This window comes from Coturnix japonica, chromosome 1 (genome assembly GCF_001577835.2).
Source record: "Coturnix japonica isolate 7356 chromosome 1, Coturnix japonica 2.1, whole genome shotgun sequence".
NCBI classification, from domain to species: Eukaryota; Metazoa; Chordata; class Aves; order Galliformes; family Phasianidae; genus Coturnix; species Coturnix japonica.
In genome coordinates, this window is record NC_029516.1 from 2,722,147 (window position 1) to 2,783,094 (window position 60,948).

The 60,948-nt window shown below is 46.1% G+C and overlaps 1 protein-coding gene and 2 long non-coding RNA genes across 6 annotated transcripts; 1 reads left to right on the forward strand and 2 right to left on the reverse strand.

Moving 5' to 3' along the window:
- Positions 1-9,185: 9,185 nt before the first annotated feature.
- Positions 9,186-14,572, reverse strand: LOC107313672. The gene is made up of 3 exons (XR_001555137.2): positions 13,905-14,572; positions 11,580-11,625; positions 9,186-11,312 (listed from the first exon to the last, which is right to left on the reverse strand). It is a non-coding gene; the product is annotated as an uncharacterized LOC107313672 (long non-coding RNA).
- A 4,722-nt stretch (positions 14,573-19,294) lies between these two features.
- LOC107314215 lies at positions 19,295-22,744 on the reverse strand. The gene is made up of 2 exons (XR_001555314.1): positions 22,633-22,744; positions 19,295-21,148 (listed from the first exon to the last, which is right to left on the reverse strand). It is a non-coding gene; the product is annotated as an uncharacterized LOC107314215 (long non-coding RNA).
- Positions 22,745-22,754: 10 nt separating this feature from the next.
- Positions 22,755-59,140, forward strand: PODXL (podocalyxin like). Of its 4 annotated transcripts, none has more exons than XM_015862684.2 (9): positions 22,755-22,894; positions 45,954-46,823; positions 47,885-48,045; positions 48,648-48,713; positions 52,258-52,408; positions 52,773-52,834; positions 52,953-53,120; positions 54,195-54,251; positions 55,524-59,140. In XM_015862684.2, exons 1-9 carry the CDS (start codon positions 22,849-22,851, stop codon positions 55,716-55,718), a joined length of 1,776 nt encoding a protein of 591 aa, XP_015718170.1. In that variant the 5' UTR covers positions 22,755-22,848; the 3' UTR covers positions 55,719-59,140. The 4 variants fall into 4 exon arrangements, with proteins under 4 accessions (XP_015718170.1, XP_015718263.1, XP_015718354.1 ...); XM_015862777.2 differs by having other exon boundaries at positions 55,527-59,140; XM_015862868.2 differs by lacking the exon at positions 54,195-54,251.
- Positions 59,141-60,948: the final 1,808 nt, after the last annotated feature.

The following is a 60,948-nucleotide window of genomic DNA, read 5'->3' on the forward strand; positions in this document are numbered from 1 at the left end:
TTTCTTTCTCTTTATCCTTTGTCGAAAGAGTTTACCAAGATCTCTCCCATTTCCCCTACATCAACTGGATTATTCTAAACCACATCTTCACAAAGTTCCCTGGACCGTTTTATTTCTATAATAAAATATATGGAGATTTATTTAGAAACCAAGTACAAGGGATAGACTGGATGATCCTTACTGTCCCCTTCCAATTTGGGACATTCTATGATTCCATGAGGTGCCTTTTTCTATCATGAAACTTCCAGCATTGCCAGGGTTATTCATAAACTTCACAATGACATTGGCCATCTCTCATTCCCGTGGATGTGTTCTCTCTGGTCTCAAGGACTTTCGCATTAGCTTACCTTCACGCTCCCTGACTTGATTCTCTTCTGCTCTTGGTAGCAACTCTTTATCCTTGTTATAAGGCAGGTAGCTCCAGGAGGTTTAAGAAAAGAACTTAGAAGTAAATACTGAGGCAAAGAAAGCACAGGGTACTGATTTCCATATAAATGGAACTACACAGTTTTGTGGCAGTGTAAAAAGAGGCTGCATCTATAACCTTTTATTGCAGTGCTTTCAATCAGGCACACTCACTTTTAAGGGTAGCTTTTCTACAGTACTACAGACACGGTTAAGGAATACCTAATGATAATATCAGCCACTTGCTTTGGAGCTAATGCTGCTTTTCTCAACATGTTTTGCAGGGCTCTGTGCTTGGTTAATATTAACTTTTTCCCCAGACATCAGGTTATTAGCTGAGCTGCCTTTATAGACAGCTTTACCACCCATCCAGCACTGATTTGCTGAGTGGTGGCCAGCAATCTCTTCCTCACTATGGCAGGCAAGAGTTCTCATAGAATCATGGAATCATTAAGGTTGGAAAAGACCTGTAAGATCTTCTAGTCCAATCTTCTCATACACAAGTTGCCATCTAGCCCATGATTCGGGCCCAAAACATAACACATAACAAACATGCACTGGTTGGAAAGCTGAGCTGAAAGAATGGAGGAAGGAATGTTGCTGCTATCCATGCTGCTCCTCATTTGTGTAGGACCAGAGTCTGACTTTGGTGTAACTCAGCCTTTGCTTCTGGTTTGTCATGTAGCCAAATGCAGAATCTGACTCTGCATCTGCACAGGGTTGGGGTGAAAAGAAGGGTAGGTCTAACTCATGCTCTCTTGGAGAACCATGTCTGGAGCTCCTGTGTACTGTTACTAATATGGGTCAGTTTAAACAAGAATGAAGATTCATGTTTTATCTCTTCAGTGCGGAGCCCTGATCCCCTCGCCCTGATGCTGCTGCCTATCACAGCACCTGAAAACTCAGCCCCTGTGGAGGCTCTGGTCAGCATTCAGAGTGGAATTTGCCTTTCAGTGCTCTGCCATGCCACATGCCAGTTTCCCTCCCCTCCTTTCACTCCCCATGATTTATGTTCTCCTGTTTCATTGACACAGATGGTATTTTACATTTAAACAGTTCCACTGTGTACCAGTTCCCCCTGTAAGCGAATCTCAGCCCCACACTGACTCAGCTCCTTGGCATGAAGGTAATTTCTCCAGCTCCCTCCCATGGCATTCCTCTGCAGTGCCTGCATCTGAAGGATTCCCACTGGAGCAATTAGATGTCCACGTGTGCCCTAGATAGCTGGTTAGCTTTTCTTTGCATTGCACTTCACCTACAAAGGCATAATGTGTAGGATTAATAAAAGTCTCATGGCAGGTTTGTCTTGAAAATCTTGGGTTGCCTTCTTTAAATGTTACAGGCCAAACACCTAATTTCTTTTTCAGTTATATTCAAGGGAGGTGGGGACAATCCAGAATTAAACCCATTTAGTGGTGACAATTGTGTTTTGTATTTGAATCCAGACGGTGTCATGGAAATGGGAGAGTTCTTAGTAGTCTTTCAGAAAAGATTTGGAGAATGAAATTGTTGTGGATTATTAATTAATTAAAAGGTAAGAATTAACAAATTGTTCTGTTTTAATAATGGAAAGCATTGACAGGAGCTCTATCAACCCCATGTACAGATGTCCTAAGTCCAATAGTCGAAGACAGTTATAGACAAAAACTAGAGAACACAAAGAAACCAGGAAGTTTCCACTGAAACTCAGCAACTGGAAGGAGAATTCAAGAACCTCAGGGACTCGGTAGAGGTTGACTGGGACAAGTGACGTACACATGTACCAAAGCCACATCTGTGTTGATGCTATTTAAAATGAGCGCTCTTCTCTCTGCTGATGTCTGCTTAGTGTCCCATGCAACCCCAAGAAAGACAGAAGTTGAAGCAGGCCTCTCATCTCTGAAAGAAAGAGGCTCAATGCTCTGATGATGGATTACAAAATTCTCTCTGTGACTGTTTTTTGAGCTGTTTCAGCCTTCAAACAGAGAGTTGAAGTAGATTGGAAAAACACCACAGAGGACAGTGCCAAAAGGAGATTGGCATCCCTATAGAGAGAACCAGCCTGGCTTTCAAACCCATTTGTTCCAGCTTTTATTTTTTAACCCAAACATGTGCTCCTCTTATTGCTATAGCTGGAATCAGCTCGTTGGAAGCAGAGCCAAGCAGGGTGTCCCAATTAAGGTAATAATTCACTCCACAGGTCTGATGGCTTTGCGTCAGGATTACGAAGGCAAATCCAAGACAGTTATAAATCTGTGAAGAAACAACATGCTGATAAAAAAAAAATAAGAAAGGAGGAGGATTGCATTCCTCACAGCTAGGTAGGCTGGTAGTATGGAAGGAAATAAGTACAGTTAGTCCTCTGCTCAGGTATGTATATTGAGTTATCTGCTTTTCTGAGCCTTATCAACTGAACAGGGCCTTCATACCTCCTTGAGAACTTCTCTGAGCCAGATCACACCTCTGAGGCATGATCTCCATCACAGATACCCTGCTCCTCCAGATCCAATGTCAAGTCTTCTTCAGTGTCTTTTGAAGGCAGAACAGTCTGAATTCATACATGGTATACCTGAGTAATTTCAAAATATGAATCCTCTGTGAAGGAAAAACTGAGTCTGCAGCACTACAGGAGAAGATATGATCAACCATTTAGGAAAAATAGAAGTCTATGAGCACTTTCCCCCACTAGAGTGATGCAGGGCTCTGAGGGAAAGACACAGAGGCAGCCTGCTATTTGCCAGAAGAAGCATAACACCGGTGGCTATTTACTTTACCTTTGTACAAACAAAGTGAAGATGCTTGCTCTGAGCCTGACTTTTGGTCACTTTTAGCATCCACCTTGCACTCACTGTTGATCCAATCTCTGCCGCATGCATTAGTAAGGAGATAATGAGTAACGATCTGCCTTATGAGTAGTCACAAAGAAATACCAAGACCCTTGGGCTCAGCTTTCCCCATCTGGTAGCTCACAGCCTGTTCCAGCAAAGGGGGCAGGTCACTGCAGCACTTGGTGACAATGCTTGGCAGAACAACACGGTGCCGAATTACACCCTCTTAGTTTCCTGCATCCATTGGCACAAAGCTAGCTCTCTTGTATCAGAGCAGCACAGCAGCTCCTGGAGCCAGGCTTAAATATTTCTTCCCAAATCTGTTTCACCCGCTCCTGCAAAGGACCTTTGTTGTGAAGCAGCAGCAGGGTTTACTTCTTGCCCCTAGTATGGATGTGTTGTACTTCCATCCTTATGAGAGGAGGTAAGAGAGATGGTTGAGTTTGGTGACCAGTGTCCACTCCATTGGCTACTGCATCGCTCTTTCTTTTAACCAGGTTTTGTCCCCTTCTTCATAAGTTCTCCATTCCATGGAACCCAGGTTTTATCCCTTTCCCCAGAATCTCTCTATCTGGCAGATCTCATGGCATCTATCAGTTCCTATGTCTCTTAGGAGGACAGTTTCGAAGACGTGCTCACTTTATGCATCTGGAACTCTAAGGCAGCAGCTGGGATAGCAAACTATTTACCACAAACCATCAGTTTACATGCCTTGTCCCAGAGAACCATATCAGCCTACCTCCACTCATCCCCTTTTTGTGGCCCTCCTTCTTTATGTGGCCAAAAGAAGAAAAAAGAACCCATGCAGGAAGACCTCACCTCACTCACCTTTTTGGCAGCAGGAAAATGTCTTCGTGTTTCCCTCTTAACGTTTTCCTCCAGGCAGGGTGTCAAATCATGAGGATATTAGGGGAGTGTGGAAAGGGTTATGTCTTAATTCCTCTGAACTATGAACTTACTTGCCGCCATTTGCCACGCTGTTGTAGTTATTTCAGCACCATTCCCCAAACCTCTCCCCTCAATTCACTTTTCAGCCATACTGGCTATCTAAGATTCATTCTTTGTGACTCTGCCTGAGTTACTTGAGAGATTCTCCTTTCAAACATGGGATGTATAAATGAATATAAATTATTTTTCTCCTCACATATTTTTATTTGAATTCGTTAATAAAAATCTGTAAAAGTGTGGATACTTCAGTTTTCTTCATGTATTCATATATTAGAAAAAGCATCTTTTCCATTTATCCAAGAAGAAAACTCCAGTGATTACATTTCAGTTTGAAGTTTCTTTCAAGCAGCTTGTATCCACTAATATCCACTAAAACAAAGGCCCCGTTTAACAAAGCATTTCATTATGTTTTCCATCTCTCGAGAGGATGTGAGAGTATAGTGAATGCCTTGGTTAAACAAAAGTTTATTTTTAATGGAAGTATAGAAATCATAAAGAACGATGGTCCTTTAAACGTCACTGCTCTTGCCAAAAATATATCTCAGCTAGCATTATACAATGCCCTCAAGCCCACAGGCAAACAATGCAGCCCTTGGGCTGCGGGACAGATGGTAACACAGGAGCTGTTAGCTGTGAATAAAGGGGAAAATCAAAGGCCCTGAGAACTCACAACAATAAAGGATATGTTGAGGCTTACTGTAAAATTAAATATCTCAGTTCCAATCGAATATCTCAGTTCCATAACTGCAGTTATGTGTGAACATACAATTTTAAGCTCACTAGGTTGCCTGCTGTAGTATACTGTCAATGGATTTCCATGCACACAGTAAGTTTTTTGGAGGAGAAACCATCTGTAAGGTATCTCCAGAGGGTCAGATGATGTCAGTAGCTCCACTGTGCAACTAGTGAAGCATCAACTCGAATCTGGGCAACTACTACCAGGCAGATCAAACTCCTCAGCTGATTACACCCCCAGTGCTGTTGGATGAGCCTTTTGGAGTTTATAGAGTAGTTGTTTTGCTGGAAAACACATCAGTATTCAAAATTTGATCTTAGAAAGGTTTTGTTTGGTCATAAAAACCAACATGGTGTCATTTAATTATTCAAGTGGATCACCATAACCTTTAAAGAGGAGCTTATTGCAGGTATGCAGGTACACAGATAAACATGGCAACATATAGTACTTCTTTTGGCAAATGAAGAGGCACACAGGCATCATGTCACCACTGCACCAAACATATGCTGAATAAGTTTTGAAGTACATTCCATTCTGACCTAGAAGTAGTGTCAAACTTCCTGAGCCATCAGTCTTTTATTTTAAGATCCACTATGACAGAAGTCACTGTAACTGTGAGGAATTAGCTTGCCTCTAGAAGGGTTTGAAACATAACCTTATTTCCAGTAAATTCATCTTTGTCACTCAAGATGACTTTCAGTGTCACAACTATTCTAGAAATACCAAAGGCTTCTTGCCTGATGTCCATTAATTTCAATGATGTTTCTAATTAAACCTATAGGGAGAGTCCTAAAAGATAGAGAATTATCTAAGAGCAAGAAGCTAACTGAAGAGAAAAAGCAAGGATCCACTTCTTAGAAGTTGCTTTCACTCTCTGTCCTGCTTGGCTTTTGGGCTCAAAATATCCTGCAAGATGCTGGTAGGTTGAAGTTGAAAACACAGCATGTTCTACAAACAGCTTTCCAAAAGCAATTCAGTGCCACTGGGCCTAAGTCTTGGGAAAATAGTAGGTTCTGAGTTTTTACATTGTTGGGAATTCAGTTTCTCACACTTGCCCATGGAGCAGGCAAGAACTTTGTAAGGTTTTATTTCAAATGGTGCTCAGTGCAGATTCGTGCTACCCAGTGATGCAGAAGAAAAATTTCTTGCTATATATTCTCAAGCAAATGCAATGGTTTTCAACCAGAATAAGCAGACTGTAAGTGAGAATAAATTACCAGAATATAAAGGGTGTGCATCATCCTCTTCCCACATTACCTCTGGGAATGTGCAGACAGTACCACCGGGAACAAGGCCATCATCTTCAGTGGGTGGTATAGAGTATGCTACCTGCCTGCCTACGTTATATTCTGACCTCATCCAAAACAGGTTATTGCAGTGTAAAAGCATTGTCTTTTGTGAAGTAGCAAAAAAAAATGAGCAGAATTATGCACTGGAGTAGAATTTGGGGGAGAATTCCAGGTGTCACAAAGGAAACAGTGTCATTTTTAGTATTGCAGTTGATCTTTCCTACCCTGTCCAAAACAGGGCATGGTTCTTCTCTGAGCCCTGTCATATGTGAACACCCTGTGTAAGTCATGAACATCACAGGGTGGATCTCTTGGCCATGGGCACCATTCATAACAAAATGAAGACACCTGAATTTGCATGTTTTGGGTTTTTTTTTTGTGGGCTTCCTGGATAGTTAACAGAGACAGTGGGCCCAATTCAATTGCCCAAACATGGAGCTGTATTACCAACTGAGATGTTCTAAGATATTTGGAATACAGATAGCTTACAAACATATCAGATACCTCACTGAGTCAACCCAGATGGCCCAGCAAATATATGATTAGGTAGCTGAGTCGCACCTACTATGGGTGGCTGGAGATACAGTCCAAAACAGAGAAAGGAGTGGAAAGTGGAGGATTGCCTGCACCAGGTAAGAACTTCTTCACAAAGGGAGCAGAGGCAGGTCACAAATACCAGACATTATATGGGATTAGGCTGCATAGCAAGAGACAAGTCCCAAAAAATGAGTCTGGATCTCATGGCTTAACAGAGGGTTGATTCAAAGGAGAGGTTAATGGCATGATGAGATGTTTGTCTTTGTCCTTCCTTGTCCCATTCTGCACACTCCACCTCTTCCCATCTCATAGGCATCAGCACCTAAACCTTAGGATGTGAACACTCACTAGTAGTGTTTTGCTGCTGTCTGTTAGGCACCAGCAGACCCCTGCCAGCAGCAATGGAAACTAAATATAAACTGACTCATGCTCACAGATTTCATTATCGAGCTCAGAAAAGGAAACACCTGGAGCGAGGGGAGGAGGGGCTGAGCTGTGGTGCTTGCAGGGAATACCCACCCCAGAGGCACTGGCGTTCCCATCACAGCCTCATAACAAATAACAAATAGATTCTGTTTTCCATTCCAGTGGCACGTCCCTTTGGAGTCACTGTCCAGCCTCAGGCTGTATTTTCTGCAGTGAGAGTCTGCATGTCCACCAGCACCAGGCATCCCTCTGTTGCTCATCACACTGGGCTGTGCAGAAGCCTTTTCTTACAAAGGGACTTGGAAAGGCTGAGCACAAAAGACACAGCCCACCTTCCAGTCTGGCATCTTCCACTAGATTTCTCTCCCAGGGAACAAAGATGGTGTGAGTGTAAAGGATGTCCCTGTAGTCCCTCTACTTTGGGGCACAAAGTTTGGCCATAACCCATCCCATGGCTGCTGCATCTCCTGATGGTTGGACTAGATGATTCTAGTCACCTTTTCCAACCTAAATGATACTACGATTCTCCCCTCTCAACTCAAACCAACTCCTTCACCCCCAGCCTCATTGCATCAAAGGGCTCTGTGTTGTGCCTCTCGCTCCCACTAAGGTCAGCTTTACAAATTACCCTTTTATTCCTGCTGTCTGCCCTCAACACAGCACAGAAGTCCCTGTCCACCCCTCCACCCACTCCAAGCTCCATGCCAAGATAAATAAATAAACACAGAAATAAAATTAACAGGATCTATTTTTTATTCCCCCGTGAAGAACAGCCCACCTGCTCCGACTTTCATCCCCACTTTGCTTTCTGACTTTCCTCTGTGTCTGGCCTATTCTCAGAGGAAAACGTTCACAATGGGAGAGATCAACGGCGTAGAGGATAACACACAAGCCAGTATCCATCCAGACAGCTGCTCCTGCTCCACCAGTAACCAATAAAGATTTTGTTTTCCCCTCTCCCTTCACATGCTAATGACCCAGCAGCGGTTATAGCTACAGCCTGACACTAAGGAAAAGAAACAGAGCAAGGGGCTGAGAGGAATTTTTCAGTGCTAAGCAGCACGGGGGAGAAACCGGGGGAGGAAAAAACACAACAAAGCAGCAACAAGAAGACATGCAAGGATGTGAAGAAGCCTCATTCCTTATGGTTAGTCACGTTCAGCCCTTTCAGCTTTCACCCTCCAAGTGACCAGGCAAGGGGCCTATTGAAGATCCCAGCTTTCTTATTAGTATTCCTCTTTCCCAGCCGGAGGAGGTGGTGAAGGGAAGAAAGTGAGATGGAAGTGGCTTTGGGGAGGGAGCTGGGAAATTCCTGGCATTTTTCTGCCTTTGTGTCTGGGGGCTGAGCTGAAAGGGAACGATGCAGAGCTGCCAGGGAGGGCAAGGGCAGAAAGACTCCTGCACCCCCCAGCAGAGAAGGGATCGCGCTAGGAGAACTGAAAGCCTATTTACTCCCTTTGCTAATCGCTTTCCAAACGAAACCCCAAAGCTCTACACTTCATTGTGTGGTTGTTTTTCTGTTGTTTGTTTGTTTTCTTTCCGGACTCTGAGGTCTGCCTACTATCTTCCTTGATAACACCAATTTCTTTTGATCCCCATGGGAAAAGCCTGTCCAGATCTTCTCCCTATAGCCCTGGGGACAGAATCTCTTCAGGTTTTTGTCTGGCTTCACTTTAAAACAACTGTCTGTCTGGGCTCCCCTGGCTCCTTTTCTTGACACGATGCTACACTGCTTCATTTCAATGTCAGATCCCAGCTACTGTCACATTCCCCAAGGCACAGCAGCTTTCAGTATCTAAAGGAGGGCTATAAGAAAGAAGGGGACAGATCCTTTAGCAGGATCTGTTGTGATAGCACAAGGGGCAATTGATTCAAACTGAACGAGGGGAGGTTTAGAATGGATATGAGGAAGATGTTTTTTATATTAAAGGTTGTGAGGTACTGGAACAGGTTGCCCAGAGAGGTGGTGAATGTACTGTCGGTGGAGACATCCAAGGTCAGGCTGGATTGGACTCTGAGCATCCTGTTCTTGCTGTAGGTGCCCCTGTTCATTGCAGGGGAGTTGGACTAGATGACATTTAAGGGACCCTTCCAACTCAAATGATTCTATGATGACAACCTCAGTGGGTAGGAGCAAAGCTTGATCCAAGTCAGTGTTGTGCCCTATGACTAACTAGAGATGGGTAAAAAGGGAGAGTGGGCAGACAGGTATATTCCTAGAGAAGACCCACGAGAACTGCAGTGATAAACAAACACCCCACAACCTCCAGCACAGGGGTGCTATCCAGAGCACCATATTTTTCTAATTTTTCTAATCCTTTATAGAATTATTATTCCCTATTCACTCTTTTGGCTTCCAAAGCATCTTGAGGCAGAGAGAGCCACACCTGCAGTCTGCCTGGCTTTTGTTCAGTAAAAGATGCCTCCCAGCTCCTGAATTACTGGAAGGAATGAATTCTCCTGCCTCCTCCCACCCCTGTCACTCCAGATGTTCTGGCCCAATAGCTGTTCTCCTGCTCTGCTTTCTCTTTTGCAGACAATGGAGTCCCAGTCTATTCCCTAGGCAGTGCTTACACAAGAGGTTGTTTGGGGCCTATGATTGTTCCTGGTGCTTTTACCTTTTCCAGTCCCATTGTATCCAGTCGAGGTGAGGGGATTAGCATTGTGTACATCATGCAAGAGGTCAGCTCCCAAGAGATTTACTCAGTGCCATGGTTGTTAGGCTTTTTAAAAAGCATATAACAAAAAAAAAAAAAACAAAAACCCAAACCTCCAAACTTCTATTTGTTTTCTTTGACTTTGGTTGAGTTCAATGATGACATTTCATTCTGCTTTTTCCACTGATATAAAGATGTCACCCCAGGAATGGATAACTGGGGACCCACGTATAGCTAAGCTGCTTTTTGCCATGTGCAGTTACTTATCAATATCAAATGTGAACTGTCCAATTTACCACTTACTTTCTCCAAACTAGAACATCCTCCTGCAGTTCTTCATGCTAAGCTGCATAAATTTCTTCTAGCTTCATTATTTATCATTGTTGCTAAAAAAGGTTGAACTGAACAAACCCAGAAGAGGCTGGAACCTAAAACATCACATCCCTACTGGGAAAATCAGCCATCCACTCCTGCTCTTTGGTCCCTAGCCTTGAACTTCTGATTAATCCATGGCAGTTAATAAATAATAATGGTGGGATAATCTTCTCTGGAGTTGGGTCAGTCTAATCAGATTGGATCTGACCCACTTGCCATCTCTTTTTTATTTTTATTTTTTAATAGATGCCAGTAAAAGAGACCAGAAAGACCATAGTGACAAGATGGCTTCACTCTTGATGAACAACTTATTACTGGCCATGAAACAACCATCCCATAAGATATGTCCTAGTAATACAAATGATCCCATAAGAAGACAAATGCTCTAGCAGCACAAGACTCAAGCATTGAGATATTCCCTTAGACTCTCTCCAAAACAACACTTCCTGGGGGGATTCATCTTGTCCCTTCCTTACCCAGCTTTCACACAGAGCACAGCTCTCAGCCCTTCTCCCCTCCTCCATCCACCTGCCGCATGGGGGGGAAATGCATGGGTTTTTGCATCATGGAGAGCTATAAACTACATCCAGATCTGTCACATGGAAAGAATTACGATGAACCAACACATCCACACGCCATCTGATAGCTAAAAATAGGGAATGTCCACCTAAAATCATCAAGCCCCGCCTTGGAGCACCCGCAGAGTGCCTGGCAGGGCGTGTGTTTGTTGCAGCACAATGCAAAATGGTGAGTGCTAAATATAGGGGTGGTTGCTCTTAAGCACGGGAGGATGGAACGAACAATGTGTTGTGTCAGTAGCACAGCTTTTGGCTAGTGCAAGAAGGTCAACGACAGACAAGAAACTGAAGCAGGAAGAAGTTCGTTTATCCACAAATACATGCTGGCTTGTACTGTTTCCTCCTGTCAAGAGCATCTCGAGGAGCAAGAGAGCTCCTTACTGCCTCCTGCTCCTCTTCCTCACCACTTCTCTCATTCTTTTTGACTGGGTTGGAAGGATTAGCTGGCCCCTCTGTTGTCTGTGCCTTGAAGATGCACAAGAACTGTGAATTGAGGTCCATCTCTTGTTGACAAAGTCTCTTGCCAAAAACAGTGCTCTTGAAGAGTGAGAAATCTGTGGAAACAAATGGGAGCTTCAGGCTTCCATTTTCATTGTCATTATTTCCAGTTATTACTCACCATCTCATCCAAGCAGGAATGGTTGGTTTTACCTTACCTGGTACCACAGGGAAGCAAATGACTCAGATTCTGACACATTCCATCAGAAAAATATGAGAGAGAGATAAGCCTGTGCTAATCATCACTGAAAATTGGTTCTCTGGTTCTGATTTATTCAAGGTTAAGCACTCAACAGTGGCAATTAATTTGGGAACACGCTCACCTGAGTTTGAAGGTGAGTCCAGGCCTCCCATGTTTTGTTTTGCTATCTGGAGGAACAGGTATTAACAGGTATTAATTAAATGCTTTTTAGAGTGTCTTTCATCCTAGCCTTTCAGCACAACATGTAGGCTGTCACCTTGAAGGACTAAATGTTGTTCTCTTAAGCCATCACATTTAGATACATCAGAGAAACAAAGAAAGCAGAGTTGGAAGAGGGCAAATGGTTTTCCACTATAAAGGGGAGTTCTCTTTTTTTTCATTATTTGGACCGCAGTGTTATAACATCAAGCTCTCCTTCTTGTCACCTTAAAAAGCATCATTAAAGATGTTTTATCAAGTACGCCATACACCTTGTGACTTCATTTATTTTGAATGAGGTAAGGCTTATCTTGTATGGAAGACTCTGAACAGCAGTCTTTTTTACATTTCTTGTTTCACAGTTTTTTTGCCCCATTATGTAATAGGCAGTTTGCACTGGTCCTTATGGAGCCCTGTGTATTAATTAAAGGGCTTCCTGGAGTCCAGGGAAGAATTCAGTTCATTATCAACATCTTTGAACCCAAAGGGTTGGAAACTTTTGAAACATTATCTGATTCTTCCCAGAGCTGGAGTGCCCTTCTTGCCTTTGTGAACCAAAATACCAGTATGGCTGCTACACATGGATGGGTAGCCCTGCCTTCACAAAAGCTATTCACTGGTCTTCTCAATGCTCAAGCCTCTTGTTCCTTAGAAATATAGGGACAGAGCAAACTTAGAATTTCTTTGTTGACTCAGGATCCTAAATATCTCCAAATAGGTTTATCAGTCAAGGCATAGCCAGCATCCCCTTCTTCCCAGATGCCAAATCCATGAGCCAAATCAACCATCAGAGCCATGGGATCTCTCCAGCATGGTCACTGATGATGGTGAGTTTAGTCTTAGCTGCTTGTTGGGAAGCAGTTGCAATCCAATCTCTGAGTGGATTTGTCATTTGCCAGCAGGTGAATAGATCACCCTCAACCTGCTGCAGAGTGGCCAATTTTTTGCGTGTCCTTATGCATCTTTCGCAGATGTTCTTTAAGTGGATCACAGCTCACTCACATACAGGATGCCACAACATTACATGAACTTCCTCTGCTCCCAGAAATTTCAGCAAAGTGCTCCCCATAAAGTGGGTATTCCCACCATGTTTATTATAGAGCTAGCAAGGTTGCTGGACCAAGTCCAGTCCAGCCCCCTGCTCTTCATGGAATTTCCTTTTATTGTTAATATCAACAGCATAAAACATAGACCTCAGCTGAGCTTTGCCCTTGACTTTCGGTTTTCACTCCAGCAACACTTTTATCCTGGTCTATTCCCTTCAGTGCAAGGAGAGAATGAAGCTGCCTCTTTGGTAAACTTCTATTTTAATCAAGGTAGGAGAAGAAGCACTGCTTTGCTGTACCCTACCTTGTGCTTGGCACAGATCTGAATCCTGAAAAGCCCTCTGCAGCGCCTTCAGATCTGCAGATCTGTTGTATATGTGCAGGACTGCATGGTTTGCTTCATAAAAATAACTCACTGGTGTAAAGATGTGCATAAAGCAGCAACGTTATTAACCTTCAGGAATAGGGAATGCCTCTCTGGTCCTTCCAAGGAATATAGCACCTGCTTGAGAAGATACCCCAGAGAATCCCCCATGGATTCCCCCAATTGCTCTAAAAGGGCACGTGAATCCCCTGGGTGCAGGTGGATGGTACATATACTACCCAGGAGAAGCTAAATCACAGATTATTGGGAATTTGTAACCTTATTTGTTTTTTTCTTCTTTTTCTCTCCATCCTGACCACTGACTCTCCCCCCTTTACTGTCTTAGTGGACCTGCAGTATCTTACTCTGCATAGTTGGCCAGGTACACACATGGTGGGTGTAAAGAACGGGGTTGCAGAATGCCCACCTTCAGGCTTCTCAACCATAGATGCAAAACTGACATTTTTAGGATGAAGCAACTCCCCTAAAAGCACAGCCTGGATCTGCAAACTGAGTTCTTCCTCTTACAGCAGCAGAGAGCTTAGAGGTGTATGCTGTTAAAGGCAGGGTAGCATCTGATGCAAAAATAACAAGGTGAGGTGTTATGAATGCTGCTAATTCTCCCTTTCAGAGCCTGAGAACAGACACAAAATGCCAGCTCCCCAGGTACCTAATTAGCATCCTTAGCTCAGCCAAGTGGACTTGCCTTTATCCTGTGCTGGGACAGAGGTGAGCTGCAATGCTTGTTTGCATGGCATTTAGCAAAAGACAGCTTTGAATCCATTCAAGCTTTCCAAGAGCAAAGCAAAACACAAGAACAAATAATAATGCTTCTTACCTCTAGTATGCCTCATTTCATTGCCAATATCTGGCTAAAAGAAGACCTTTCTTTTTTGACCCTTTCTTTTTGCTTCTATGAGGAGGTAGGCAGACTCACTCCATGCTGGCTTGGTCTCAAATGGGTGAAGTTTTCACACAAGGTGGTCTCCTGGCAACAATTTCCCAGCTAGATTTGGAAGTAGTTCAAGATGAATCAACACTGACTCCACCACAGTGAGGTTAAGTCACTGGAAGGCTTTGAAGAACCCTTTGAATGTATCATAAATCTCATGGAAACAGGTATTTCTGGTGCCAGTGAGCTGGAATCCCAGAGGGGGTGGCCAGTGTTGGTGGGACTGAGCAGGCCCAGCCTTACAATAACCTAAAAATCAAGAAGTTTGTTTTTTCTTTCACCTCTTCCACCCTATTGTAAGCGTAAGATACACTGGATTTGGGACTCTACTGAAGGCAAAGATAGGTGTGAGTTTTGGGGTCCTGCCCTGATCTTCTCTTCCTCTTTCAGTACAAGCTCGGTGCAATTGCAGTTAAAACCTCTTGTCTGACTTGTCCTGGTGCTAAACACCAGGAGGATCCAGAGGTAAAGTTAAACCCCATGCAGACCATCAAACACCCATCTGCAGCTGAGAAACACATCACAAACCTTTCCTATAGTAAACATTTGATGGTTATCAGTCCAGGCACCATGTAGAGAGATGATGACAGGGCCTCACCCCTTCAAGACTTCTCCCTTCTCATCTCCCAGATGGCTCTGAGATACATTCTGTTTTGTCTAAGTGTCAGTTTGGGATTGTACTAATGTTCCTAGTGCATTCTGCCCTGGAGAAGAGCATGAAGAATGGTGATGGACAGAATGGACTCAGAACATCCCTGTTATTCTCATCTCATTTCCATTTTTCCCTACCACACACTTCACAAATGCCCTTGGCAAAATACCTAGATGCTCAGTTCTGTGCATTTCACAGGGACTCTGGTCTCAGCAGAAGGACTCCTGCCTACACTAAAATCAAAGTACAGACAGTCCCTATTTTCTGTTTGCATAAGCAGTCTAAACATAGAGAACTCCCAGCTTCTTATTGTGGTGGATTCTGTTGCAAGTGATGCCCATGATACAAAGCTTCATCCCTTCTAGCTTAAAGTATTTTGGACACAGGTTGTGATGCAAAGATGAATTTTCCTGTGTCATCTGCCCTTGTACAGCAGGGAGATGGGGCTGGTATCTCCATCGTTAACAATCTTTTGTCAATGTTGCATTAATATAAAACAGATGTATTTTCTTCTCCTGCCTCTGAAATACACTATCCCAGCCAGTAGTCACCAGCTATTGTTAAGATCCATGCCAAGCGGTAACCTGGAATATGTTACCAAAGCTGTTTGGTGGTGTCATTCATTAAAGATGCCAAACAAAACCGAAATGCTCTATGATTTGTACTTACCTTTCTTAGGTTTAGGCAGGTTCTTTGTGAAACCAGTTGCCCTTCTGTAATTCCCATTACTGCTGATGAGAATGACTCATTTCCACTAAATGGATGAATGCTCCTTAAATTAATCTTCACTAAAACATGGGAGTAGGGAAACAAAAGGGAGGCAGTGTTTCAATTAGCTTCCAGTTTGGTTTTATTCTTGTTTTTAAGTACCGAAGATAGATGACATGTAAAATACGAAACAAAATAAAATGAAATGAAAGCAAAAGGAGGAGACCAAATGAATTTACCTGTAAAAACTTCCAGTTCTTAGAAATAACATTTATTATATCCACAGTATGTTCTCTCCATAGATGCTAAGTCTGTTCACAAAGACAGTCCACATAGTTCATAGTTCATTACTGTCTTGTTAATCTTGTTGAGATATGGGATGAAATTTACAGTGGGAAACTGAGGCACTGGATGAGGAAACCACTGGTTATAAACTGAATTATCATCAGTATTGGAACTGAGAGGAGTGAGATTCCCCTCATCTGGCTGGTGTAGGTGATCCATCTGACCTAGCTGGGGTTTCAAACAAAGAGCTGAATTCCTCCTATAAAAAACATTTTTCTCCTGTTAGTCTATGAGACGTAAATGCCAGTTCTCCCCTTGTAACTAGGACACTTTCCCCCTCTAACAGACCACTGTACCCAATAAAACCTGACCCCATGCTCTCAAATATGTCGGGTATCACATAGTCATATTCCCATGGATTCCTCTTGACAACGTTGAGCAGCAGGATTTTCCACAGCATCTGGGGACACCATTTATCTGAATGGGAACAGATCATGGCTGATGCTAAGTCTTGGTTGTCCTTCTGAGAGGAGAGCTGGTGCTTTGTCTTGATTGAAAAGATGTTGGATCAGGAATAAGAGGATCTACTCACAACCTGAGCGGGGAGTATCACCCCTTTAGTTGATGCTGGAGTAAGGAAGCATGAGACTTTTGATGACATTAAAGGAGGTGGAGGGATCCTGAGATATTAAGATCAAGGGTGGATAGTGACAGAACAAGGGGGGATGGTTTCAAACTAAGACAGGGGAGGTTTAGGTTAGAGATTAGGAGAAAGATTTTCACCCAAAGGGTGGTGATGCACTGGAACAGGTTGCCCAAGGAGGTTGTGGATGCCCCATCCTTGGAGGCATTCAAGGCCAGGCTGGATGTGGCTCTGGGCAGCCTGGTCTGGTGGTTGGCAGCCCTGCATACGACAGGAGGGTTGAAACTAGATGATCATTGTGGTCCCTATCAACCCAGGCCATTCTATGATTCTGTGATTCTGTGATTCTGTGATTCTATGATTCTATGATTAAGTTTCCATTTAACCCCCCTTTTACACTTTATTTTTCAATCACACTCAAAAAGTACAAGAGGAAGTAGAACATGCCCTGAAATGCTCACAATCCAAGATGGGACCAGAAGACAACACATAGGACTTTCCCAAGGCTATCTCACTCAACCTGGCCACTAGCCCACCCTCCCTGACTCCTAACTCACTTCAATACTCAGTAGCCTCCACAAAGCCCTAACCAAGTCCTAAACATTCCATGTTATCAATGGACATTTCCTGGAGAAGGCCCATAAAGAAGAATCACGTACAACAACCTCTTCCCCATCTCTTTCCTCATTCCAGGCTCCAAATGATTTGCCTCATCTCTAATAATGAGCTTTGTTATGACAGTGCAATGCAGTTAATGGAGAGTGAAATTGAAGAAGAATGTGTGGAAGTTGCAGCTTTTATCTATAAAACAAATAGTGAATTCCTCCAGGCGGCTGCAGCCCTGAACAATGATCTGGCCTGTGAGGCCTTCACACGTTGCCCTAGTAACTTCCAGACTGTTGGGGCAAAACTTTCTCAAAGAGGGCATAGAATGTGTTAAAACCTATGGGAAGAGACATGCAGAGTCAAGTAGGAAGCCTGGAAGATCTTTGGATTGGAGGTACATGCTGCATAATAATGCCATAGCCTGAAGGACCATCCATCTCACCAACAGATTTGGACTCCCGAGAAATTCCACCACACAAATTCGAAGTAATGCTGGTCCATCATTCAGTAAGGGAGAGAAATCCAGCACAGTTCTATTTTGGAGGTCTCCACTAGCCTGCAGACCCCTGTAGGATGTGTGGGAAAACTGAATGAGACAGCAGTAATACAGCTCTTCTCTCTGAGCTTGAGGAAAGAGGTGCCTATTTAGCAAGAGATGCAGAGTGACAGGTTTCCACCAGTGGCTATTTCTAGCAGTGGAAAATGTGTCTAGCTGATTTCCTGTCCCTCCCATTGGGCTGTTTGTTTTTCTGTGGCTTTTCTGCATCCCTCTGCCTTTTCTTATAATAAAAACTATTATGAGAGATACGTACAAAGAAGGATGCGAGGCAGATGCATGTGAAACCTCCAGATGTATATGTGAATGTTTCTTAGCCCTGATGGGGAGAGTTTAGCCTCTCCACATTGCCCCTCCATGCACCCACAATGCAATTGCCAATAACATTACATGTTGCAGCTCCACATCTGTATGCTACCTCAGAGAATGCAATGAAGCTACATCAGTGGAGGTCAGTTTGGGGATTAGGAAAAGGTTCTGTACCAGAGAATGAAGGGCACAGAATAGGTTTCCCAGCACAATGGCACAGCCCCAAGCTGCTGGGGTTCAAGGGGCATCTGGACACTGCTTTCAGACATAGGGTTTTATTTTTGGGTGGTTGTTTATGTTGAACTGAACCTCAAGCTCAATTACAGCAAGTAGGGTTTAGAAGGTGATTCAACAGATCTGGTGCCTTTGTGTCCTTCAGGCTGATATGAATGGCTCTTCTGGCTCTTTGGAGGACGGATAGGATTCAGTTGGCTAAATGGAGCCTGTGGGGTGCAGTTGTATACCCTGCAGTGTAACATCAACTGGTCTATAGCTGCACTACACACACACAGATGTGGGTGCCTGCTGTGGATGCAAATGTGCCTATATGACTACATGTATGAACCCATGCGTGGTTGAGCTTGCTAGCAAGCTTCTGGAACGTGTACATCCAGAGGGTCAGAGCTCCCTGAAAATGACATTACTCACTTCTTTCTCATTCTTAACTTACTCAAGACAATTCTTTCTCCCAAGGTAAGGTGTATTTTGGCTCCTATAAATGGGTCATGTCCAGGCTAAGGAAGAAACCCTTCCATTCCCTATCCTGTGTGTGCCACAAACTTTTCCCCTCTGTTTTGTTTGTTGTTTCTTTTTCTTTCCCTCACGAATATCCTCTTTCCCTCAGTTTGGATACAGCTACATACTTCACTCTGTGAATGGTCCCACTTTGTGAAGGCTATCTGTTAGGAAGGCATCAAACCCAAATTTGAATTCCAAACCTTATTACTTTGTGCCTCGTTGAGCAAGGAAGGTAGGTGATGACATTCAATACAATTGGATTACTGGCAACTTAAATGTTCCTAAGCTGGATCTCAGCCCAAGGATTTTCATGCTGCATAGGCTTTCCTTGGTTATTTTCTGTGAAAAGAAGTAAATATTGTAAGGATGCCTGGAGATGCCAGTCAAATGTTATGATAAATCCGAACATGACTGAGAAGGAATTACATGGTCGAGAGAATAGTGAGCTCTCTCTGGGCATTTATCCCAGTGCTGTGAAGCACGAGAGTATTTCCTGTGTTACATTTTCTGCTCCTTTGTCCAGTTTATTCCTAAATGACAGAATAAATGGGGTTTTCCTAGATTCTGTAGGACCATGAATGCATCTTATGAATTTCTCAGTGATAGCTCAATGTCAGGATGGAGGTCAGTGGTGAGTAGTGTCAGCACTGGCACAGATGCTCATTGATATCATCACCAATTGGGTCTAACAGTGGGATTGAGTGGTCACGAGGTTGTTACAAACCAGGTATATAAGTCTATGTGCATTATAATATCAACTTCACAATAAGAAACCTCAGTTAGGTCCATGAGAATGGTTAATAATAAAAATGAGGGTAAACTGTTATCTTTTCAGTTGCTGTTTCTCAGGTCAACACATAGATTATTTTCCAAAAGGTTTCTTTGCAAGGCATGTCTTTTTTTGTTCAGAACTGAAACTAAAAGCTCTGGTGCAATTTCCTGACCCTTAGATGCTGGTATTTTGGATAACAGGGAGGCTTGCAATCAAGCTCCCTCCTAGCAATGCTGTATGTATTTGACTGTAAAAGACTGGTTTTGTGTATCTGTGAAGCACCAGTGATTTTCTGACACCCTGTGAAGTGTTCAGGTCCACAGCTCAGGTCTTTTTCTGACTTTTTTCTCCCCTGTGATCCCTAGGCACCTTCTAACAGATATCTAGATTTGGAAGCAGTCGTGCTAAATATCCCTTTCTTTCTTCCTTCAGCTACTCATGATTCATAGCCTTGATCTGACACTTTCTTGGTAATTATCCCTTGCAGCAGAGGCAAGATGCAGACCTGAGATGCTGCAGGCAGGTCCCTGCACCCTGCTGCCAAGCAGCAGAAACAGAGCAGCTCCTTCCTTTACTCTCTTTACAAAGGAGGTGTTTCTACATTGAGTTCCCAAGAAGCAGAGTTCATACCGCTGTTGCAGCATAAGTTGCAGGGCACCTTCTTCTGACAATTTGAGAGGAATTCTACAGTCCAGATCAGTAATTTATATATATTAAATGCTTGGGGAGAAATGATCCTTCATTGCTGCACAAAGCCAAAGGACCTGCAAAGCTCAGATCTGCTGATGGGACCAACCAGATGGATTTATCATAGAATCATAGGATGGCCTGGGTTGGAAGGGACCCCAAAGATTATGAAGTTGAACCCCCCTCCCCAGGCCCAGTTGCCAACCACTAGACCAGGTTGCCCAGAGTCTCATCCAACCTGGCCCTGAACACCTCCAGGGATAGAGCATTCACAACTTCTCTGGGCAACCTGTTCCATTTATTTTCCTTTAACTCTCAAAACAACCATAAGCTTAAGTACAACGGCTGTTGAAGGCAGCCTGATATTTAAGCAGATCTTAATGTGCCAGCTCTTACTGCAGCCAGAAGCTTTCAGAACATTCTGCTTTCCTGCAGCTCCTGAAGTCCTTTTAAGTCACTGCCAAGGGAGCTTTGCTCCTGGATATTCTTGCCACTGTACTCATCCAAAATGGAGACCCAACAGACTTTGTGACATTGCCAGTCTCCCAGTTACCCCAGAACAACGTGCCCCATAGGGTATTTTTTCAGTGTATTATTGCTTCTCATGCAGTAAACAAGAGTCACAGAATCATATAATTGTTTGAGTTGAAACGAACCCTTAAACATCATCTAATCCAAATCCCCTGCAATGAACAGGGACACCTACATCAAGAACAAGTTGTTCAGAGCCCAGTCCAGCCTGACCTTGAATGTCTTCAAGGATGGTGCATCCACTTTTCTTCTCTCCATCCTTTGGACAACTTTATCCTGATGCAGCTCAGCATTTTCCCCAGACTGCCTCATCTTGGCAGTTAACATGGAAATATGCTGATTAAAGAGTGTGTAGGGGGAATGTGATATGTTATTAAAAAAGAGAAATATTTTGCAGGGATAGAAAGATCCGCCTCTCTCATATTGGCGAGATTGATAATGTGCATCAATATCTTCTTTCATTTATTGCTCCTCTAGTTTCATGGCTTTTAGGTACTGTGCAATGCAGTCATATCAAGAGGAGGTGAAGGGCAGGGGAAGTCTCAGCCAAGGATTGACCCAGTTGGCAAAAGAAGCCTCTTCTAGGTACAAAGCAGCACTGAATGAGCTAACCCAAGCTCCTCTGAAGCATCCTCAAGGTGACCTTGCAACAAGAAGATAATCCATTTTCAAACGAAGACATCAAGAGAACCACGCTGAAACCCCCAAATCTCTGTCACGCAGCTGGGAATTGCAAATCCCTCCCTAAAATCCTCATCTAGATGAGAACCTCAAATCAACACTTTAACTTCTTGCAGGTGAAAATCCCAAATCCAATCACATTCTGATAAAAATGGCAAATCCTCCCATGCAGGTAGGAAATCCATACCCCTACATGCAAATATATAAGAAAAACCCCACATTCCCCTCCGTGCAGATGAATAACCCTAAATCCCCCCACAACCCCCACATTAGATCATAGAGATCAAGATGAAACCCCCACATTCGCTGTCATACAGATGGCAACCCCAAATCCCTCCTTGAGCCCCATTTCAATAAAAACTCTAAATCCTCCTATCCTGATAAATACTCCAAATCCCCCCACATGAAAGTAGGAATCCCAATACCAACGACCCTCCATTCTGATGAAAACACAAACCCCATCCCCAAATTTCACAAACCATCCATCTAGCCACCTACAGTGGGTGTGAAGCCCCAAATTCCCCCCTCTAACCCACATCCCAGTGAAAATCCCAGATCCCCTACATCCAGATGGAAAGCCCAATCCCCTCCAAACTCTACCCCAAAGAACCACCAATGGACCACTATCCATGTCTTATGGCATGTGGGGAACACAGACCTTCTCCCTGAACCCCATCTCAACAAAAAACCCCAGACTGTCCAAAGCTCTCAACCTGATGAATGCCCCCAACCCCACCCACTAAGAATCCCACACCCTGCAAACCCCTATCCTGATGAAAACCCAAACTCTACCTTCAAATTCTACAAATCCCCTGTGGAAGGTGAGCATTCCAAATCCTCCCCCACCCCTCCATACTTCCATTCTGATGAAGACCCCAAATACCTTCATGTGAAGATGGAAAACCCAATTCCCTCCAAACTCTATCCTAAGAAACCCCCAAATCACCCCTTATGGTAGGTGGGAAACCCAGATCCCACCCCAAACACACATGCCAGTAAAAAACCCCAAATCTCCCCAGGCAAACATTAGACAAAATCCCCAAATACACTCCTATGTAGAAAGTCCAATTCCCCCTCAACTCTACCCCAAAGAACCCCCCGAATCACCGTTCATAGCAGCTAGAAAACCCAGACATCCCCCCAAAACCCTCATCCCAATAAAAGCCTGGAATGCCCCTAATCTCGATGAATACCCCCCCCAATCCCTCCCACATGCAAGTAGAAACCCCAAATTCCTCTAGTTTTACCCCAATTAACCCCCAAATCACCTCTTATCTCAAGCATAACCTCCAAATTCCCCCAGACTCCCACCAATAAAAAACCCAAATCCTTCCAACCCTTTTTCACTCATCCCAACCCCCCAACAAAGCTCCGCTCGGACAAAAACCCAAACTCCATCCCCAAATCCCCATGTACCAAGTAACATCCCCACCCCTCCTTACACACCCTTATCAAACACCCCTCCGCTTTACTATTCCTCCCACCCAATCCTTTCCAACCCCAGCCCCGGTTCCGAGGGGGCGGAGGAGGAGGCGGGTCGGGGATGCTGCGCACCTCCTCCGGCTGCAGAGGGGGGCAGCGGTTGTGGGGCCGGGGGAGGGCAGCGGGCATCCAGTGGGGAAAGAGCCGGGAGCCGGAGCGGGGCCGGCCGTACAGAGCACCATGCGGGCACCGCTGCTGCTGCCGCTGCTCCCGTTGCTACTGCACGGTAAGTGGCACCCGGAGCCGCCTTTGGTTGTTTTGCATTTGCTTTGCTGTTTTTTTTCTGGGGCTGCGCACACCCGGCATCCTCCCTCCCCTCTCCGCTTTACTCATTGGAGAGTTGGAAGCAATTGGGGGAGAAAGGTGGACAAAAGCACTCGGGTTAGAGTGTTTGTTTGCTTGTGTGGGGGGGATATTGCGTGAATCTGGCTTTATTCACCCTTTCCTTTAGAAACTAAGTGAAGGAAACCATCCGAAGAGCCAAACAGAAGCTCAACTTCAGGCGCCAATCTGTAGGGCAGCGCACCGCAGTGCTTGTTCCTTTATGCAACGCTGTGAGCTGAACGCGCTGCTCCTCCAACAAAGCCCTTCAGTGGGGCTCTGGAGCGGCGGTTTGGAAAGGAAAGCATGGAGCATTGAGCCTCATGCAGCTCTTTTTTGGGGCCCCAAGTGTGGTCGGGGTTTGGGTTGGTGTCGTGGTTTGGATGCTGAGTTGGCATCATGGTTGGACTTTGGGTCAGCATCATGGTTGGACTTTGGGTTGGCATCGTGGTTGGACTTTAGGTTGGAAGCATCGTGGCATTGATTCAGAGTGCACGGTGCTGTTCTGGATTGAGCCCGTGCCTTTGGTTTGTGGTGAGGTGGGAAAAAGATGATGGCAAAGTCAGTGGTGGAGGTAGATAAAGGAGGTGGGGTGGTGGAAACCCTTTGCTGGGAGGGATTGGGGTGGTTGGGGAGAGGAGGTGGGGATGCTTTGAGAATGGCTGTGGGATGGATGGTTTTGTTGGAGTGATGGTCTTAAATTGAAAAGTAACAGGGAAGTAAAATTCATGGGTTTTTTTCAAGGTGAATAAAAGCAGGGGAGAGTTGGGGGATCTCTTGGTTGTATTCAGGGAGAAATGGGGGTAAAATAATAAAGGAGAAGGTGAAATCTTGCTCTGGGTCATGTCGAACAGCGGAGCCTCTGCGGAGCTGCACAGGCTTTGATTCAAGGTAACAAAAGCTCGGGATCTCTCTGGAGGTAAAAGCAGAACAGAGGGAGGGCCCTGGGGTCTGAACTGCAGGGGGGATTATTGGCCGAGGTCGTGCTGGAATCTCTGCCTGCCCCTGTTTTATTGTCCTGCTGTTCATGAGTGTTACCGACAGTGTATGGCAAAGGGGGGAAATGCGTGTCACACTGTAACATCTGGTCATGGTGGGCAGGCAGGTGGGAAGTCCTCATCCCCTCCTGGTGCCGACTTGAGCTTTGCAAGAGAGTTTTCTTTCAGTTTAAAAAAGACCTCATTAATATTGGCATGAAGCAGGAGCTGTTAATGCAGTTTTTCTGTCGCTGGCCAGATTTTGGCTGAATTTGGCTTCTGGGAAGGTTTTGTGTTGTTATTTAGAACAGAGTGCTAACTGCTGGGGGGTGGGACAAAAACAGCCTTCAGCTCCAGGATGGTGCCATGGGAAGGTAGAGGGACCTGTTTGTAAAGCACTCTCAAGTGATCCTATTACATATTTCTCGGAAATTATTTGATTAAATCCTTCAAAAAACAGCGTTTCCTGCCATTAGTTGCTGCTCCTAAGGTTGGAAATAAGCTCCTTAGAGGTACTTTTATGTTGTTCCTTGGGTGCTGGAACTGGGATTTTCTTCCTTTAGGGTTGAAATAGGCTTCCTTTCCAGCTGGGTGTTTGGGTTTGGGCATGGTAGTTTGGCCAGGTTTTGCTGCTGGTCCCAGCAGTGCTTATCTATCACAACCATCTGCATTACTCAAACCCTGAAGTTCACCACTTGTTTCACCAAATTGGGTAGAAAGTTGAGTTTGTAAATGAAACCATACGTTTTTTGGTGGCTTAAAGGAGTAACTGGGATGGAGCTCATCGTCACCTGCATGCGTTTTCTGTTTAATATGGATGTGAAACTCACGGGTGAGCAGGGAGCTGGGTTTTGGGACAGTTTCTATTGCTGTGAGGAGGAAGATGACAACGTTGCGTTTGGGGCAGAGCAGAACTGGACCTTAATTTTTAAGAGCAGCTCTTTGAAGTAGCGATATTTCACTCGAATGCTCCTTCCAGGTTTGTATCTGATTCTGGAAGGATCCCCCTCTATTTCTCTTTGGTCATAAATCAGAATAAAATCACGCTCAGACAAAGCACAGCCACTCCACACAAGAGATGGCTGCACGTAAAACACAGGGCACATAACATCTTGAAATTCAGACAGCTTGTGGGGGGCCCTACAGGGATATTTTATTTATTCCTCCTCCATATTAGATCTTCTGTCCCACTGGGGACACGAGAGCAGAATTGCATCAGGAAGAGTAAAACGATATGTTTTATCCTCAGAGGATTAAAAAGAGACCCAAGCTCAAACCTGCCCTAAGGACAAGAGCAGCCCTTACCCTTTGTCTGGCTCTAAACAAACGCATCTCCGGGTTGCTGCCAAAAACAGCCTTCTTCATTCCCAAAAGCTGATCTGGTTCCCTGGTGCTCGGAGCTCGTGTTTGTCAAAGACGAGCTGTCAAAGAGGTGCATTCTTAAAATCCATCTGATTCATCGGATGCTAATGCTGAGATGGGCAGAAGGAGGAAATTGGTGGGTGCCAACAGGAGGAAAAAGAAGTGGTTAAGTGAAGTGTTTCAGATTCAGCACTGAAGCAGAATGTGTGCTCTCATACAGTCACTCCTGGAAGAACTTTGACGGGATTTTTGCAACTCATTTCCAACTCCTGCCATTTTAGCAGCCCAATACCTTTGATTCCCCGGTGGCAAAACAGATTCTGTAATGATACCCCATGGGTCTGTTTTAGGAGGCTTAATTAAAGGCTGGCTTGTAAAGCGCTTGAAGGTCCCTGGATGAAAGGAGCTGGAGCCATGCAATACATTGATTTAATTCCAGAGAATTGCTTTAAAGGCTTGTGATGAGGAGACTGGTGATCACTCATGTTGGTGGTGGCAGGAGACTGGCTGCAAATATCTGCTCTTGGCATTTGCAGAGAGGTTTGGGTTGCACTTCAATTGTTATTTCCCTTTAAATCTTGCTTCTTCCATCCCTGCTTGCACCCTCCAGAATACATAGGAAAGCCAACACGGTGCAAGAAAGCTCTGGAGTGATTTGGGACGTGGGATTTGGAGATTAAATTCCAGTCAGTGAGGATCCCTCAGGCCATGCAGTAACTCCTGTGTTGTTCTGGGTGTTACATCGCTTTTCCAGAGCAGAGATTTGCTATAAGGATTTAGATGCAGGATGCATCCATCCCACCTGCTCATATTCACATTGTATTTTGCCCCCTTCTTGCTCAACTGCAAGTCCTACACCAGGTGGGCCCTTTGCCTGATCCCCAAGGACCCACCATTGCACCCAGAGCCCCAGTGCTTTCAGTAGCTCCTTCCACATATGGTTCAAGTAGTTACAACCAAGCCTAGTGAAAACCCACCCACAGGGACATGGAACATCCTCCTTCCTGAACACTAAGCCAAGCATTTGTCTCACCTTCAGTCCTAAACATCACAGAAGGGCTTGAACTCTGCAGGAATCCAGGTGGCCCTGTTTGGTCCATTCCCTTTGTGCAGCCATGTGTAATCTCACAAGCTCTCTGGAGCGTTTTCTCATGTCCCTACCAACTTCCTCCTCAAATATCTGTTTGCATGAGCTTGTTGGCCCGCATAATTCCTTCCATAACCAGCCAATCTCTGCGTAGCATTGTTGTTCCTGAGTTGTTGCAATGCATGAGCTGCCTTTCAAGGAGCTCTTCAGCACATTTTGCTTATGTTATTATTATTATGCTAGAAGATGCACGCAGTCACCTGTTAATTGTAGAATCATAGAATGGCCTGGGTTGGAAGAGACATTAAAGATTACATAGTTTCAACACCTGAGTCAACACATGGGGCATCCTCAGCTTCTCTGGGCAACCAGTTCCAGTGTCTCACAGTGCAGAGCAGAATGGGACAATCCCTCCCCTCTCCCAGTGGCAGTGCTGGGCCTGGTGTCCCCCAGGTACTGTCAGGCCTTTTGTTTCCAGGGCATGATGCTGGTTCAGTTTCAATCTGTTGTAAATCCAGACCCCCCCCCAGGCCCTTTTCCATGAGGCTGCTCTTCATTCTCTTGTCCCCCAGTCTGTATGTACATCCAGAATTGCCCCATTCCAGGTTGTTCTTGTTAAAATACATTGCTCAGCCCTCATATTTGTCAACATCTCTCCTTGGTGACCTGTTCTGCTTCCAGGTCTTGCAGGTCCCACCACATGGTGGTGTTTAGGGATGTAGCTCCAGCCTCCTGCAGAATCCTTTCCATTTGCTTTACGGTGCTCGACCAAAAAATTGCTCTTTTCCCCTCAGCTGTGTGGTGTGATGGTGTCCCACATCCTGAGGTGCTTTGTCATGCTGAATTCTTCAATTTTTTTGGGAGCTTTGTCAAGTTTTAATGGCTCTAATTGCACATATTTCTGCTGTAGTGCTTGGCAGAAGCTTTGCAGTGCTTTGCTCTGGAGGTCCCTGAGGAAGACAGGAGGAGACAGGAGAAAAGTGCTCTCCTCGTGGCACAGTTCCAGTTTTGAGGTGCCTAAGCAGTGGGACTAGTCCATATCCAAAACCACAATACTTTAGAGTTTAAACCCAACTCAAGTTAGTTGACTGTTTTGAATTGCAAATAGCATTAGAAATAATGAGGGTTTTGGAGAGTCAGTAGTAGCATTCCTGCTACTGCTGGTAGCGCAGAGCTTCGAGGTGGAATATTTGGCATGAGCTACATGGGGGGCTGCATTGATACTGGACTTGAGCCATAGAGTGTCTCAAGATCAGTCTCCGGTCTTTGAAAATTGCTGAGAGCCATTAACAACCAGCAAATGCCAGGATGCCTCCTTAACCCTGCTGTGAAAAAACCTTCTGTCCTTCAAGAGATGAAGTTGCTCCTGACCCTTAAGTCACCAATATGTCGTGGCTTTCTTGGTCACAGGCCAGGAGTGCTTACTGGTGACAGTCTGGTGATGAAGTATTGCAAAGAGGCAGGGAGAATGCAACGCCTCAATGCCCAGCATAGAGCAGAAGGACAAACGAATGGGAAGCAGCCTTCAGCTATGGTACAGCATCTGGTTTTAGATGTGCATCCGTAATAAACCAGCTGCAAAAAGGTGGTGTCTGAATGCACTGCGCTCCCCAGGTTGTGATGTGGCATTCAGCACAGCTCAACTTGTGCATAGCTCGTGTCTAAGGCACCACTGCTCGACATAGTGATGGGGCTACCATCCCCTTATTCCGGAGAGAATTCAAGAAAAGGACAGATGTGGCACTGAGGGACATGGATAGTGGGCATGGTGGGGATGGATTGATGGCTGGACTGGATGACCTTTGTGGTCTTTTCCAACCCATTGTAGATGTTGCCTTGAGGTTGGCTTCATATTCTTAGCACCCAAAATGAAAGCTGGATTAATCCAGCAGGTCTTTTTTTCTTTGCAAATTCAACTTGTGCGCAGCTTCAGTCTTCCAGCACATGGGAATGGTGATGGAGAGGAGAAGGTCATTTTGCATTGGTAGCATAAGGCCTTAGTGATTAATGACAAAAGCTGATTTTTTTCTCTCTGATTTTAGTAATTCTAACTGAAGGAGATAGAAATTGGCTTAGAGTTATTAAGCTGTAGTACTTAACGATACATTAAATCTGCGTGCTGGCTATTGTAAGAAAGGAGGAGACACGCTTATCAGGCATTTATTCTAAGTGGTTTCTGCTAAACACAGACCAAGAGAGAATGCCAGATTTCTAACTCTGACAGAGGGGATTTGAAAGGGTTTGCAGGTTTTGAAGAAACTGTGTTTGAAAAAAGCCCTTCTTTGAAGCGTGATAGCAAAAACGTTGTTTTTTTTCTTCCCCCCCAGAGTCGAAAGGCAGGAGGGTGAGATAAGGCATTCCATCTCAAATGCAGTGAGTTGAAAGTTTAAATGATACTGCCTGGATAGCTTTCAGGGTGGCTATTACACCTTGCTTATCACGGCACTGTGTTCCTTGACTGTGAGAAAGGGCAGAGTAAAGGGTAAAGTGGTGCACTGCGTTCCCCAGCACAAATCCAATTAACATCAGCTGTGTTGATACAACTTTTCCCTGCGTAATTGCAAATGGTTGCAGCTGTACCGGCAGCTGAGGTGGACCCGTGAGCAAGAGATGTGCTGCGTTCCTCAGTTCTTCTGTAGCTTTCTTATTGAAGAGCCCAATAGACTCAATGGGGGTGTTTTAAAACATTCAATCAGTTGTTTTAAAAATAATTGAATGGGTTGTATTTTAAAAAGTTAAAAATAAATTAAAAGTTAAAGCTGAACTGCAGGAGGTTCTGAGATTTGTAAAGGGGGTTGGCATGAAGTGGAGGGTTTGATGGGTATGAAGCATGTATTTTTTCATCTCACGTCATTGCGTTTGAGGCTTAGCATTGTCACTGGTAGCATGCAAGTGTGTTCAGAGCTTCTGAGGAGTGTTATTAAATATATACATGCTCTAAATAAGCAACTATACCCATGTCTCTGGGCAACCTGTTCCAATAAGGGTGTTGAAGCACTGGCACAGGTTGCCCGCAGAGATGGTGGGTGCCCCATCCCTGGAGACATCCAGGGTCAGGATGCCCAGGGCTCTGATGGAGCTGTAGGTGTCCCAGTTCATTGCAGGGGAGTTGGACAAGGTTACATTTGAAGGTCCCTTCCAACTCAAACGATTCTATGATTCTGCAAATTATAATTGTCCTTATCAACCAACAGAAGAGATGCCTAAAGCACAATCAAGGGAAGAACGTTTTCTAGCATGTTCTAGGTGAGCTAATATTAAACCTCTTCAATAGAGATTGCTATTGCCCCACTTCTGACCCAACATTTTGTTTCATGAAATCTTTTGGCCATGTTCTCCCTCTCTAGCTGGTGGTGACCTGGTTTGGTTTCAGAGCCTGCATCTGTTTGTTCCCACAGGTTTCTTTTGGCAAGATGGAGAACATAATAACTCACAGTAAATGCACAAAACAGCTCCCACCCTGCTCTTTTTTTCTTCTTCTTTTTTCTTTTTCCTTTTTTTTTTTTTTTTTTTTTTTTAATAATACTGTGTTTGTTTTCAGATGGATCAGTTCTCTGATCTGGCTCAGCACACTGTGACAGTGTTCATATTCTTGCAGGGCAGTGCCTCTTTCAAAGTGCACGTGGATTGATGCCAAGTAAAAGCAATGCTGTAAGCACACCGAAATCATCCGTGGCAATGATTTGGGTTGCAGCAATGCAATGTGCTACAAATGGAATGAGCCTGCATCTGCCACAGGGCTCCTGGCAAAGTCTAAGTTGACCAAGAGGCAACCAAGGCAAACTGTAAACAAAATGAGACATGACATCCAATTGGCTGCAAGGCCGGCAGGCAGAAATCACCCTCTTGACCTCAATTTTCAAGCACGCAGGAGTTAATCTCAGCATACCCCAGTGGCTCTTGAGATCATCAGTGCTGCACTTGCTTGAGCCTTGGGTAATTCACATGCAGGTGCTGACCTCTTTGGTACAGGTGATATATTTTCCCATCTTGAATAGTCATGTAAAATATCATCGAAAAATGCATTCTGAGTTTCCTACAACACCCTGGTATAGAACATTGTTTTGTTTCCTTGAGGTTTTCCCAGACAGCTGAAAAAAACCCCCTCCAAACTCTCACTCTGTGCTATTTGTAAGCTGCTAAGACTCCTCCTTTAGGTACCAATGAGTCCCCATTATCCACATTCAATACAGGAACGTGCTCTTTCTCATTAAAACCTCACAAAGGGTTCAAAACTTCCTTTTATTGCAAAGTGCTTTGATTTAAATTCATGTGGCTTCAATGAGGCATTTCAATCATGGTTTAAAATAAGGAAGCAAAAAGTCTTCATTGGAATGATTTCATTTTCATCATGCTTTTCATTTCCAATTCATAGCTATATCCCTCATGGAAGGTTGATTCCCCTTGGTTGCTCACTATAAAACGTGCAAGTTTACAGCAGGCTGTTACCTTTCAGCTGTATTTTCTAACCTGGGAGACATGCTATGAACATATTTGTTTAAGCAGCTATATAGGCTGCCAGCACTCTGTTTTGATTCTTAATGTGTACATCTTTCAGGTCTCCCGAGGAAATGATGAATGCCGCTAATTTGGGGCTCATTGCAGGCAATCACTCTTTACTCGTGAGTGAAATTTCTGTTATACTGACAGATGTGAACCAGCATTTAAAATTCTTCCAGGATACGTTAGGCAGCCAAAGACTTGGATACCTAACACGTTTCATGAGCACTTTTCAACACACTTTCGAGATTGAAACCAAGAAACGTATTGAGCAAATCTCAAGTGTCGATCTTAGATGGAGTTAGTGACTGAAATGAATTGTTTCTTGTCCCTTGGGGGGGTTTGAATAAACAGGAGTCGTTCTCTTACATCTCACTTTTACTGTTTAAAACAGGAGAGAAAGCTATTTTATTTTTCAGCTGCCAGTTGCTGTCGCAGCTTAGAATGAACTGTTGGTGGAAGCACTGAACGTGTCTTTCTATTATGTGCAGAGAGGCTGGGGCACTGGAAGAAAAGGGGGAGGGTCAGGGGGGTGAAAAGAAGGGGGGTTAGGGTCAGGGGGGTTAGGGTTGATTTTGTTTAATTGGCTCACCAGTTTGTGTCTTGCATCCAAATTCCATCTCTTTTAGTGCTGAAAAATCCCAAATCCCCAAGTGCCATGGATGTTCCATTTGAATTTATACTTAGCGCAATGTATTTGATCTCCTGTTTGATGCCAGGTACACATTCGTCCTTTCAGAAAATAGGAAGTGACCTCACCTTGTCAGGATGGTGGCCCATGGCAGTGCAGATCTTCCTTCCCCATGGAACAACTCCAGCTTGGACCAATTTTTGTGTCCAGGAGAGCAATGCAGCCTGCCAGATACTTGTGAGCTTCCACCCATGCATATTGCAAGGCCGTCATGGGGATCTTAGGAGCACAGGGAGTAGTAAGCTCAACCCCCCTTCTTCTTTCTGAAGTAAAACCCTATTAATAGACAACTGTGTCTACTCTGTGGGGAGCCCAGATCCTCTCAGCTAGGCCAGTTAGGTTTGCATCTCTCTGGTGATCCTACATGAGAACACTTCCTCCAATAGTGCTGTCATTCAGAACAGTTCTCAAAATCTAGCCTGTAATTTACCATCTCACCCTAAACTTCTTTTTCCATGGGCTTTTCCAACAAGGCGAATATCAGATTGGGTGGTGTTAATATTTAATGAGTGCAAGGGTGGCCAATACGTCCACCACTGCATGCTGCATGACCAAAGACAAAGCCATTGGTATCCACATTTGCTTTGTTGGTGTTCCCCCCAGTTATTGCCTGTAATGCTCTGTAATATCTGGCTGTGGTCAGCTGGCAGCTATTTAAAGTTTTGGGGGGTTTAAAGGGTTTTTGGTAGCACAGCCAGTCCCTAGGGGTGCAAGGCTCTCCTTCCTCTGATCCCATTAGAAATGGAGATTACAGCGGCTCATCCACATCGTTGATAGAAGCACAGAAACTCCACCTCAGAGCACAGAGTGAGCAGCTCGATAGGCATCAGGCTGTGTAAAGAGCTGCGTCACGGTGCTCATGGAGGAGAAAGTGGGGAGGGAGCTGCATTTTCGATACAACTCAAAGATGCCAAGCTCTGAGCTGGTTGGTGATTGCTGAGGCATTTACTGCGTTTTTTGATGAGAAGAGGAAGGAAAAATTTGATGCTGGGTGATTGCACTCTGCTTTTCCAGCTTCCTTTCCTAATTGCCTGCAGGATTTTTTGGCATAGCGACCACAGAGGTCCTTCCAAGCCCTAACCTCCAAACACCCACAGGATCCTTCCCCAGGAACAGGGCTGCTGTGGGTTGAAAGCCCTCAGCTAAGATACAGGTTTTGTAAACTACCAAATTCACGTATAGCTTGTGAACATGATGAGAAATAACTCTAGAAGAGCCCTGCCAAAGGAGTGCTGGCAGTTTGGTGTTTGTGTTTGAGCTGGAGGAATTGGGTGGTAGCTCTATGCTTTGTCTTCCCATGAGTGTGTTTTGTGGAGCTGCTCCAATCTGTAGTGATGTAAGCTGCTTTCCGTGCTGGCAGCAGCACTGGGGGCTGCCCCCATCCCAGCTGGCTTTTTCAGGAGGTTTCCTGCTAATCCAGCTCAGAGGGCAGGGCTTTGTTTCCATCTCTACTGAGTAAAAGGGGGTGAGGAAGGTGCAGCTCTTGGGTAGTTTCTGTAGGGATTTTGGTTTGGTGTGAGCACAGCAGACAAGGGTAGTAAGATCTTGCCTCTGCTCAGATCTGGCAGGAGAATACATGTATGGACTGCCATAGTACTATGCAATGGGACTATCCTTTCCTGTAATGGACAAATGATGATGAGCTGCCTGTGGGCAGATTTCACATATTTTTCCCATATTTTCCCCCCAGAAGGCAGGGAATGGCTTATAGCAATCTGTTACCACTTGGACCTTGCTACATATCCCTAAGTTTAAGGTCTTCAAGTTGTCCTGGCCTTGTTCAACTCATGTCTATACCATGAAGCCCGTGAGACTGGAAGAAAGAGGTTTGCTTTCATCAATTCATAGAATCATAGAATGGTTTGGGTTGGAAGGGACCTTTCAGACCATCTAGTTCCAACCTCCCTGCTATAGGCAGGGACACCTCCCTCTAGACCAGATAGCTCAAAGCCCCATCCATCCTGGCCTTGGATGCTTCCAGGGAGGGAAGATGAGTGAGTTTATTTGATAGCAATAAATATCACCTTTTGAGTACAGCTGAAGCTGGTGTGGATTTGAGACAGTTTCTTTTCTTACATGTCTTTTCTTACCTTAATGATTCTACTGGGGACATGGTTTAGTGGGCATGGTTGTGATGGGTTGACAGTTGAACTTGATCTTATGGTCTTGATGATTCTGTGCTTCTGCATGGTTCTCCTCCTGTTTGGGAGAACAGATGACAGGCTTGCTAGTTATTAACTTTATAATGTCAGCAGTCAATACCAAGCATTGCTAAAAGTCACTGTTTGCTTCTGAAGCCTCAGCTTTCCCTTGCCTCCATGATCAACACGTCCAATGCCTGATTTCTGAGAGCTGCCCTGACAGAAGTCAAAGGCTATTTTGCCCTGATAATAATAACCAGATACACCTGGAGGAACTGATGGTGCTTAAATGTCTCCTTAAAGTGTGCGTGGGGATTTTCAGTTGTCTCCACTGCCCTTCTGTAATTGAATTTGCTAGTTTTCTCATATCTCACAGAGTAACTTTTGCAACAAAACTGCTTTGAATTGGCAGCGATCACTTGCAGACAGAGTTGTTCAAATAGCAGCAGCCCTTTTCTGGTGTACCACATGCCCAGCATGGGCTGCACTTGCTGTCCCTCCTTTCTTCCCATTCCTGCTCCCCAGCTGCAGGACTACCACCAGTAGTACCCACTGAATCCCAGCTCAGGGCCCCATCCATCACTCCATCACTGGTGGCTTTCTGCATGTCCCATCAAAGACCCAACCTGCAGTCCCTGCTTTCTTCTCCCATCTCCAGCTCCATCATGACTTCAGGTCAGTTTTCTAAAGAAAACAACCAAGCTTATGTGCCAGAACTTCACTCCAGTGCCATAATCAGGATCCAGTCTCTGCAGTTCCAGGAGCAGAGTAATTTGGATAATATCATCAAACCCAGCACCACATCCTCCTTTTATGTCCTCAGTTCTGCCCTTTCCAAGGTAGGGAACCAGCATGGTGTTTGCAGACCTGACAGTGAAAGGGGAGGATGATTAACAGCAGGGAGGGGGTTCAGCTCCTTCTTCCTTCCTGCTTCCTTTGCTCCCTTCCCTTGCCCTGTCACAACCTGACTGCTGCATGACTGCTCGACGCGGCTGTGCCTCTTTACAGCCAGGAGAGAGAAGGATTTTGGTGGCAGGGAGATGTCACTGGAGCCCTGAGCACCAAAGCTAACATAGATGCAGATTATTTCCATGCAGAGCCCCAGAAGTATGGGTATGCAAGCTCTCCTTTCTGCAAGCCATGTAGAGTTTCTTTCCCTAACTATTCATGCTCAAACCCCCTACCTGGACCTTCTGGTCTAGGGACATATGCTGAGTTTTTGAGGAGCTAAATATGACTCCTGTTGCATGCCATACTGCTATTTCTCAGCACACAGTAATGCCACAGCCTGTTTGAATTGTGTGTAAAATGCTGGATCCCTGACCAAGTGACATCCTACAACTTCCCATGCTCTTCTGCTTGGCTCTGACCACACAGGAATCCCACTCCTTGCTGGGAGAACAACATTGTTCCCCTATTGACTCATAACAATGAGGTCACTGGGCTGGAAAGACAATGTCACTCAGCAGCCAAGAACCCAGCTGGCTGGTCCTGGTTGTCTCTCATCTCCTATGACAAAGCCACATTTGATTTGACTAATTAAAACTTGTTGCAGGCTCTGTCTTGACCAGAATGTACATTGTTTTTCATAAATAAACATCAAGTCAGGACAGTTGTCCAACTTATTATCGAGAGCATTCTTCTTTCTCCATTCTTCTTTCTACTTGCTGTGTAAGCCTCTATTCCTTTTCCTAGCAATGGACAAACCATCTCAGATATGCCACTGTATGTTACAGAGCCAGATACGTGTTTAAAGGAGGACCTAAGGCTATCAAGTGATTCCACCCAGATCTCATTCTGCTCTAACACGAGCCAGCTCAAACCATTTTAAGATGGTCAGTCTCAATTGCCATCCAGCTTTTGCTGGACACACAATATTTTGGTGTCCCTGCTTTTCAGTTTGATATTACACCTCAACCCATAGCACTGGGGTGCTTCCATGCCCCATATACCTTACACAGGACAATTTGCCTGGCCCGTGCACTCAGTGGATGGACCAACTTCTGGACCAACCAGAACTGGCTGCTGACAAAGGATATATTTCTGCTCACTTCTGAGTCAACTTTTCATCTTTCCCTTTATGCACTTTTTGGGTGGTAAAGGCATGGTATCCATACATAAGCAGGGAAATATCCAAGCACTGTGACATCAGTCTGCACATCCACCATAAATCTCGGCATCCCTCCACTGCAGTGTTGGGACCAGGGGCTGCAGCCTTCACTGCTTCATAAACAAAGAGGTTTTGAATGCCTGAGACCAGTGGGCACTTCTGCTCTCATCCTTTCTTGCTCTTACTCCCATTCTGAATAAGATCATCCCATAGATACCGAATAAACACGCCCTAAGAGACTTCTCAGAATAAATACTGTTTAGTGCTGCCAGGTTGCGATTTCCATTAAAGCCTCAGTTTTCTTTTTTCCTGTCCACAATGCAATTGTCTGAAATCAGATTTATCTTTTTCTTTTCTGCCCAGGCCCAGCTGAGCAGGAACGCTGGGTGTATGTTTACCTCGACTGCTGTCCCAGCCCTAAAGCACAGCAGCCGCTTCTTTTGAAGAACACACAAAGCAAGGAAGAGGAACCATTGTTTGGGAGGAAGTTGAACTATAATGTAATAGGCTCTCATGGGAATTAGTATTATTAATTATTTGTATTGCTGTGGCACCCAACCAAGATTGGGGCCCCGGTGAGCAAGGTGCTAGACTGGCTCGTAAATGAAGGCAGCTCATCCATATGAAATCCACCTGGTTTTGTGTGTAGGGTTGGGGAAAGTGAGGAAGGGATAGATTAAGTGTGTCACCAGGGTTATTTTGGAGAGCTGTGGCTGAGCAAGGATGAGCAGTGCATCATTCTTAGAAGAGCATCCTTCCTCTCAGGAGGGGAAATGATTTAAGGCTCATCTGCTTTGCTGTCCACAGCTGCAAAGAGAGCACTGCATAACAAATATGCTGTGCAGAAGAATCCCCCATCAGGAAAGTACTGAAAAAGGTCATCTCTCACTATTTGCATCTTTCATCAGTGATTCCTGTGATCGTGTGTTTTCTTTTAAGGATGGGGAGAGCAGGAGCTGTTGAGTTTGAAGAACAAAAGTTCTTCAAATGGAAACTGAGTCCCAACACTCTTATTGGATGGATGTTCTTTTTTCCCTTTAAAACCGATTTCTTCTGGATAGTTAAATAATGGGGCAATTCTGAATTTGCCAACAATAGAAGTTGATCTGATTAACACAGCTTTAAAGCCAGATCGTCACTGAAGCCATTTGGTGGGAAAGCAACTCTGTGCCAGTCAGTCTTGAAATAGTTTTGAATAGGAGGGAGGGTGAGATGTGTCCTTCCCTTCCTAAACTCTCCCCACTTAAAGAATAGTCCCAAGCCTCCTGCCAAGAGCGCCATGTCCAGCCATTGCCCAAAGGCTCCACTTGCATGCATGGCTATACAAATGTATGGACATGCATGCCTATATGCGTGTGTATGCAGAGAGCTCCAAATGATCCGGGAAGACCCCACCCAGAGGGAGTTATGGGTGGGAGCTGAAGAAAAAAGGTGGGACCTGAAATAGCACGGACACACAAAGGATCACAAGGAAATGTGGAGCCCTCCTTGTGACGCTAACAGGAAATCTCCAGGCTGCTGGTTCCGTAACCCTGGCTTGCCAAGGTCATTGAGGGGATTGAACACAGGGACTGAACACAGGGGCTGATCCTGACATCCAGCTCAGCTCCTCTACAAAAAACACCCATAGCTAGGCTGGATGGGGCCCTGGGCAACCTGATCTAGAGCTTGGTCTAGCAGTCTGCAACCTTGTCTGTGGCATGGGTTGAACCAGGTCATCTTTGGGGTCCCTTCCAGCCCAAGTCATTCTATAATTCTGTGTGTTGGCAGCTTTAATGTGGGTGTAGGTTTGCAGATGCTCCATGAAGTGTTTGTGGAGGAACCCATCCCCAGCACAGTCAAAAAATGCAGCGAAAGCTGAAAGCATTGAAGAGCTGGTGCTTAACTGGGTATTACCCAAATTTTCACCAAGGGAAGCTGGGATCTGTGAGGACATCACTTGAAGGTGCCTGCCTACATCACTCGGCATCATCATCATCTACTTCACATCACAGCACTTCACCAACTTCAGGCCTTGATGGACCAAAGATGGATCCAGCTCATCATCTTTGGATCCATCCTGGCTTGGTGGTGGGTGTTGCGTGTTGACCCTGGAAAGGTTAAAAACCAGGCTGCTGGCTGGAGTGCAGCAGAGCTGAGGGCATAAATTTGGGCTGATGGCATGACTCATCAGAAACACTGGGTGCACAAAGGAGGGCGAGGCTGTGGGTCTTATCACAGCCTCCCATCACTCTTCCGCTGGCCATTTTCACCCATAGGGCGGGCAAGCATCCTCCAAGTCCTGCCTGGAGCAAGGCTCTGCCAGAGGTTTGAAACCTCTAAGAGGGAGTTGGGGCTGTCCTGGGAGGGTGATTCCTGCTGTAAATCTTAGGGGAGGAGGGGAGGAAAGGGAGGTGCACAGAAGTGCAGACAGTACTTTGCAATGCTGTGGTGGTGCCATGTGCCAGCACAAACTGACCTCGCCATCACCCATCCACACTATATTTCCTTTACATGGGGGCTGCCTGTGGTGAAGCTGAGATTTCCTTGATCCTCTAGTTTCACTGTCCTCATCCTTAAGTTTGCAGATCAGACCTCCTCCATGCTGGGCCTCCAACCTCTCCTGGAGGCTGACATTCTCACTTTTACAATATTCATCACTTTGGAAGACCATCATGGCCTCCATTTCTCATTGAGCAAATCCAAACACATAGCCAGTGCGTGGCACCTGAGTGACGTTAGGTGAGAAAACACTTCAGTGGTGCTGGCCAGCTGGCACAGTTTCAGATAGCAGGATAGTAGGACCAAGTCCTGCCTCATCTTGCTCAATACGAACCCAAATATGAGCCCAGCCAGCTGGAGAGTAAGGTGAGACAATGAGTTGGGTAGGAAAGCCCACCTCTGCTGACATGGGAGATGGAGGGGAGGGTGCACCCCATCCCTGATGTTTGGTTGGTATTAGTGCCAAATGGGGGCTTGCTTCTGTGTGGTCCATCACCAGATTTCTCCTAAATTAGCATTCTTAAACTACATCTTCCCCTCCACACTGCATTTTGGCTTTCAGGGCTAAGGAGACTTTAATTTGATTTAACCCACTTAATTTTGGCTAAATTGAATGAAGGTTGATTTAAAGCTCAGCAAGAGTGGCCACCTGGTGGGTTGTGTGCACTTTGACTAATCTATTCTGAAATCATGCCTTCTTTTAATTTTAGATTAATTTTCCTGAGTACTTCGGTGTAGACAAGCCATCAGACTGAATGAAAATCAGTTCCCACCTCACTAGTTCATGTCCTGGCTCCCTCTCAAGTTGTCTGTAGTAGTCCTGTGTGAAAAACAAGGCAGGGATGATTCAGTTTTCTGGGATAGAAAGCACAGGGAGGAATTTCTTCTCTCTCTCAAAGAACAAAAATGTCTTCTGGCCATCCTCACACAACCTTTAGCCCTCACTGGGTTAAAGAGCTGGTGATGTTGGGTGTCCTAGAGGAGTCAAGTTGGCATTGCCAACCCGGTAGTCTTATCAAGGCTCTTAGTCCTTCCTGCAGACCTCATGCCTATCCAAACTGAGGCAAGTGTAGGCTTTTAATCTGTTTACTTGTTTTATTATTGTTGTTTTTTCCCCCAAACCAGACTTTTTAGCACTTACAGAATGGAAAGAATCGAAAGAATAGAAACCTGATTGCTGAAGTTGCAAGGCACCCAAAAGATCATCAGGTAACAAACCATTTTGGGTAAAGATGCCACCCGACTGGATCATAGCTAAAAGGGCTTCTTAGAGACTTACAGCTCAGAAACTACACTGGAAGAATCCCGAATACTTTCTGTATAACAAGGTTATGTAATCATATGGCATTTTTGTGATATTCAGTGTCATTTTGATTCATGGCCACTGTTCAGGGCTAAAGGTAGCTGGGCTTTACCCTGCTGCAGAGCAACTGTTGTAGCCCGTTACTCAGTGTAAAACCCGAGTTTCTTCCAAAGGCCTTGAGTGACTTCTGCAGAAACAGAGGGCTAAATATACCAGGCTTTATGTCCTTCAGCCACTGCCTGCAGGTGGAAAACTCCTCTGCTGAGCTTTGCATGAAGGAGATTGATGCTCCTTTGATACAGGAGGTCATCGCGCTGCCACAAATCTTGCTTCAAAGAAACGAGGCCATCACAGGATGACTCCACTCTGATGACAACAGAGGAGGTATGAGAAGGGCAGGAAGGTGGCTCTGAGCTTCAGAGCGTCCGCCTGGGCTGAGACATGCAGCTTTTTTGGCTTCTGCTCCCAGTGTTTCCGCTCCAGCAGCTCCACTACAGCTTCCTGAGCAATGAGGCGTTTCTGTGCAAGCTGCAAAGGGCCCCTTGCTTCATTTTGCAGCCTGGGAAAGGTGTGGAGGTGGAACAGATCCTCTTCCAAATCCCAGCAACCCCAGTGGAAAGAGGATGTTTCCAAGCTCAGTGATAATGTCAGGGAGTAGAGTGTGTCTGTGTGTCTGTTTGCCTCCTTGACAACCTTGTGTGAAGGCTTTTCATTTTCCGCAGTAGTCTTCCTGTCTGCTTTTGTTTTGTTTTTTTCCTCTTCACTTATTAGATAGCTGCAGTCTGTCCGTGAGAAGAGTCGTGGAGACACATGGCCTAAATAGGATGTTCAGAGGCATATTCCTAAATAGAATGTGCCATGTGTATTCATGACAGGCTGATCCGGAGCTTGGTCCACCCCATTACCTGTGTCTGGAGATGGCCATACAGATGACACTACCTGGAATGGACCAGTTGAATCCTCTTGGGTGGTAGATGCCTCTGTCTGATCCCAATTTCACAACAATGCCCAGCCCTCAAAGGGAAACTCAGGAGAGGTCCAGGTGTGGCATGAAGGACTGCTTAAGGACAGTGTTTTTGAGAAGAGGGGAGTGAGGAGTACTGAGATCCTTCTGTTCCACCAATCCATTGGCCAGTCATTAATTAGCACGACAAAGGAAGGCATTTCTGCCTCCCAAAATGAAATGTTTAGAGAGGCCAAAGGAGTGAAGAGGAAAGAGGCTAGGATTGCAGGGGAAGAGCAGTGTGTCCAGCAGAGATACATGCCTTTGGATGATCTTTAATATTTGTCATGCTTCCAAATGAAACAGCAGACAAGCTGAGCTGGCTGAAATACGTACAGAAAAAGCTGGTGGGGAATTTGTTAATGAGGCATATTTCTCATCAGAAAATGCCAGTTCATCAGAACCTGAATTTCAGGGGCCTGTGTCACACGAACGATGCCTCAGAACACAGGTGGATTTCTTGGTCAAAACCAAGGAGGTTTGTCAGTATTGCTGCCTTGATTTCATGGTCATTCACATGCAGGAGCTAATCTTCACCAAATTACAGGGTCTTATCAATAAAGCCTCACCACAGCAGAGTCGAGGTGCTGAAAACGAGCCTGGTGGTTTTAAACCAGAGACCAACAATGCTCATTTCCCTGCAGTGGGTCATACAGGAATGTGTCCAGATGAGTCTTGAATATCTCCATGATATCTCATGATGTTGTTCTCTGTCAGGGGTAAGAGTATGTGAACACTAGCAGCATCCTCACTATATCCCTCACCAAAATCCCAGCAGGGAGTTCGGGAGGATGATGTTGTTTGGATCCCATCTTGATCTAAACAAGGAGTTAAAGAGCCCAAGAGCCTTTACGCAAGCAAAATTAAAGAGAAAGGCGAAGTGACCACTGGCTCCGGTAGCCCAGCTGAATTCCAGGATAAATAACTCTACACTGTGATACTCTGCCAATCTGGTCACCCTCGCAGTTTTAAAAGGAGGTGACAAATTTCCTGTCCCCTGCAGTGACTACGTACTGTTCCTGCTCAGACAGGGCTGCATTTCAGGGATAAAACCCTCCTTTTGACCAGGAGCATCCTCGCTGGCTTTGGTCCATGATGTCCCCTGGCAATGAACACCCCTGGAGCCTCAGCCCCGTCTCTCCATTCAACAAACGCAACCCATTGCCCCTATTTTATCAGAAAAAACTGCAAAAAGGGGAGGGAAATAGGAACTTCCTAAAGCCTGGCTCATATCCCCTCTCCTTCCCTCATTGCTGGGTCTCTGCAGCTTTCTCATCCCGCCTTGGGAGGAGCAGGAGCTGGCTGGCGCGAGGCTTTGAGCCGGGCTCAGCCCACCGGCGTGGGGTGTGTCACCCACCATTTCCTAAGTTATTCTTTCGGGCTTCCTTTTTTCACTATTAATAGATTTCTAGCCAATCTGAGCCATTTCAAAAAGGTGGTCGAAGCAAGGGGAGGTGTTCCTGAAATAGGAAGCGGGAAGCTGTTGGGAAGGGAATTAATTGAACCAGGGGAGCTGCGTGGAGAGGTGGTGGCTTTGGATGGACAGGACATGTCCTTTCACTTTGCGTTTTGCACAGATGTGTTTCCTATTTTGTTTCGTGCTCCAACTTGTGGCCTTTCCAACCAAGCTGCTTCCCTCCAAGCTTCTTCAGGTTGGATATGAGGAAACATTTCTTCTCAGAAAGAGTGTTGAGGCATGCCAAGGGAGGTGGTGGAGTCACCATCCCTGGAGGTGTTCAAGAAAAGGGCAGATGTGGCACTGAGGAACATGGTTAGTGGGCATGGTGGTGATGGGTTGGGCTTTGTGATCTTGGTGATGCTGTGATTCCAAGATCTGAAGCTTGCAGAATGTCATCTGTGTTGTGGATATGATTGGTGCATCACTTTGTGGCATTGTTGGGAATGGCTTCTGAAAGATAAAAACTGAACATGCAAAGAGTTGTGTTGGCACAAGCCACCATGCTTTCCCCTTCATATTTTGGGTGATTTTTCACGTCCCAACCAAGTATTCCAACAGCAACCCTATCCAGAGGCACTCCGGGGTCTGAGTCCAACCTCCTTTGGGGACAAACAAGCTGAGCTTCACAGTTAGTAGTAACAAAATTTCTCATCCCTCCGGGACTGTCCCCATCATGGAGACACCAGATCACCAACACAGTCATGGGATACATATCCGGAAATGAAATCATGTTTTCGCAGTGTACTCATTTCCTCTAAGCCATTTGGCCACCATGCACATTGATGCATGTGTGGAAAGCTTGCACTTTCCTCCCGTGGGGAGACATCAGGTAGATTTCTATTGCCCAGCACAGAAATGCAAGGTTTTGTGTTTGTGGGGTTTTTTTCAGAGACATTTAGAAGAGGAGAGGTGCAACCTCATAGCAAATAGTTCCTCTGCTTTGCTTGTTTTCCTTGAAATGAAGAACTGATGATGGTCCAAAAAAGTGAAATCAAATTATCATCCTTCCCCTGTCCAAATGCAGCCAGGAAGGTCAGGGGCAGATAGGATTTCTTCTGCCTTCTTTACAGCAAAGGTGAAGGACCCCGGCTGAAGCTCAAGTGAACTTTCCTTCAGGCTGCTGGGTCGGACCCCATGCTGTTAAGGGGTGTGCTTGCTCAAAGAACTTCTCCTCCATTCTCTTTCTCTCTCTTAGTAAGCATTAAATCCTTTTATCTCCGGGGCTCGTGGCATGAAAGGATCATTCTTTTCCCGCAGAAGGACATACTGCATCTTTTGTGAGCAATCTTCATGCTGAAGGGATGCTGAGCATAATCCCGCCCTGTCTGCCTTTTGTTGCTGTCAGCTCGTGGTTGCAGGGGTTTTCTCTCTTCTGTTTCAATCAAATCCTATTCATTTCTTCTGCTGAGGACAGCAACAGGCAGCACTGGCCACTAGCCCAGGAAAATGGCCTTATTACCAGTCATTACCCCTGGGTCCAACACAGATATTTGGAGCGAGCAAGGAGGAAGAGATAATAAATAGTGCTCAGAAGTCTGAAAGAGATACAAAGCATGAGGACAGAAGACTGTGCCTTGTGGACCTGCATGCTTTCACTGCTTGTTGTGTTTTTATTTCTACTTGTGGATTAATATTTGCTAGGCTTCTGAAAGACTCAAAGCAGAGTCCCTGGGCAAACAGCAGGTATTAAACCCTGGGGAATAAAACAGCAGAGAGCTCTGCAGTCCAAGAACCACAGCAGCATCTGGCACCGTATGTAACTGCAGTGAGAAAACAATTTAATGCAACAAGAGAGCAAAGGTAAATTTCACTGATGGATGAAGAGCCAAAACTCTATAGTACAGATGTGGGGATGTTTCAGGGGAAGTTCAGGCTGGGTATTATTGTCTCTGAAAGGTTGGTGAGGCATTGGCACAACTGCCTTGGGAGGTGGTGGAGTTCCCATCCCTGGAGGTGTTCAAGGAAAGGGCAGATGTGGCACTGAAGGATGTGGCTAGTGGGCAATATTGGTTGGACTACATGGTCATCATAGTGCTCTTTTCCAACCTTAATGATCCTGTGATTCTGTGATGAGTGTGGATCCTCCATGGAAGGAGGGTCTCACTCATCGGTAGCTGTGGAAGGTATGGCAGCAGCCCAGCTAAGTGGCTGTGGAGGTTGGTGTGGAAATGGTACTTTCAGGTCAAGTTTGGGATGGGAGATCTTTCCCAAAGGGATTTCCAGTGTCCGTTTGCTTCTGGGACAGGGATGCATTATGGAAAGGAAATAGCATTAGTGGGAGATTTCCTCCACCTTCCTTCTGACCCTTTCTTTATTTACATCTCTTTGATATTTTATCTTTGGGGTATGGGTGTTTTTTCCCTTTGTCATCAAAGCCTCTGTCAGGCTTTTAAAGCCTTATTTATGGGATAGATCCATTTTTGTGTCTAACTAGATGCCTGGTCTCTAGCTTAGAATTATAAGGGCTGGAAAAGATCCCTAAGATCATCTAATCCAACCATCAACCCGTTCCCACCATACACACAAACCATGTCCCTCAGTTCCACATCTCCACACCTCTGCGTTCTGCTTCCTTCCTTCTTTTTCTCCTAAAGGCAGTGGTCAGCCTAAAGGGGAATATGACTTCTCTCTGTAAATGTTCTTTACCTGCAGATGTGATGGGAATGTTGCCTCACAAGCCTGGGTTTGCCTAAAATGGTTCACACTGCTGGTTTGTTCAGCTCACACTGTAAAGGTGTTTTCAGAATGGCTGCTCCTGTTGGCTTGGCTTGGCAGGGTCAGTCCAGATTAGATTTTCCCAGTGGTATGAATCTCAAAACCTTGAGCTTCCATCAGGTCTTGGAAGCATAACCAGTGCCAACAAACAGGCTGTGGAAGAGAAGATGTCTTATCAGCAAGCCAACACAGAGAAATAAAGCAGGTCTCTGGAGAGCAGCATCCAACCTTGGGAGTTTCCTGCTTTGGGCAGTTGGAAACAATATACAAGGAGGGGCATGGGGGAAAAAAACAGTCCTACTGTTGTCAAATGGAAGAAACGCCCCAGAATCAGTTGGTTTCTTCACCACAGACAGATGCACTGATGAAGTGACTCAGTGGAATCTGCATTTTCTGAAAGGTGGAAAATTGGTTGAGACTTTCCTGGGGTGAAATTGAGCAAGTGCCCAGAAATGACAGTTCCGTGTGCAATGGGGGAAGATTATCTCTGTGGCAATTGATGGAGCTCCTGCTGTGATTACAAACAGAAATACAGACCCGAATTTTCTATCTGGTCTCATAGTGATTATACCACGTCGCAGTATGTTGCTGCTGCTGGAGACTTGTCTTCTGTTAGGCAAGCTGTCCTTCAGAGAGTCCCCCTCAGAAACACCTTCATAACTTCAGAGTTTAAACTACTCCTCAGAAATTAACTGCGGATCTCATTCCGTGTCATGGACAGCCCTCTTTGCATGGTGAGCTAATTTTGTACCCACCAAGTTAACGTCAGCTCTCAGCAAAGCTCTTGATTGCTTTCCTTAAAGAGTATGAAGTAACGACAGAAGTAGCATTATTATGTGATGTTTCAGGACTGCAAGATCCACCTGGTGTTGACCCACTCTTTCAGAGCAAATATAGTAAACATGCTTTCCATAGATCTCCTAGCTCTTTCTTCTCATCTTGTGCTCTGCTTTCCACTGGGTGCACAGAATTTAGAAGGCATGAGACAAAGCCCTGAGTTAATGACTGTGGATTATGGTCAGTGTTTGTTTCTGAAAATTATAGAATCACAGAGATATAAAATACCTGTTTGGGGTGTAACCAAGGGAAGTGTCCCTGCTTCAGAGTTTATATTGACCTTTCTGCTTCTCCCTAGGTGTCAGCTCCGAGGATGATGATACTGCTTCACATGTGACCACAATGAGTCCAACAGCGAGTAATCAGGTCACCGCTACTACAGTCACCACCAGCAAAGGGCAAGAGACTAGCTCTGCAAGCATACCAAAAAGCACATCTCCCACCACTGTGATGTCCTCCACCACAGCTCATGGGACAGTCACTCCAAGCAAACCACATGGCTCTTCAGCACCAACCGTCCCCCCATCACCAACCACCACCACCCACATGATCAGCACTACAAGCCCACAAGGAAGCACACCAACTGCTCCTGTATCGACACACGCCTCAGCTCCAACCACCAAGACCACAGACAGACCAGATGACCCATCACGTGTCTCAGTGGCATCAACCAAAGCACCTCAGCAGGTCAGCTCTTCAGCCAGACCCACAGTCTCAGCAACCACCCCTGCTACCACCTCCAGTGCTACACAGCAGAAGACGAGCCCTCCAGACAGCTCAAGAACCTTACTCACCAAACCCAGTGCAAGTCCAACTTCCACTCAAGTGACCAGCCCTTCATCCACCCCAGTCGGCTTAGTGCCTTTTGTTGCAACATCTCCACGCATAGCAGACGATGGAAGCCCTGCTTTGGACCAGTTGAACAGCACTGCGTCAAGCTCTGGAGCCTCAGCAAGCAGCCCTGTGGTTAAGGACCACAGTGTCTCTTCTTCCACATCTGCCACCAACCAGCATCACCCTTCTCCCACTTCTCCAGCCCAGAAACCGGAATGTGCTACCCCTCATAGTGGATCCGTGCCCTCTACCAGCATGAAAACATCTTTGTCTTCACCATCCAGCAGCACAAAGAAGGCCACAGTCACAACCACCATAACAACTCCTAAAGCAGGTATCGGAAGATTATAACTGTGATTTATTGTGTTGGGGAGCCCTTTGGTGATCTTTTCCTTTGGGTATCCCATCTACCTCCATGTCATTATGGGTTACTGACACCTTGTCCCATTTTAGGGCTGTCCAGCATAGCTGTTTCCATGAACCACCAGTTGTTTAAGTCCCTGTTGCCATCAGTGGAGATTGAGTCAATGAAATTCAAGGCCTGGATCATGTGATGAAACACTTTCAGATGGAGCAAGCTGTGTCCCATCCACAGCTGACTGCACTGACTCAATCTCCAATGACTGCATAAGGGAGCAATGGGTTCAGAAGTAGAGTGTGACATTGTAGAGTTGCACCCCAAATGCTGAACGCAGCAGATCCCTAATGTAGCTGACAGCTTAGTGGGCACGCACAGAAAATAAGCTTTAGATGATTAAGGAGATTTTGTGGCTAGACTCTGAGTCTGTAACCTCTAGGAACTCAGAGCAGTTGGTAGGATATTCATCACAGTTGCTGACTTCTTAATAGTGTTTGCATGGTGTTTTGGATCAACACTGCTGATATGCTTTTTTTAGACCAAATGGGCCATGGCCTTAAAGCAACACTTTCATCTTTGACTTTATCCAAGCCATGTTTCAAGCATTTTAGCAGCCAAGGATAGGTGAAATGACTGTCGTCGTATAGAATACATCAGGTTGGGTGTGAGGAAATATTACTTCTCAGAAAGAGTGGTGGGGCATTGGAGGTGATAGAGTCACATAACCCGGAGGTGCTCAGGAAACATGGAGATGTAGTACTGAGAGGAATGGATCAGTGGGCAAGGTGGGGATGGGTTGATGGATGGTCTTCATGACCGTATAGCATTTTAATTCTCTTTGTCACCATTTAAGGATCAGTTAAGAAGAGAAGGGTGCAAATCCTTCAGCAGGTCTGGGAAGTCGGAGGCTGCTGTTTTCCTTGCACTATTCCCATTGCACAAGAATAAACATAACAAGAATAAGCCAACAGAGCTGTGTCAGCTGTATCCTTCCTACTGTCTCACTGACTGCTGTTTGTTTTTGCTGTATATTGGAGACCCAGCACACACAAGCCAAGGAGACAGATCCGTGACACACAAACCTGGCGTTACAGCTCAGAGCCCCACCAGTGCACCACCACCAGCACCGACCCTGGGAGACCAGATGGAGAGCAAGAGGCCTGACCAGCCACACCTGAATATTTCTGTCCAAAATAAGGTAATGTGACCTACGGAAAGGTGGGCACTTCCTAATGTCCATAACAGCTAAAAAGGGCACTGAGTCTTCCTGAATGGCCTCTGTTGAGTTGGGATTGTGATCAAGCTGTTCCCTGGAGAGCAGTTGTGAGGCACATCAGTGCAAATAGTATTTTTTGGGTCAGATCTTATAGCAGGGATCTGCATTTTGTCCCTTGTTTAGGAAGGGCAAGGGGGTCTAAAAATGCAAGCCAGGATAATGAAAGATCCCAGTGCTGGGGGTGAGGGAAAGGGATCCTGTTTCTAAATGTTCGTTATTTGTAGGGTGGGACTGTGTCATGGTTCACTTGCTTGGGTCTTGCTCCTGCCTGTGGTAATCCCCACTTTGTACTGCAAATCCTAAACCTGCTTTGGGAAGCATATTAGCAAATATATTCCAGGCAACTCTTAGAGTTACCCAGGAGAACTCTTATCACTCAGAAGTGGTTGTGCAGAGGAATGAAGGGCCTGACTTATTTTGATAATGTAGATCAGGTCTTTGGTTTTCTCGTGGTTGTATCAGTGTTGGACTGTCATTCAGCCTACAGCAATGATCTAACAGTTGCTTTTCTTCTGTCCTTCCAGGTGATCTGTGAAGACCAGATACGAGAGATGTGGCCCATCATAAATCTGAAAGAAGCAAAAACTTGTGTAAGTACAGGTTCCTCTTGGCTTTTTCTGCAGGGCAAGCAGGTGGGGTTGCTGACAGAGATCAGCTCATAACCTGCAGCACTCTAAGCATTTGAGCCTACAGAGATGACGCTAATTAATTGCTTCAAAATATGCAAACACTTTGGGGATGTAAAATAGTAAATGCAAACCTACATCCAGCCTTATCTCCCAGTGGGGGATGTGGCCAAAGCAGATGTCCACGTAGTCTTGTTCAGGTGGAGGAACTCACTCAGCCAGGTCTCAGAGAAGAGCAATGAGAAGGTTTAGAAGGTGAAGCCTTCAGAAGCTAACAGGGAAGTTCTACCTTTGACTTCAGAGTGGCCCAAACCCCAGAACATTTGAGGGTGGCTTGAGCACACTACTCACTCCACACTCACTGCTGGCTTTTCTGGTAGACGCCCACTTGCAGAAGTACTCTTGTGGGAACGACAGGTTTCCTGTAATAGATGGGATTAACTGGAATGATCTGATGGCATTTTTAAGTAGGCTGAAGTTTGAGCTTTATGGTAAAGAGCAAGAGCAATGCCAGCTCTTGACTTCTCAGAAGGAGTGTTGAGGCATTGGCACAGGCTGCCCAGGGAGGTGGTGGAGTCTCCATCCCTGGAGGTGTTCATGAAAAGGGCAGATGTGGCACTGAGGGACATGGTTAGTGGGCATGGTGGGGATGGGTTGATGGTTGGACTAGGTGATCTTATTGGTCTTTCCAACTGTAATGATTCTGTGGTGATACACCAGTAAGTTATGGGGTTAGTGGACATCACAACTTGGCAATTTCTATGCTTGCTGTTGAGCCAGCAAATCTGTTGCACTGCTTTCATTCAGTTCCTCTGGGTGTAATAACCATCAGAAACAGCATTAGTGCTAAATGCTGATTGCTTCTTGAAACAGCTGCAGAAGGGCTGCAAGGGTGCATCCTCCCATAGCATCCTTCTCTGCAAAACACCTCCCACTCGTCCACTTCCCATTCAGCAAATTCCTGAAAGCTCTCCTACATTTTGTGCCTCCCAAGCTGAACAGATATCAGAAATGGCACTATCTGGCTTCCCTGCTTTGTAGGCCCGGTAAACAAGTCTGTAGCCAAAGCCTGACAGCGAAGTGAAAGAATCCTTTGCATTTTGCAGCCCGTGGGAAAACAGGAAAATGTGTGCTATAAGGAGAAGTGTTCCAGAAGTGGCTCAAATCCTGGTCTCTGAGATCGAGCCAGCACTGGGAGTGCGCTGTGCTGAAAGCTCAGCTTCATGAGGAGCTGGGTAAAGCATGGTGAGGGCAATGCAGGGGTAGGGGATGTATCACACCTGGCAGAAGAGATGGCATTGCAGACCTCCCCTGTGCCACTGGGGCATCAGCAGTTGGACAGGTACCATAGCAAAAGGTTGGGACTGAACCTGGGGATCACAGCACTGCACTGTGGTTTCTCCAGCTGCAATAAATTCAGAAATAATTCCAAATAATCATGGAATCATAGAACGTCCCAAGTTGGAAGCGACCCACAGTGACCAGAGTCCAAGCTCCATGCCTTGCGTTAAGTAGGTGATACTCCCAATGTTCAGCTCATGTGTGTCATACAATTATAGGATTGTTTGAATTGGAAACGACCCTTAAAAGTCATCTTGTCCAGATCCTCTGCAATGAACAGGGATACCTGCAGCTTGATCAGGCTGCTCAGAGCCTCATCCAGCCTGATCCCCGTCTCCAGGGATGGGGCATCCATCATATCTCAGGGCAACCTGTGTTTCACTGTCTTACTGTGCAAAAAGAAAATCTGCAGCTGGGTTTTCATTGGCTGCTTGGGTGCCCTGTACCTCATTTCAATCCATTAGATGGAGTAGGAGGTGACACTGTTGGAGGTGACCTGGAGATGGTGATCAGCTCCATGGTGATCAGCTCCAGCTGAGCCACACGATCCTATGGCAGCCTCACAGGGAGGTCACAGACTTCTCTGTCACTTTCTCAAGCTGGGTTGTGCCCAGCGAGTGGATTTGGAGCATGCTGAGAACACAGAAGCCACTGTGAGACCTCCCCAAATCTATCTTCCACTTCCGAGCTGGGGACAGCAGGGCAGTCCCCAAGCCACTAAGGCTCCAAGCAGGGTCATGCCCCAGCTGTCGGGACAGGTCTGTTGACACAAGTGCCATTACCTCACTCAGGGATGTTGGTTTTAGGTCCCTGCCAGTGTGGGAACCGGATCCGCACTGCTCGGCAGCGCCTCTCAACTCTGGCCAAGGAATGTGAGCGGCTCCAGCACGGAGAGAGCAGGGCTGGGGCATCCCTATGGCTGTGCCAAGGCCCCCTGCCATGCTCTGAGCTGGGAAAGGGCAAATCCCTCCCAGTCAGCCTATGCAGGGGTTTAACGTCCAGCAGTGTGGTGCTTGTCACCCTTTGAATGCAGGAGTTTGAGCCTCCCCATAGTGATAGAGTGCTCAGGTGCAAGGAAAAGACAGAGAAAAGACCCTGAGAAGACAGCAGCAGGGAGGCAGCAGAAGGTTTTAAGGCTGGTGTAGGGAAGGGGGAACTGCAGGATGTGCGTAGTGTAGGAGCACAACCCAGTGTCCAGAGAGACACAAAACACCGCTTCCAGTGAGCTTAGTCCTCTTCTCCCCCTTCTGCTGCCTCATCCTGACACTTGCAGTTTTCCCCAGCGCTGCTGGGGTTCCAGCTGGGACAATGAAGGATGGGAGAAGTTTTTCCCCCTGCAAAGCCAAAGGGCAGATGAGGGGCAGCTGCATTTCCCAGGATGGTTGGGGTTTGCTCCTTCTGGAAGCTTGTTCCAATAAGGTGTGCCTCAGGATCATCCCAGTGGGGCTTTGGACTCCATCCACCCCTCCACCTTCATCCCTCCAGTACTTCCCCAGGCTCACCCCTCCAGGGATGGTCCCATTTGTACAGAGGCAAAATCCTTTCTCTTGTCTCCATAGGCAAAACTGAACTATGGGGTATCCCTGAGGGGCAGAAATGCAGGTGGTGAGAGGGCTGCAGATGCCCTTCGGGCATGTCAGCCCCATCCCATTCCCGTTGCAGCCTCAGCCTCCACACCCCACTTCCCCTGGGGACCTGCTATTCCTGGAACACCAAAAGCTGCGGCTCTCAGATAAGGGCCCCAGTAAGGAACAGCAGCCAAGAACTCGGCTTTTTGTAAAGAAACAACTTTTGAACTTTTCCTGTTCCCTGGGAAGGCCGGCAACAGGCGGATAGGGAGGGGGGTGGCCACAGCATCCTATGTTGGGAGCTCAAGTAGTGCCACGGGGGGTGATTTAGATTGGACATGAGGAAGAATTTCTCTTCAAGGAGAGTGCTCACGCACTGGGATGGGTTTGCCTGGGAAAGCAGGCAAGAAATAAAGGAGGTGGATGTGGCACTAAGGAACATGGGACTCTCTTAGTCAAGTTGATGGCTGGATTTGATGGTCTTGAAGATCTTTGCTTTCCTGAATGGTGTTTTGATTCCCAGCTGCCCTGGGGTAGGGATGTGATGCTTTGGGGTGTTATATGTGGGCAGCAGTGCTGACTCTCTGTTGTCACCACAGGATGACTGGAAGAATGCCAGCACCAACGAGTCCTTCTTTGAGTTCTTCTGCTCAGGCAGGCGGCACGCATTCGACAGCAACAGGGATAGGTGCACGGTGACACTGGCCTCCTCCAATCCCCATCGCTGGGCTGTGCACGCCGTTGTGCATCGTGAGTATGGGCTCATGTCCTGCCCAGCAGGATAGGGTGGGATTAGTGTTGGGGACACGGTTGTGATACCAGCTGGAGGCACAATGAGGTCTAACTAACAGAGCTTGGGTGAGGATCTCCTTTCCCTGGGTTGCCCCTTCTCACTGGATCAAGCTTGGACATTTCTCCCATGGCTCCTTTGGAGAGATCTCCAGGAACAACTTTGGTCTGCAGGGCTGTTCGCTTGCCAAAGAGGTCCCCAGCTCCTTGGATGCCTTTAGAGAGCCGTGAAGGCTTGGCTCTGCCCACACAACTCTGTCTGCCTCTTCCATTGAGCAGGAGCTGGTGCCACAACCTTTCCCTCTCTATTTGTGTCTTCCCCCAGGCCTTCTGGACCCTGAAGCAGTCTTTGAAGAGCTGAAAGAAAAGAGGAATGAGTTAGAGAAGGTAAGAAGGTCCCCAGGATCAACATGGGGGATGTCCTTACAGAAGGGTGGCATGGGGTGGCTATCCTTCCCATCCAGGGAACCCTCCTTGGAGCCTGACCCACTCCTTCCCTTGACAGCTTGGCATCACCAATGTCACCTACCTCAACCAGGAGATGGAGGAGGAGATCAAGGATCAGTTCAGCACGCCCCTCATTATCACCATCGTCACCCTGGCCGGCTCCCTGCTGCTCGTTGCAGCCATCTACGGCTGCTGTCACCAACGGTTCTCTCAAAAGAAGAGCCAGGTATGGTGGGAGTTGGGTGAGATGAGCATCCCAAAACCTGCTTATCCCGGAGATGATGGAGACCAGCAGGTCTTCACTTCTGGTGGAGATGATGTCCTGGCTCGCTGTGCCGGCATCACCTTTGAGTACCACTCAAGCTGCTGCAGTGCAGCATCACAGTGCAATGATGCCTGAGTGCTGCAGATGCTCTAAAGGGGCAGCAGTTGCCCTTCTGGGGTGCTGACAGAGCAACAGGCACAGTGAAGATCAGGAGAATGAGAGGCTGGTGGCACACAGATGCAGCAATGAGCAGCAGCCATCCCTGCTGCCTCCAGGCCAGCAGAGCAACATTGTTGGGTCACAGTGTAATTTTGATGAAGAAGGCTTCCTCAGCCCAAATCCTGCCTTCAAAGCCATCCATTCTTCCCTTTTGCCCCCCAAAAAACACCCAAAATATTTATCACAGAAATTGAATGTGGCACAAAGGGACATGGTTTAGCAATGGGACTTGGTAGGTCAGGTTGGTGATCGTGAAGGTCTTTTCAAGGCTAGACGATTCTATGAAATAATGCCTTTGGGAGCCAGGGAGGACATCAGAAGGGCATCGACACCACGTGCTGCAGTCCTGGAGGAGCAGGCAGCAACGTGATGCTCTTGGCCCAAAGTGTTCATAGAGCAGAAAGAAATTGGGTATTTTTAGTGACTGGGATGCATGTCTTTAAGTAACACGGAGCTGAGAGATGGGTACAAGCAGCCGCTGGCCATAGAGATAGGGAGCAAAACTGAAGCAATCCATTCTGTTTCCTTGCTACGTCGATGGCCTCTTGCTCAGAGCATGGGAAAAGATCTCATTCAATTACAGAAGCGCTTTAGGAAGTCAGAAGCATTTCTCCATTTTGCGTTTGATTTTGGATGTTTTCTTCCTCTTTTTGTTTGTTTTCCTCCTGCTTCTTTTCAAGAATGACTTGAAAGTTTTGTTCTGTTTTGTTTTCTCTCTTATTTTACTTTATTATTTTTTTTTCCTTTTTTCTCCCTTCCCCTTTTTGAAACCCACCCACCCACCCCCCACTCTTGTTTCACCTGGGAAATAACCAGCACATCCACCCTGATCTCCCCGGGTTTGATGATGGACGTGCCATCCTGATCTTTAATGTGAGTGCAATGAAACGCAGGGAGCGGATGGGCGGGCGCCGCATCCATTCCCCACCCCACCTCCCCACTCCCCCTCCAGCTCTCCACCCTCCGTGGTGGTTGGCAGCTTTTAACAGGACTAAAGCCTACTAAAGCTTTGGAACCCCCCACCCTTTGGCTGCACTTGCTGTGCTGCTGGGGGGAGAATGCACTGCCCCAGCATCCTTCTATATACAAGGGTTGCTGTACCAGCATCCTCCCACACCTCGAGGGCTCCAGTGACCCCTCTGCTTCTGAGCATCCCTCTGGCTCCGCCGTCCCCTCCTGCAGTGCCTTGCTAGCTCCCAGCCCTGCGGTTCCGCTGCTCCATCCTTTTCCTTCTCCCCCTTCCAAGGATTTCCTCCCACACCCAGCTCCCAGCATTTGTTAGGAGCAGTTAAATAAATCAACTGCAAAGCCAGGAGGATTTTCACAGGAATGCAAACAGAAAGCCCTAGAAAAAGGGACAATGTAGGAGTGCAGCTCCTCTATAAATCACTGTGGGGTGGGATGGGGCTGAATGAGTCGCTGCAATGAATGCAGCATTGGGGTGAGGTAGGGATGCTGCTCAAGCTGGAGAAGAAAAGAGCCTCTGTGGGGCTGAGGTGCAGCTTGGAATAGCACGGCTCTGAGCACCGGGTGAGTCAGTGCCTGATTCACCACTCCCCGAGGACAAGGGGATGGCCCAGCCACAAGCGTGCATTGTCAGAGGGATGGGAGATGGATGGATAAATGGAAACTGGTTTCCAACAGGAGCTCCAGGATAGGGCGTGGAGATGATGATGATCTGGAATAAATAGGCCAGCAGAAGCTGCAAGCTGGCAGCTGCCAAGGGGTGAAGAGGAGAGTAAAAATCAAGCAGTTAAAGAGAAATAAGGGTGCAGAAGGGGAGCTGGGGAGGCAGGAATAGGGATGCAGAGTTGAGGCAAGCCAAGGATGCTCTGCCTCTAGTGCTGGCCTCCTCCCAGGGGGTGATGTGGAGACACAACCCCATGACCAGACAACTGAGAGGTTTTCTGCACATCTCTGGCTGCTCCTTCCTCCTACCACCATCAGCAGTCTCTGTCTCCATCCAGCTCCATGCTCTCACCTTGCTGATTGCAGCCTCAAACTCAGCATGGAGTCTCTCTCTATATGTAGTTATAAACATCTATACGTGTTGCAGCCTTGTCAGGCTGGGAGGTGATGAATGCTGAGCATTCAGCACAGCCAAGCTCTTCCTTATGGGGGTTTCTGGCTTTTCTTTCCTCACAGCAGCGCCTGACAGAGGAGCTACAGACAATGGAGAATGGCTACCATGATAACCCAACACTGGAGGTGATGGAAACAGGCTCTGAAATGCAGGAGAAGAAGGTGAACCTTAACGGGGAGTTGGGGGACAGCTGGATCGTTCCTCTCGACACCATCATGAAGGAGGACCTAGAGGAAGAGGAGGACACGCATTTATAGGGTGCAGGATTTGAGCAAGCAAAAAACAACCCCCCGGAATCCCCTGAAATCCCTTTCCCTATAAAAACAGAAAGCAAACATAACCCTCCCATACACGTACACAATTGCAAAAGAAGGCAGAATTCCCAACAAACCCCAGAAAACCCCTTGTGAGTTATTCACAGCCACCACATGGGGTGAAAGATGGAAGAGAAGGACATGAGAAGACACCTCCATGGCACATCAGCAACACTACACAGTGCCCACATGCAGTCCAGCAGCTCTGTCAACTACGGGTGCTCCTGGGTGCCTTCCAATCCTAGCAGGGATGGCTTTGCTGCTCTGCTCTCTCCAAGCAGGGATGCTTGAGGCTTTCTAGCATCAGGGATGCTGTATCCCCTCCCGTTCCCCATCTGAGTGCATCCTCTAGCTTCCAAGTGATTCAAAAAGTAAAAAGAAATGTAATTAGGATGGGAGAGGGAGCACAGCTCCTGATAGCCAGCTGGCACCTGGCAGATAGAGCTAGAAAAATCCTCTGGCCCATGCTGTTTAATCATCGTCCTCCCCTACAGCTCCCTTGCAAAACGCCAAGGGACTGAGCAGAAAGAGCTGGATTGCTCCGTTTGCTCCTTTCTTATCCACTTTCCATCCTCACCCAACTGCTGTTTATAAATGCACACTGGCCACACACTTTGTGGCATGAGTAAATGCATGCATCCAGGCATGGCTGCACTGGGGGTGTTGAGGGTCAAATCCCACACTGCCTTTGTCAGCCCCACAAAGGGCTGGGGCAGGTTCTGGTTACAGACCAGCTTAAAGGGATACTGCAGCACCTCCAATGAGAGGGAGAGGACAAGGTGTCACTCCTTGATTCTGTATCTCCAAGGAAGTGTTTAATGAGGCGAAGACCAACCGAATGCTGTTGGTGGTTTTGGTTGTAAAGGAGCCCAGCTGTAACACAGACCAGTTCTATGGTTGTATTTACCTATAGAAGCATCTGATCACCTTCCAGTAGTGATGCAGCACACACCCATTTGCTCCTGAGGCTGATGCTGATGCGTACAGCGATTGCCATCCCTGGCAGTGTTCAAGAGGCGTCTGGATAGGGAGCTAGGAGATATGGCTTAGTGGTTTTCTGTAGGTATGGTAAAGGGAGGACGGTTGGACTAGATGATCTTGTAGGTCCTTTCCAACCTTGTGATTCTATGATTTGTTCTGGCAGGGAATTCTGTGGTCATGTTCTCTTGTGTTAACTACAGAAACGATAGGAGAGCAGCAGTGATGTGAGCCAGATAGTTTGGCTGCAGTCAGAGTTTTCCATCCGTTCAGCCCTTGGTGTTTCCTCCCCATGAGGCTGGTGATCTCCATCCTCATCCTCAAGGTTTTCTTCTTCAGAAGTACTTAAAATAGCTAAGAGCTGTGAAGAAGCCTCCAGCAGGGCTTGTACTGAACCTCAGTCTCCTGTCAAGGTCTCCCTTTGCGGTAAATCTTCAAAGGGAAAACAAATATGAGCAGAAAATGGCTGGACTGAGGCCATTTGTGGTTTTCCCCTTCCTGCCACAGTTCCTCAGTGGCTTTAGGAGAGTTTCACAGCAGGCAGTCTGGTGTGGAAGGGACCTGAAGCCCCTTGGTTGAGGGCATCTCCTGGCATCTCATGCATCATCACAGCACGCTGAGGTCGGAACAAACCTTTGGGTCCATCAGGTCTAATCCCTGCACCAGCAGGGACACCCAGGACTACGTCCAGGTGGGTTTGAAGATCTCCAAGGAGGGAGAAATGCTCACATTGAGGTGTTGTGTAGCCAATACACAGTGGTCCCGGAGCTCCAGGTCAGTGCAATGGAGGAGCCGTTCCCAAGGCTGCCCCAGAAGATGGGCAGAGATAAAGAGGTGAGGAGAAATGAAAACACAGGCAAAACTCTGCTCTAGTCCATCAGAGTTGCTCACAGAGTGGTTGGAGCAGCTTGCTCAGCCCCAGGACAGAAGCTGGCAGGAGATTCATCTTCTCCCATGGGCCAGCTATTTTCCTTCTCTCCCACACTGAAGGATGTAGTTGAGAAGTGTTCAAGCCTATCTTTGTATGTAAATATTACTGCTATTCATTAGCAATGTATTCCGCACACTTCACTTATCTGTGCACTGCACTACGGGGAAGCAATTTTGGAGGGGGGAAATTAAAAGAAAAACAAAAACAAGATTAAAAAACAAAAAGCTAAAGGCCTGTCTGGTAGGGGATTGCAACTCAACACATAGCAGGAGAACATCTGATTAAGCTGCTCGGATGACCCCATGCTGTTATGAGTCAGCATCATGTTCATGTTGGCAAATTGGTCTTGGGTTGGGCAGCAGCACGTTCAGCTCTTTGTGTCCAAACCGGCCTTAAGGAACCACTCTGGTTGGTTGTAATGCTTTTGGAAGCGCGTTGCTTCCCAGCTGCCCAAGATGGGTCTTTGGACTCACGTTTCTGTCCTTAGCATAAAATAAAAGCAGTACGTGCCTAAGATCCCCTTCCAGTAAAGAGATGCCAAAGTGCTTTAATGAATCAGGTCCAAAGACTTACCCAGAGAACCCTATGAAAACTTGAGATCAAGCAATCTTAAATCTTTCAGAGCAGAGACCGGTGGAGATATTAACTGCTCAGCAAGTGCTTACAGTGATTTATATTTGAATAGGAATTGTACATTTATTTATTTTTCCAGACACCATATTTTTAAACCACTAATATTTTATAGTAGATTTTTTTCCTTCCCCTATTTAAAGAGCTATTTCCTCGGGAGAATGAAATGAAGTTTTTATGTTGGTAACATTCTTTTTTGCAAAAAAAACAAAAAACAAAAAATAAAACATCAGGTAGGAAATGCAGCATCTTCTTCAGCCTTAATACTTCCCTTCATAGACTGTAGCCATAACCGTTAGACCAAAAAAGAAGGATCTACCCATGCATTTCCTCCCTGCCCCGCTCTCCTTCCCCTCGCTCCTCCTCTCTTCCCCAGAATAGCTTTAACACCCACTATGCTGTACAAGGACTATCACTCTTACCTTTTGGTAAGACTTTTGTAAGCAGGTCGGATGTTCTTGCAAGAGACTTTTCTATTTGCAGATCCGCAAGGAGCGTGTAAATACTTTATGACCCATTTATCTCCCACTCGCAGTGCCATGAGCCAACCGAGCAGGTTGATGCTGTGACTTGCCTACAGCCGAAGACATAACCCACAACAGGCTGCAGAAGGAGAACGTATTTCCCAAGGCAGCTATCCATTGAACCTTGCAAATATTGTAGAGCTCTCATGTACTGTATAGCAGCATCTCTCGTGGGGACAGGAGTCTGATTTACACTGGAATTTAACGAGGAACTGGATTGTAGAGATTATTCTTGCATTTTCCTACAAATATATTTTGGAAGCATCATGTATTTCTGTCAATAAACATTCGTATGTAAAAGATTCGTTTCTTGGCTGAGTAGAGAATGCGTCGTGTGGGGAAGCAGAGCTTGTGCTCAAGAACCGTAATGGTTACATGCATAACCAAGCACGAGCTTGGTTGGAAACCCTACATAGGCTCTTCATGGTTCTGTTGGCAAGAGCATGTAAAAACTTTTGGGGAAGGAAGGAGAAAAGCCAACCCAGACCTTCAGATAGCCAGCCCTGTAATAGCTTCTATTTCTGCCTTGCTGAAGAAATGATGATAGTGATGAAAACCTTCCCTTTAATTAAGTGGACACTCACAGGTGTGGGATGCTGAGCTGATCAAGGTGAGGGCAAGCTCCTAAGTGTCTCTAAAAGACTCTGTGAGGCCACAGTCAGCATTTCCATTTGCCTCCATGCAACCCAAACAACACATTCCGTTCCAGGTTGGATGGAATAAGTTCCCACTTAGGCAAGGATGGAAAAAAAAAAAAAAAGAAGGAATTTGGTTTGATTTAAGTACTGAAAGTCAGCAATTTGCATCAATCTGTGTTCTAACGCCGTGTTCCTCCCCAGTAGAAGTTCTTGCAAGTGCTGGCACGCAGCGGATTTATGCAGCACAGATCCGGCTAATCATTGCTTTCACAGAACAGGATGTTTTCTCAGCTCTTCTGCAGTGCAGAGGACAGGGCAGGCTCACCCAGCAGGAACAGTGCCTGCTGTCCAGACAGAACGCACCATCAATCTGACAGTATCTGCACCGCTTATTCAATGTCTTCACAATTCCTCCATCCTCAGCAACAAGCCGTGTTAAACAGATCTGAAATGTACACTCTTGCTAGCATATACATTTTTATTAAGAAAAAAGAAAAAAAAAAAAAAAGAAGGAATAAAATACATTCTCTCCTTATGTACATTACATACATCATAACTACATTTGTAGGTATTCCTCGTATCACTCACCCGCTTATATACAGCACAGGGCTTTCAGATCAACCCAGAAATAATCAAAGATGACTTATGCCAAGGAAGTACATTAACATTCCAGGCTGAACAAAGATAATTCGTTTAGCTGTAAAGAAAAGGCAGGGATGGGGCATGACCACAGTACAGGAATGATGCCTGTGACCACCACAGTAAGTGCATATCGTGTGGGCTCAATGCAGGACCAGTCAGTATTTGAGTCGCTCACTGAAAGACAAGTGCAGTTTGGTGCTCTTCCCCCCTCCCATGGATGATGCTTGCAAGCCCAGAGCTGCAAACTCCAGTTCAGCTCTTCTGGGGTCAAGTACCCAAGACCACAGCTGCAGCAAAAAGGGAATTCAGAGAAACAACAGAGTCTGGGGGGCGTTGTTCCAGGAATGCAAATGCTTCAGGTCAGATGCCAAAACAGAGTAGAAAGGTCAGGTTCTGGATAGGGGAGTGGACGGTCACAAATCCAAGCACATATTAATTCTGGGGGGACCACGGAGTGTACAGGACAAGAAAACAAACAGCAAAGGTCCAGACAAACAGGTCACCACACTGTACAGTGCTAAGGACAGGCAGCAGTTCTTCTTCAACAAACAAAACAGCTTGAAAATGCACCTCAACCAGGTGACAGTGCGAGCTCAGCCAACTTAGCTGTGGCCAACCCCACACTCCTTTGCTATCATTGCATTTAAGAGGTAGTTTGTTTCAGTGTTTTCAAAGTACCAGGTTCAACAGGAACATGTTTACCAAGACTCCTTCATACTTCTAAAATGCAGCACAATGACCTCAGCATCTAAATGTACAAGACGGATATAACCACCAAGACTGAAAACATGGTCTCCCATAAACTGAGAATGAGCCAAAGGGCTTTAATT

Bases quoted from the DNA above. Each gene is read 5' to 3' on its own strand.
- PODXL (XM_015862684.2), top strand. From the start codon at position 22,849: ATGCGGGCACCGCTGCTGCTGCCGCTGCTCCCGTTGCTACTGCACG. The intron at 48,714-52,257 runs GTAAGTACAGGT...TTGTCACCACAG, and splicing joins TGAAAGAAGCAAAAACTTGT to GATGACTGGAAGAATGCCAG. The intron at 53,121-54,194 runs GTATGGTGGGAG...GGAAATAACCAG, and splicing joins TCTCTCAAAAGAAGAGCCAG to CACATCCACCCTGATCTCCC.